The sequence below is a fragment of the Zea mays genome, chromosome 5 (genome assembly GCF_902167145.1).
Source record: "Zea mays cultivar B73 chromosome 5, Zm-B73-REFERENCE-NAM-5.0, whole genome shotgun sequence".
In the NCBI taxonomy this organism is placed as follows: Eukaryota; Viridiplantae; Streptophyta; class Magnoliopsida; order Poales; family Poaceae; genus Zea; species Zea mays.
This window is the reverse complement of record NC_050100.1, coordinates 9,672,509-9,743,454: the sequence shown is the minus strand read 5'-3', so window position 1 is coordinate 9,743,454 and position 70,946 is coordinate 9,672,509. Positions and strand designations below refer to the sequence as shown.

Genomic DNA, 70,946 nt, shown 5'->3' with positions numbered 1-70,946 from the left:
GCAACCAAATATCTAAGAATTCGCTTCACCGCCACTAAGTGACACTCCTTAGGATTGGATTGAAATCTAGCACACATGCATACGCTAAGCATAATATCCGGTCTACTAGCACATAAGTAAAGCAAAGAACCTATCATTGACCGGTATGCTTTTTGATCAACGGACTTACCTCCTTTGTTGAGGTCGGTGTGTCCATCGGTCCCCATCGGAGTCTTGGCGGACTTGGCGTCCTTCATCTCAAACCGCTTTAGCAGATCTTGCGTGTACTTCGTTTGGGAGATGAAGGTGCCGTCCTTGAGTTGCTTCACTTGGAACCCAAGGAAGTAGTTCAACTCGCCCATCATCGACATCTCGAATTTCTGCATCATTACCCTGCTAAACTCTTCACAAGACTTTTGGTTAGTAGAACCAAATATTATGTCATCGACATAAATTTGGCACACAAACAAATCACCATCACATGTCTTAGTGAAAAGAGTTGGATCGGCTTTCCCAACCTTGAAAGCATTAGCAATTAAAAAGTCTCTAAGGCATTCATACCATGCTCTTGGGGCTTGCTTAAGTCCATAGAGCGCCTTAGAGAGCTTACACACGTGGTCGGGGTACCATTCATCCTCGAAGCCAGGGGGTTGCTCCACATACACCTCCTCCTTGATTGGCCCATTGAGGAAAGCGCTCTTCACATCCATTTGGTACAGCCTGAAAGAATGGTGAGCGGCATATGCTAGCAAGATTCGAATTGACTCTAGCCTAGCCACAGGGGCAAAAGTCTCCTCGAAATCCAAACCTGCGACTTGGGCATAACCTTTTGCCACAAGTCGAGCCTTGTTTCTCGTCACCACCCCGTGCTCGTCCTGTTTGTTGCGGAACACCCACTTGGTTCCCACAACATTTTGCTTGGGACGAGGCACCAGTGTCCAAACTTCATTGCGCTTGAAGTTGTTGAGCTCCTCCTGCATGGCCAACACCCAGTCCGGATCTAGCAAGGCCTCCTCTACCCTGAAAGGCTCAATAGAAGAGACAAAGGAGTAATGCTCACAAAAATTAACTAATCGAGATCGAGTAGTTACTCCCTTGCTAATGTCACCCAGAATTTGATCGACGGGATGATCCCTTTGAATCATCGCTCGAACTTGGGTTGGAGGTGCTGGTTGCGCTTCTTCCTCCATCACTTGATCATCTTGTGCTCCCCCTTGATCAAGCGCCTCCACTTGAGGTACCTGTTCGTCACCTTCGGTTGGGAGATGCACCATAGTTGAGGAAGAAGGTTGATCTCGTTCATCTTGTTCCTGTGGCCGCACTTCTCCAATCGCCATGGTTCGTATAGCGGCCGTCGAAACATCTTCTACATCTACATCATCACAATCAACAACTTGCTCTCTTGGAGAGCCATTAGTCTCATCAAATACAACGTCGCTAGAGATTTCAACCAAACCCGATGATTTGTTGAAAACCCTATACGCCTTTGTATTTGAGTCATAACCTAACAAAAACCCTTCTACAGCTTTGGGAGCAAATTTTGAATTTCTACCCTTCTTCACAAGAATGTAGCACTTGCTCCCAAATACACGAAAGTACGATATATTGGGTTTGTTACTGGTTAGAAGCTCATATGACGTCTTCTTGAGAAGGCGATGAAGGTAGACCCTGTTGATGGCGTGGCAAGCCGTGTTCACGGCTTCCGACCAAAAACGCTCGGGGGTCTTGAACTCTCCAAGCATAGTCCTCGCCATGTCGATTAGCGTCCTGTTCTTCCTCTCTACCACACCATTTTGCTGTGGTGTGTAGGGAGCGGAGAACTCGTGCTTGATCCCTTCCTCCTCAAGAAATTCCTCCACTTGAAGGTTCTTGAATTCGGACCCGTTGTCGCTCCTTATCTTCTTCACTTTGAGCTCAAACTCATTTTGAGCTCTCCTGAGGAAGCGCTTGAGGGTCCCTTGGGTTTCAGACTTATCCTGCAAAAAGAACACCCAAGTGAAGCGGGAAAAGTCATCAACAATAACTAAACCATACTTACTCCCTCCTATGCTCAGATAGGCGACAGGTCCGAAGAGGTCCATATGCAGCAGCTCCAGGGGTCTTGAAGTGGTCATCACATTCTTGCTGTGATGCGCTCCTCCCACTTGTTTACCTGCTTGACAAGCTGCACAAGGTCTATCTTTTTCGAAATGCACGTTAGTCAAACCTATCACGTGTTCTCCCTTTAGAAGCTTGTGAAGGTTCTTCATCCCCACATGTGCTAAGCGGCGATGCCACAACCAGCCCATGCTAGTCTTAGCCATTAAGCATGCATCTAGACCGGCCTCTTCTTTTGCAAAATCAACTAAATAAAGTTTGTCGTCTAATACACCCTTAAAAGCTAGTGAACCATCACTTCTTCTAAAGACAGACACATCTACATTTGTAAATAGACAGTTATACCCCATATGACATAATTGACTAACAGATAGCAAATTATATCCAAGACTCTCTACTAAAAATACATTAGAGATAGAATGCTCATTAGAAATTGCAATTTTACCTAACCCTTTTACCTTGCCTTGATTCCCATCACCGAATATAATTGAATCTTGGGAATCCTTATTCTTGACGTAGGAAGTGAACATCTTCTTCTCCCCCGTCATATGGTTTGTGCATCCGCTGTCGATAATCCAGCTTGAACCCCCGGATGCATAAACCTGCAAGGCAAATTTAGGCTTGGGACTTAGGTACCCAACTCATGTTGGGTCCTACAAGGTTAGTGCAAATTTCCTTAGGGACCCAAATGCAAGTTTTGTCTCCCTTGCATTTTGCCCCTAACTTCCTAGCAATTACCTTCTTACCCTTTCTACAAATAGCAAAGGGAGCATTGCAAGCATAATAAATGGTGGAAGGTTTGTTCACAACTTTTCTAGGAACATGAGCAAAATTTCTCCTAGGCATATGCACAACATTTCTCTTACACATATCTCTATCATGCGTATAGGAAGGACTAGAAGCAAACATGGCATGAGAATCATACACATGTGAATCAAAATCATTATAAGCATTTCTAGCATGTCTCCTATCATGGTACAAGAAAGCATGGTTCCTTTTAGCACTACTAGCCATAGGGGCCTTCCCTTTCTCCTTGACGAAGATGGGAGCCTTATGGCTTGTTAAGTTCTTGGCCTCTCTCTTGAAGCCAAGACCATCCTTAATTGAGGGGTGTCTACCAACCGTGTAGGCATCCCTTGCAAATTTTATTTTATCAACTTCACTCTTGCTAGTCTTAAGTTGAGTATTAAGACTAGCCACCTCATCATTTAGTTTTGAAATTGAAACTAAGTGTTCACTACAAGCATTAACATCAAAATCCTTACACCTAGTGCAAATTGTAATATTTTCAACACACGAGTTACTTGCTACTTCTAGTTTAGCAGTTAAACCATTAATTTCACCTTTTAAAGAAGAAATGGTTTCATTACAAGTAGAAAGTTCACAAGAAAGTATTCCATTTCTTTTAACTTCTAGAGCAAGTGAATTTTGTGCACTAACAAATTTATCATGTTCTTCATATAAAAGGTCTTCTTGTTTCTCTAAGATTCTATCCTTTTCATTTAAGGCATCAATCAACTCATTAATCTTAGCTATCTTAGTTCTATCCAACCCCTTGAATAAACTAGAGTAATCAATTTCATCCTCACTAGATTCATCATCACTAGAAGAATCATAAGTATTAGCATTACGAGTGATTACCTTCTTTTCCCTTGCCATGAGGCAAGTGTGATGCTCGTTGGGGAAGAGAGCCGATTTGTTGAAGGCAGTGGCGGCGAGTCCTTCGTCGTCGGAGTCGGACGAAGAGCAATCCGAATCCCACTCCTTTCCAAGGTGTGCTTCGCCTTTGGCCTTCTTGTAAACCTTCTTGTTCTCTCTCTTCCCATTTTTCCCTTGCTCCTGGTCACTATCATTTTCGGGACAGTTAGCAATAAAATGACCAAGCTTACCGCATTTGAAGCATGATCGCTTTCCCTTGGTCTTGGCCTTGCTTGGCTGTCCCTTTCGACCTTTTAGCGCCGTCTTGAATCTCTTGATGATGAGAGCCATCTCTTCATCATTGAGCCCGACCGCCTCAACTTGTGCCACCTTGCTAGGTAGCGACTCCTTGCTCCTTGTTGCCTTTAGAGCAATGGGTTGAGGCTCGTGGAGTGGACCGTTCAACGCGTCGTCGACGTACCGTGCCTCCTTGATCATCATCCGCCCGCTCACGAATTTTCCAAGTACTTCCTCGGGCGTCATCATCGTGTACCTGGGATTCTCACGAATATTGTTCACGAGATGAGGATCAAGAACGGTAAAGGACCTGAGCATTAGGCGGACGACGTCGTGGTCCGTCCAACGCGTGCTTCCGTAGCTCCTTATTTTGTTGATAAGGGTCTTGAGCCGGTTGTAAGTTTGAGTTGGCTCCTCTCCCCTTATCATGGCGAATCGTCCAAGCTCGCCCTCCACCAACTCCATCTTGGTGAGCATGGTGATGTCGTTCCCCTCGTGAGAGATCTTGAGGGTGTCCCATATCTGCTTGGCATTGTCCAAGCCGCTCACCTTATTGTACTCTTCCCTGCACAAAGATGCTAAGAGAACAGTAGTAGCTTGTGCATTTCTATGAATTTGTTCATTTATAAGCATAGGACTATCCGAGCTATCAAATTTCATTCCATTCTCCACAATCTCCCATATGCTTGGATGGAGAGAGAATAAGTGACTACGCATTTTGTGACTCCAAAATCCGTAGTCCTCCCCATCGAAGTGTGGAGGTTTGCCAAGAGGAATGGAAAGCAAATGCGAATTCGAACTATGTTGAATACGAGAATAATCAAATGAAAAGTTCGAATTGACCGTCTTTTTGTAGTCATTTTCATCATCCTTTTGGGAAGAGGTAGACTCATCACTATCGTCGTAGTAGATGATCTCCTTGATGCGCCTTGTCTTCTTCTTCTTCCCTTCCTTTCGTCTATGCCCCGAGCCGGAGTCGTTGGATTTGTCATCTTTTGGGTCGTTGACGAAGAACTCCTTTTCCTTGTCGTTGATCACTATTCCCTTCCCCTTAGGATCCATCTCTTCGGGCGGTAAGTCCCTTTGTGAAGAGAACGGCTCCGATACCAATTGAGAGCACCTAGAGGGGGGGGTGAATAGGTGATCCTGTAAAAACTTAACTTATAGCCACAAAAACTTGTTAAGGGTTAGCACAATAATTGCCAAGTGGCTAAAGAGGAAATCTTGCACAATACGACTATCACAGAGAATTCAACACAGAGGAGACACGGTGATTTATCCCGTGGTTCGGCCAAGTACAAAACTTGCCTACTCCACGTTGTGGCGTCCCAACGGACGAGGGTTGCAATCAACCCCTCTCAAGCGGTCCAAAGACCCACTTGAATACCACGGTGTTATGCCTTGCTTATCTTTATCCCACTCGCGAGGAATCTCCACAAATTGGAGTCTCTCGCCCTTACACTTAAGATTCACAAAGAAGCACGGAGTAAGGGAGGGAAGCAACACACACAAATCCATAGCGAAATGTGCACACACGCGGCCAAGAATCGAGCTCAAAGACTATCTCACAGTTTCTCACAAGAACGGAGCTCGAATCACTTAGAATCACAAACGGATGCGCAAAGACTTAGTGTGGATGATCAAGAATGCTCAAGAGTTGCTTGGTGTGTTCCTCCATGCGCCTAGGGGTCCCTTTTATAGTCCCAAGGCAGCTAGGAGCCGTTGAGAACAAATCTGGAAGGCCATCTTTGCCTTCTGTCGTCGGGCGCACCGGACAGTCCGGTGCACACCGGACAGTGTCCGGTGCCCGATTCCTTTCCTTATTTGGCGAAGCCGACCGTTGCAGATGCGGGAGCCGTTGGCGCACCGGACATGTCCGGTGCACACCGGACAGTCTGGTGCCCCCTTCCAACCGTTGGCTCGGCCACGTGTCCCGCGCAGATCGCGCGGCCGACCGTTGATCCAGCCGACCGTTGGCTCACCGGACAGTCCGGTGCACACCGGACAGTCCGGTGAATTTTAGCCGTACGCCGTCAGTAAATTCCCGAGAGCGGCCTCTTCGGCCGAGGCAGCCTGGTGCACCGGACACTGTCCGGTGCACCACCGGACACTGTCCGGTGCACCACCGGACACTGTCCGGTGCACCACCGGACAGTCCGGTGCCCCAGACCGAAACAGCCCTTGGCTGTACACAGCCAAGTCTTCTCTTCTCTTCTTCTTTCTGTTTCTAACACTTAGACAAATATATTAGTACATAAAACCAATGTACTAAGACTTAGAAACATACCTTTGCTCTAGATTTGCACTCTGTTCATCCATGGGCATTGATTCACATTTAAGCACTTGTGTTGACACTCAATCACCAAAACACTTAGAAATGGCCCAAGGGCACATTTCCCTTTCATAAGCCCGGTCACTTTATAGCTAAATGTCCATTATCAAGTGACAGTGACAGGGGCGACGACAAGAAGGGGAGAAGAAAGGAGAAGAAGAGGTACTACAAGAAGAAGGGCGGCGATGCCCATGTTTGTCGGGAGTGGGACTCCGACGAAAGCTCAAGCGACTCCTCCGACGACGAGGACGCCGCCAACATCGCCGTCACCAAAGGGCTTCTCTTCCCCAACGTCGGCCACAAGTGCCTCATGGCAAAGGACGGCAAAATGAAGGTTAAATCTAAATCCTCCACTAAATATGAATCCTCTAGTGATGATAATGCTAGTGATGAGGAAGATAATTTGCGTACCCTTTTTGCCAACCTCAACATGCAACAAAAAGAAAAACTTAATGAATTGATTAGTGCCATCCATGAAAAGGATGATCTCTTGGACACCCAAGAGGACTTCCTTATTAAAGAAAATAAGAAGCATGTTAAGGTTAAAAATGCTTATGCTCTAGAAATTGAGAAATGTCAAAAATTATCTAGTGAGCTAAGTACTTGCCATAAAACAATAGACAACCTTAGAAATAAAAATGCTAATTTGTTAGCTAAGGTTGTGTTGGGGGCCTTCGGCTTCCGAAGGTCCTCAAAAACATGATTTAACAGTGTTTCTAGAGTGTAATGTGTGAACAGGTACCTTCGGACATATATCAAAGAGGGAGAACCTCAAAAGATACGAAGGTTGGCAGTGCCGAAGCTGTGAAGCAGGAAAGCTTCGGCATGTTCGCAGAAAAGGGAACCGACTTAAAGATGAAAAGGCCATTTAGACCTCGATAGATTGCTATGGAATTATCACCAAATGTAAAGGGCATGTATGTAATTTTGTATGGGTTGTATCCCGTGCCTATAAATAGGTGAACAGTACCCCCGTACTGTTCACGCTGACTTGGCATTTGCTTTTGCGTCACGCTTGTACTTTTTACCTTCTCTCAGGACCGAAGGTACATTTGTAATTTGAAATCATTTCTATTTTTCCATGTTAATAAAATAGAAATGATTCTATGATGATGCTTATATTATATTTCATGCTTTATATGAATCCTTCGTCATTACTTGTTATGTTTACGAAGGTATGTCTCTTATGACCTTCGTCCGAAACTCATTATTTCCCGAAGGGACATAATGCTTCGAAGGACGAAGGACTTTAACACTTAACACTTTTTATGTTGCCTTGTTCTTAACTCTTAGCATTTGAGAACAAGTCTCCAACATTGGCGCCCACCTCCGGTGAACTCACTTCCACTTCGAGTTTTTTTGAACACCTTCGGAAGCTATAGACCCTCGCTATGGCGCCGAAGAAAGCTTCAGCGACTGGGGCTGCAGCACTGCAACCGCTGGACCCCAACCAGGAGACCGTCTCTCTTCGGGAGGCCCGAAACCAGAAGAGGAAGGCTGTCAGCCCGACGATTCAGGAGGATGAACTAGACCAAGAGATCAGGGACATGGAGATGCTACATCAACAGGTGCAGAGGAAGAAGGAGAAGATGGCCAGGCTAGCTGAGCTGCAGAGGCAGATAGACGAAGCTTCTGAAGAAGTCCGTCATCTTACCCACGATGAGCAGAACCGAAGGCCTCAACAAAAAGACCTTCATCAGGAGGGCTTCTTCAATGAAGATGACTGGTATGACAATTTCCATCATGGAAATTTTGTTTTCGACGATGCTTCTCCTCTGTCCGCTGAGCTGCAGGCTACACCTTGGCCTCCGTCCTATAAGCCACCCCAGCTTCCCATGTTCGATGGCCATTCGGACCCGAAGCAGTTCTTGATGAGTTACGAAGCAACAGTGTCTTCGTATGGTGGCAATGCTGCAGTAATGGCAAAGTCTTTCGTTATGGCCGTCAGGAGTGTTGCTCAGACCTGGTATTCCTCCCTTCGGCCAGGAACGATCACTTCATGGCAGAAGCTGAAGGATATGTTATTGACCAGCTTTCAAGGATTTCAGACGAAGCCGGTCACTGCTCAAGCCTTGTTCCAGTGCACTCAGGATCATGAAGAATACCTTCAGGCGTATGTCAGAAGGTTCTTGCGTTTGAGGGCGCAGGCACCAACGGTGCCCAATGAAATTGTCATCGAAGCCATGATCAAGGGGCTTCGTCCTGGACCTGCTGCTCAATACTTTGCTAGGAAGCCTCCTCAGACCCTGGAGAAGCTGCTCCAAAAGATGGACGAGTACATTCGTGCTGACAATGACTTTCGCCAAAGAAGGGAGGAGGCCTTCAGATTTTCTGAAATGACCAGGGGCTTCGGAGGAAGATCCTATCCGAGGCATGTCAGGTCCATCCATAACTCCACTCAGAATGATGATAAGGGGAGTCAGCAGAACAGACCGCAGTGCTCCTCACAGGCTTCGGGGCAACAACAAACTTTCTTCCGGCCACCAGCTCCAAGAGGCAGAGGCGCCAGGGGCTTCGGCGGAAGATTCGGAGATCAACCAAGGAAACTGTTTTGCTTGTTCTGTGGAGAAAGCAAGGGCCATACCACCAGGACGTGCCATATTACAATCCAGAAGCAAAAGGAAATAGCCGAAGCTGCATCTCAACAAGCTCAGCCGAAGCAGGTCATGCACACTACTTCGTATCATCCACCTTACATCCCACAATACATAGACAACCACCCTGCAGCTTCTGTAGCTTCGGCAAGTCAACCTCAAGCTTCCTGGCAGCAGCCTCCGCCTCCACCTCCACTGCAACAGGGTCAACAGCCAGAAGGGAGTCAATATGCCCCACACCAAAGGGACTTCAGAGAACAATCCGAAGCTCGCACAGTCAACAGCACTGTGCCAGAGTCGAAGCACATTTATTGACACATATCCTACCTTTGATAGCAGTCTTTTCTATTCAGTTTTATTTTATGTGAAACGAAGAACATTATTAGTTTTCATGTAATAATTTCGTTGTTTCCCACGAGGAAAACCCATTTTCTTCACAGGCTTAAGTCCCTGAAGCTATCAAGGAGGACCTTCGAATTATTAAAAATCCTTCGAAGCAACAGAAAGTCGTTCTAAGGAACGCAGAGTAAGTTGATGAAGTCACAAAAAGCCGTTCCAAAGGGAGCGCAGTGTAAGTTTTCTGCTCAAAAGTCGTTCCTACGGGAATGCAGAGCTTACAGCGAAAAGTCAACGCTGATACCGCCTAAGTAAAAGGCGAAGAAGCTCCTAAGGGAGGCTTACAGCGAAAAGTCAACGCTGATACCGCCTAAGTAAAAGGCGAAGAAGCTCCTAAGGGAGGCTTACAGCGAAAAATCAACGCTGATACCGCCTAAGTAAAAGGCGAAGAAACTCCAAAGACGTTCCTAAGGGAATGCAGAGTTTACAGAGATATTTTGTGTGTATCTTCGGAACAAACGTCATTTGCATAACATAACATCATCACACCATTTTGCATAGCATAAGCATCATACATCATGTTGCATATGGCAAAAGAAGGGGACACCGTATCAACCTTTGAAAGGACGCTTTGAGAAAGTGAAAATTGTGTAAAGTCATGAGGAAATACAATGATAATCTTCGGAATACAGCTTCGGAGAATGTTTTTACGAAGCATGGATGAGCCTCATCAGAGTAATATCGAAATTGTACAGCTTCGGAGAATGTCTTCTTCACGAAGCATGAAAAGAAGGGAAGGTGTTTTTTCGCCGAAGGCTCAAAAATGGTATGTATGTAGAATTTCATGCATCGTAAAGAATTGAATAATGAAAAGGGACTTATATATTACATTCAAATGTACAAAATATTACATAGATCACACTTCAAATGTTTTTTCTAATAACATCTAGTCTTCTCTTAATACTACTTCGGCAGCCTCATTTAGAAGTTGTTCAACAACTTTATCCATGATAGCTTCGGCCATTTGTTTGATTTCGTCATCCTCTTTGATGTGAGGGTCAATAGACGATCCAGTAGGTTCTGAGGAAACAGAATATTTTTGCATTACTATTACAAACTGCGAGTAAAGTTTGAAATAAAAATTACAACACAATAAGTGCGACTAATTAATACCTATTTGCCCTTCGGCAACTTCTGCCACTTCTCTAGCATCATGGATGCCCTTTTCACTTCTCTGAATAATTTCTCTTGCCATTTCTCGGCCACCGTTATCCCAGATATCAGTAAAAAACTTTCCACCAATTATGCTAGCTTCGGCCGAAGGATCTTTTGTGTCTTCAAAGGACAAAGCAGCTTCGGACTGTGCTAAAATTTTCACATGCTCACAGCCCTTCTTCTCTAAAATGGTGGCAATCCCTCTGGCGCCAGAGAAGGCACATATATCTCCTCGGCTATTTAAAATTTCTTCGAAGGCTTCAGCTTCGTGGTCAATCCATTCAATGACACTTTCGGGATTGCCCCTCAAAAAAATTTCTTCACTTGAGAATGCGCCGACCTTGGCGAAGCTAGCCTTTAATTTTTTAACACAATCTACAGATTTATTGTAGCATTTCTTTTTGGACGAACGAAGCTCTTCAACAGTCACTTCTAGATGATCTGCCCATTGATCGCTGAGTTCACGCTTTGTTTCTTCAAGTATACGTTCTTCTTTGGCTCTGGCCAGTTGTTTCCGAAGGTCTTCAATTTCGCGTTTCTGAGCTTCAGCTTGACTTTTGAAAGCAGCTTCGTCCTCCTTTATTTTATCTATTAATGAGTATAATATTTTGTCTTTTTCGAGACCTTCGTTCCTCAGTTCAATTACTTCGGAACGAAGGTTGCTCAGGGCTATAGTACATCCTTCGTCCTCAGCATCTTTCTGTGCTCTGAGGGCATTGCTGAGTATCAGGCCCTGCAGACAGGAATATGTCTGTGTCAATAGTTTTAAACAAACGAAAAATTTTGAATTCAACAAAAATATAAGAATTCCATTTGTCGCACCTTTAAACTGTTGTAAGCTAGGCTGTCAGCCAGATCGTTCTTTGACAGCACCGAAAGTCCGTCTTCTAAAGTTGGAAATCCGAAGCTTCTGCTCATCTCCCGACAGACAGAAATTTCCTTGCTGTCGGGGAGGCAATACAAGAAATCTTCTTCTCCACTGCCATTAAATATCAACGCCCCCTTTGGATATTTCAACTTTTGGGCATAGTGTTGGGCCTCTTGTTCTTCTTTTTCTGTTAATTTTTTCCCCGAAGCATGACGAAAAATATAATCGCGAATTTTGGATGCTTCGGGGGTAACAACACCAGTTTCTTCAGCAAAAGTTGGCTTTGTTATTTTTTCTGCCTCACTTTCCAAGGTTTTTGCCTTTGAGGGCTCTGAGGGCCCAGCTTCGGCTTCAGTATCTTGCTCTGGAGCTTTAGAACCCGAAGCTTCGACTGTTGTTTCAGGAGTGACGGCAGCCTTCTTCGGAGGGGTGCTTTAAGATTTGATCGTTTCCAGCACATCTAGCACATTAGCCATTCTCCTTCTTTTCGGAGTCACTGCTGGCACTTTTTGATTTCTTACTGTTTCAATGTTTGCCACAGGACTCAAAACTCCTGATGTTTTGGAGTCCTCGCTTGCTTCCTTTACCTCTTCCATTTTTTCTGTGAATGGCGCTTCGGCCTTCTCTTTCGTTTCTGGTAACAAAATTTTTGATTGCTCCAATTTTGTCTTCGTTGGTATTTCGGCTGTTTCTGTGACTTCTGGCAGCAAAGTTGGCTCGGCTGGTTTTTCAGCTTCGGTGGCCGAAGAAGTCTCTCCGGTAAACTCAGGCACCGAAGCTGGTTCAATATAACGCGGTCGATAAGAAAGAACCTTTATCTTCTTCCTTTTCGGTTCTGGCTCGCTAGGAGCAGCTGCAGCTTCTTCTTTTGCAGAAGTTGTATTTTTTCTCTTCTGCCTTCGAATGGGGTAGCAATAGTCAGGGTAGACAAACCCGATGGCATCAAATACCCGATTCAGCCTTTTCTTTTTTCGGCCTCCGAAGGCTGCTGACATTGCAGTATCTTCGGCCTTCGAGTATGTCCCAAGCAGCTCATCACTTAAATTGTCAATGCTTTTCAACCACTCATCATCTGGCTCAATAAATTTATCTCCAAATTTAAAAGTGTACTTAAACCTGACAAGTCCACCTTCGTCGGCCTCTTTAATGGTTTCTTGTGGCATTTCCCATTTCTCCGCAAGCGGCCACACCCTGAAGGCAATATGCTCTTGTACTAAGTCCCTTGTTCCTATAAAAGAGCAGACAACGCCGAAGGCTCTTTGGCACTCTTCGGCGGCTTCGTTCATTTCAACCTTCGGCCTCCGAAGGCCGAAGCTTTGCCAAATAGGACGCATAATTATACCTTTGATGTCTTCTCGTGCTGATAAGTCATTCTTCACATAAAACCATTCTGTCATCCAATCCCCGGGCCATCTCTTCCGAAAGGTTGGTACGGGACAGCTTGCCCCGGACCGAGAGACGAAGCTGTAGCAGCCAAAGTTGTTATGGTACTGTTCTTTGCCCCAAGGCTTTGTTTCATATAATAATTCATGAACATTACAGAAGCTTCTTGCGTCAGGCTTCAGACCTTGGCTTCTCGCGGCCCACACGAAGATATTTAGCCTTATAATTGCCTCGGGAGTAAGTTGATGAAGATAGACTTCGAAGATTTTCAACACCTCCACGACGAAGCTGCTCAAGGGGAATCGCAATCCAGCTTTCAAAAAGCTTCGATACACCACAACTTCATTTTCTTCAGGGTGTGGACAAGTTTTTTCCCCTTCGTCCGCCCTCACAATGGACAGGTCCCGGAAATACCTTCCTTTCATATTAACAAGATGATTCTCTTTGATAGTTGATTTACCATAAACTGAATGACTTGGTCGCCAGGGGCGATCTTCGGAGTCTTCGCCACCGCTGTCCACATCATAACTTTCACTGTCACCAGTATCTTCAGACAGCCCTTCCAGAATTTCCCTGGTGATCTTTTCTGTGTTGGTCTTCGACATTGCTATAAGAAACCCTAAGTTCTTCTCTTCATCAAGACTCAGCTTCATCTCAGCAGCAGCCTTCTTAGCAGCTTCAGACATCTTCGGAAACACTAAAAAACTGTTTTTAAAAGCCGAAGCTTCAAAGCTAAAAACTTAGCAGATCACAGTGCACAAGAGCTAAAAGATGAGTGAGCAGGAGTGGTTGGCCAGAAAGTGTGCAAAATAAGTTTGCGGTATGGCCGTATTTATACGCTTGATGCGTTGAAAGTTGAAAGACCCCACTTGTCATTGAATGTTGCTATTCTAGCAAAGGGAAGGTGTTTTTTCGGACCTTCGGCATAAAGCCTTCGTTCATATCGCAATCTGAATTTATTATTTCAAACAAATTAATATTGCGAGAGGCTACTGTTGGGGGCCTTCGGCTTCCGAAGGTCCTCAAAAACATGATTTAACAGTGTTTCTAGAGTGTAATGTGTGAACAGGTACCTTCGGACATATATCAAAGAGGGAGAACCTCAAAAGATACGAAGGTTGGCAGTGCCGAAGCTGTGAAGCAGGAAAGCTTCGGCATGTTCGCAGAAAAGGGAACCGACTTAAAGATGAAAAGGCCATTTAGACCTCGATAGATTGCTATGGAATTATCACCAAATGTAAAGGGCATGTATGTAATTTTGTATGGGTTGTATCCCGTGCCTATAAATAGGTGAACAGTACCCCCGTACTGTTCACGCTGACTTGGCATTTGCTTTTGCGTCACGCTTGTACTTTTTACCTTCTCTCAGGACCGAAGGTACATTTGTAATTTGAAATCATTTCTATTTTTCCATGTTAATAAAATAGAAATGATTCTATGATGATGCTTATATTATATTTCATGCTTTATATGAATCCTTCGTCATTACTTGTTATGTTTACGAAGGTATGTCTCTTATGACCTTCGTCCGAAACTCATTATTTCCCGAAGGGACATAATGCTTCGAAGGACGAAGGACTTTAACACTTAACACTTTTTATGTTGCCTTGTTCTTAACTCTTAGCATTTGAGAACAAGTCTCCAACATTTTCATGTTTGCAATGTTTCAATTCCCAACCCTAGAAATGATAATGATGATTTGCTTGCTAGGATTGAAGAATTGAACATTTCTCTTGCTAGTCTTAGATTAGAAAATGAAAATTTGATTGCTAAGACTAAAGATTTTGATGTTTGCAATGCTACTATTTCCGACCTTAGAAGTAAGAATGAAATATTGCATGCTAAGGTTGTAGAACTAAAATCTTGCAAACCCTCTACATCTACCGTTGAGCACACTTCTATTTGTGTTAGATGTAGAGATGTTGATATTAATGCTATTCATGATCACATGTCTTTAATTAAACAACAAAATGATCATATAGCTAAATTAGATGCTAAAATTGCCGAGCATAACTTAGAAAATGAAAAGTTTAAATTTGCTAGAAGTATGCTCTATAGTGGGAGACGCCCTGGCATCAAGGATGGCATTGGCTTCCAAAGGGGAGACAATGTCAAACTTAATGCCCCTCCAAAGAATTTATCTAACTTTGTTAAGGGCAAGGCTCCCATGCCTCAGGATAACGAGGGTTACATTTTGTACCCTGCCGGCTATCCTGAGAGCAAAATTAGGAGAACTCATTCTAGGAAGTCTCACTCTGGCCCTAATCATGCTTTTATGTATAAGGGTGAGACATCTAGCTCTAGGCAACCAACCCGTGCTAAGTTGCCTAGAAAGAAAATTCCAAATGCATCAAATGAACATAGCATTTCATTTAAAACTTTTGATGCATCCTATGTTTTGACTAACAAATCCGGCAAGGTCGTTGCCAAGTTTGTTGGGGGCAAACACAAGGGCTCCAAGACTTGTGTTTGGGTACCCAAAGTTCTTGTTTCTAATGCCAAAGGACCCAAAACCGTTTGGGTACCTAAAGTCAAGAACTAAAATTGTTTTGTAGGTTTATGCATCCGGGGGCTCAAGTTGGATACTCGACAGCGGGTGCACAAACCACATGACAGGGGAGAAAAGGATGTTCTCCTCATATGAGAAAAACCAAGATCCCCAACGAGCAATCACTTTCGGGGATGGAAATCAAGGTTTGGTCAAAGGATTGGGTAAAATTGCTATATCACCTGACCATTCTATTTCCAATGTTTTTCTTGTAGATTCATTAGATTACAATTTGCTTTCCGTATCCCAATTATGTCAAATGGGCTACAACTGTCTATTTACTGATGTAGGTGTTACTGTCTTTAGAAGAAGTGATGATTCAATAGCATTTAAGGGAGTGTTAGAGGGTCAGCTATACTTGGTAGATTTTGATAGAGCTGAACTCGACACTTGCTTAGTTGCTAAGACTAACTTGGGTTGGCTCTGGCACCGCCGACTAGCCCATGTTGGAATGAAGAATCTTCATAAGCTTCTAAAGGGAGAGCACATTTTGGGACTAACAAATGTTCATTTTGAGAAAGACAGAATTTGTAGTGCATGCCAAGCCGGAAAGCAAGTTGGGACTCATCATCCACACAAGAACATTATGACAAGTGACATGCCACTGGAACTCCTTCACATGGATCTATTCGGCCCGATCGCTTACATAAGCATCGGCGGGAGTAAGTACTGTCTAGTTATTGTGGATGATTATTCTCGCTTCACTTGGGTGTTCTTTTTGCAGGACAAATCTCATACCCAAGAGACCTTAAAGGGATTCTTGAGACGGGCTCAAAATGAGTTCGGCTTAAGGATCAAGAAAATTAGAAGCGACAATGGAACGGAGTTCAAGAACTCTCAAATTGAAGGCTTTCTTGAGGAGGAGGGTATCAAGCATGAGTTCTCTTCTCCCTACACTCCACAACAAAATGGTGTAGTGGAGAGGAAGAATCGAACTCTATTGGACATGGCAAGAACCATGCTTGATGAGTACAAGACACCGATTCGATTTTGGGCCGAAGCGGTCAACACCGCTTGCTACGCCATCAACCGGTTATATCTTCACCGAATCCTCAAGAAGACATCCTATGAACTCCTAACCGGTAAAAAGCCAAATATTTCATATTTTAGAGTTTTTGGTAGCAAATGTTTTATACTTGTTAAAAGAGGTAGAAAATCTAAATTTGCTCCTAAAACTGTAGAAGGCTTTTTACTAGGATATGACTCAAACACAAGGACATATAGAGTCTTTAACAAGTCCTCAGGACTTGTTGAAGTTTCTTGTGACGTTGTGTTTGATGAGACTAACGGCTCTCAAGTAGAGCAAGTTGACCTTGATGAGATAGGTGAAGAACAGGCTCCATGCATAGCGCTAAGGAACATGTCCATTGGGGATGTGTGTCCTAAGGAATCCGAAGAGCCTCCACATGCACAAGATCAACCATCCTCCCCCATGCAAGCATCTCCACCAACTCAAATTGAGGATGAAGCTCAAGATGTTGAACAAGAAGATCAAGAAGATGAGCCACCTCAAAATGATGGCAACGATCAAGGGGGAGATGCAAATGATGAAGACAAGGAGGATGAACAACCAAGGCCGCCACACCCAAGAGTCCACCAAGCAATCCAACGAGATCACCCCGTCGACACCATCCTCGGAGACATTCATAAGGGGGTAACTACTCGATCTCGGGTTGCACATTTTTGTGAACATTACTCTTTTGTTTCCTCTATTGAGCCACACAGGGTAGAGGAAGCACTCCAAGATGCAGATTGGGTGATGGCGATGCAAGAGGAGCTCAACAACTTCACGAGGAATGAGGTATGGCACTTAGTTCCACGTCCTAACCAAAATGTTGTAGGAACCAAGTGGGTCTTCCGCAACAAGCAAGACGAGCATGGTGTGGTGACAAGGAACAAAGCTCGACTCGTAGCCAAGGGGTATTCACAAGTTGAAGGTTTGGATTTTGGTGAAACCTATGCACCCGTAGCTAGGCTTGAGTCAATTCGCATATTATTGGCCTATGCTACTTACCATGGCTTCAAGCTTTATCAAATGGACGTGAAGAGTGCCTTCCTCAATGGACCAATCAAGGAGGAGGTCTATGTTGAGCAACCTCCCGGCTTTGAAGACAGTGAGTATCCTAACCATGTCTATAGGCTCTCTAAGGCGCTTTATGGGCTCAAGCAAGCCCCAAGAGCATGGTATGAATGCCTTAGAGATTTCCTTATTGCAAATGGCTTCAAAGTTGGCAAAGCCGATCCTACTTTATTCACTAAAACTCTTGACAATGATTTGTTTGTATGCCAAATTTATGTTGATGATATTATATTTGGGTCTACTAACGAATCTACATGTGAAGAATTTAGTAGGATCATGACAAAGAAATTCGAGATGTCTATGATGGGGGAGTTGAAGTATTTTCTAGGATTTCAAGTCAAACAACTCCAAGAGGGCACATTCATTTGCCAAACAAAGTATACTCAAGACATTTTAAGCAAGTTTGGAATGAAGGATGCCAAGCCCATCAAGACTCCCATGGGAACAAATGGGCATCTCGACCTCGACACGGGAGGTAAGTCTGTGGATCAAAAGGTATACCGGTCGATGATTGGTTCATTGCTTTATTTATGTGCATCTCGACCGGACATTATGCTTTCCGTTTGCATGTGTGCAAGATTTCAAGCCGACCCTAAGGAATCACACCTTACGGCCGTAAAACGAATCTTGAGATACTTGGCTTATACACCTAAGTTTGGACTTTGGTACCCTCGGGGATCCACTTTTGATTTGATTGGTTATTCGGATGCCGATTGGGCAGGGTGTAAGATTAATAGGAAGAGCACATCGGGGACTTGCCAGTTCTTGGGAAGATCCTTGGTGTCATGGGCTTCAAAGAAGCAAAATTCGGTCGCTCTTTCTACCACTGAAGCCGAGTACATTGCTGCAGGCCATTGTTGCGCGCAATTACTTTGGATGAGGCAAACCCTGCGGGACTACGGTTACAAATTAACCAAAGTCCCTTTGCTATGTGATAATGAGAGTGCAATCAAAATGGCCGACAATCCCGTCGAGCATAGCCGCACTAAACACATAGCCATTCGGTATCATTTTCTTCGGGATCACCAACAAAAGGGAGATATCGAGATTTCATACATTAACACTAAAGATCAATTAGCCGATATCTTTACCAAGCCACTTGATGAACAATCTTTTACCAGACTTAGGCATGAGCTTAATATTCTTGATTCTAGGAATTTCTTTTGCTAAACTTGCACACATAGCTCATAAGTATACCTTTGTTCATGTCTCTTTTATATATGCTATGACTAATGTGTTTTCAAGTATATTTCAAACCAAGTCATAGGTATATTGAAAGGGAATTGGAGTCTTCGGCGAAGACAAAGGCTTCCACTCCACTCTACTACTCATCCTTCGCCGTCGCTCCGCATCACTCTCCAACTTTGGTATAATCTTCACTCATTTCTTTTATGACCAAAGGAGGAGAAAGTACTTCGTTGGGCTCTAATGATTCTGTTTTTGGCGATTCATGCCAAAGGGGGAGAAAATATGAGCCCAAAGCAAAAGGACCGCACCACCACCCTAATTTTAACATATGATTTTCAATTGGTTGGAAAATTTCAAAATTGGTATCTCTTTGTGTTCTAAAGGGGGAGCAAGTAGTATTTTCAAAACTTGATATCTTAAAACCCTCTTGAACACTAAGAGGAGAATTTATTTGAGGGGGAGTTTTGTTTGGTCAAAGGAAAAGCATTTTGAACAAGGGGAGAGAATTTCAAATCTTGAAAATGCTTTGCAAAAATCTTACTCTTTTATCTTTGAGAATTATCTTTGATTATCTTGCAAAAAGTTCTTGAAAAGAATTTACAAAAGATTTTGCAAAACAGAACTTTTGGTGCAAATGTGGTCCAATATGTCAAAAACAAAGAAACAATCCATGCACATCATGTAAGTATTTATATTGGCTCAATTCCAAGCAACCTTTGCACTTACATTATGCAAACTAGTTCAATTATGCACTTTTATATTTGCTTTGGTTTGTGTTGGCATCAATCACCAAAAAGGGGGAGATTGAAAGGGAATTAGGCTTACACCTAGTTCCTAAATAATTTTGGTGGTTGAATTGCCCAACACAAATCTTTGGACTAACTAGTTTGCTCTAGTGTATAAGTTATACAGGTGCAAAAGGTTGACACTTAGCCAATAAAAAGACCAAGAGTTGGGTTCAACAAAAGGGCAAAGGAGCAACCAAAGACTTCTCTGGTCTGGTGCACCGGACTGTCCGGTGTGCCACCGGACAGTGTCCGGTGCACCAGAGGACTTCAGCTCAAACTCATCGCCCTCGGGAATTTCTAGAGCCAGCGCGCTAAAATTCACCGGACTGTCCGGTGTACACCGGACAGTGTCCGGTGCTCATTTGAGTCGCGGCTCAGGAACTCGCCAGTCTCGGGAATTCGTCAAGGCTGCTCCGCTATAATTCACCGGACATGTCCGGTGTGCACCGGACTGTCCGGTGCAACCTCGGGGCAACGGTTACTTCGCGTCAACGGTCACCTGCAGGCGCAATTAATGCGCGCCAGAAGCGCACAGTCGTCAGGCACGCGGCAGCAGGCGCACCGGACACTCTACAGTGCATGTCCGGTGCGCCACCGGACATCAAGGCTGGCCCAGAAGTCAGAACTCCAACGGTCGACCCAACGGCTATTTGGTGACGTGGCTGTCGCACCGGACATGTCCGGTGTGCACCGGACTGTCCGGTGCGCCATCGAACAGACAGCTCCACCAAACGGCTAGTTTGGTGGTTGGGGCTATAAATACCCCAACCACCCCACCATTCATTGCATCCAAGTTTTCCACTTCTCAACCACCTACAAGAGCTAGGCATTCAATTCTAGACACCCCAAAGAGATCAAATCCTCTCCAATTCCATATAAAGCCTAAGTGACTAGTGAGAGTGATTTGCCGTGTTCATTTGAGCTCTTGCGCTTGGATTGCTTTCTCTCTTTCATTCTTTCTTGTGATCAATACTCACTTGTAACCAAGGCAAGAGACACCAATTGTGTGGTGGTCCTTGCGGGGAGGTTTTGCTCCCGGTTGATTTGAGAAGAGAAAGCTCACTCGGTCCGAGGGACCGTTTGAGAGAGGGAAGGGTTGAAAGAGACCCGGCCTTTGTGGCCTCCTCAACGGGGAGTAGGTTTGAGAGAACCGAACCTCGGTAAAACAAATCTGCGTGTCTCACTTCATTATTCGCTTGCGATTTGTTTTGCGCCCTCTCTCGCGGACTCTATTATATTTCTAACGCTAACCCGGCTTGTAGTTGTGATTATTTTTGAGATTTTCAGTTTCGCCCTATTCACCCCCCTCTAGGCGACTTTCAAGAGCGAGAGAGCAAAGCGAAGCTCGTCAAAGACTAGAAGATGTTCTTTCCATAAAAATGCTACACTTTGACGAGTTGACTAAAGAACATGAGGAGCTAAAGTGCTCTCATGTTGATTTGGTCCAAAGGTATGAAACTGTTTCAATTGAGCAAGATAACGCTTTACATTGTATCGCTCAATTAGTAAATAGGAATACCTGCTTAAGGACCAAGTAGAAAAGCTAAAAGTTGAAAATCTAGCTTTTCAAGAAAAATATGATATGCTTTTATGTTCCCATGAAAATCTTAGAGATGATCATATCATATTAAACATTGCTCATGAGGTTGTGTTAGAAAACTTAAAATCCCAACAACCTCACTCATGCACATGTATTCAAATTGAAACTACATTACCATGTGCTAATGCTTGTTGTCCGTCGACAAGCAAATATTCCTTTGAGCTAGAATTTGCAGAAGCAAAAGATGATACATATCAAAAGCTCAAAGAAGAAAATGAGAGGCTAAAGATGAGCTTGACACAACTAAAAGGGAAGTGCACTGCTCAACCTTCTCAAGATAACCGTGATCACATGGTGAAGAAGCTTGAGACGGGAACAACCGTGGCATGCACTAAATCCTTTGAAGAAAATGTCAAGGACTTGAGGATCGCCAAGAGGAGGAAGCAAAAGAAGAAAATCAACATCTCTTCCAAAAGCCTCAACCATGCCTCCATAAAAGGTAACATCCAAGGTAATAATCAAGTCACACTTCATACAAATAGAGATAAGAAGTGTAGTGAATGCTTTGAAAAGGGGCACTTGATTAGATCGTGTCCCTATATAAAAATGGCTTGATTATTAGCAAGGATGATAGACTTTGTTTTAAATGCTCAAAGAAGGGACACTTAATCAAATCCTGTCCCTATTTGAAACAAAAAGGCTTAGGTTAGAAAAGAAAATATTAACTGACCATGTAGCAAGCAAGAAACAAGGAAAGAAGAAGTCTTCAAGACTTGAGGATCGACTTTGCTACATATGCCGGAAAAAGGGACATCAATGCAAGGATTGTCCCATTGGTAACAACCCCACTCCTAGCTTGTCAATTAATTCTCATGTAACTAGGAAACCCAAAATTGCAACTTGTGCTAGAAAGGTAATGAGTTTACCAAGCGCTAACACAAAGGACTTTTGGGTTCGTAGATCTTTGTTGACTAACCTTGATGGACCCATCAAGAGATGGGTACCAAAATATGCTTGACAAGCTTTGCAGGAAAAGGAGATGATATGAAGCTTTGGGGTGCTTGAGAAAGTCAATTCAATTTCTATTAACTCAAGCTATCAATCTTCAATGATAAATATCCATGATTGACTCAAGGTTATTTTGAATTATTATATCTAAAACTCATATCATCTCGGGAAAGATATTGGTGTTGTAGGAAATAAGGAATTAATCCTGTGCGGAAAAATCAAGACCTACAGCATGGAGGAAGGCCAAAGGATGGTAACAATTGTATTTTTGAGTGCAAGTATCATTACTTATGTGTCTTGTGTAGTCACATAGAAAAAGAAAGCACTTCAAATGTTTTTAAATTATGTCACCTTTCTTTGAAGAAATTCCTCTCATATGGTAGATTGTATATTCATCATTTCTATACCATAGCAATCTACATGCTTTAAATTGTTGTAAGTTCCCATGGCATGTTTTACACAAACTATTCTATTATTGCCATGATCTAGATATAGAAAGAGATTCCATGTTCTTAAAAGAATAAGGTGTCATGTAAGGAATTCAAATCCTAAGGACACTTATAAAAAGGAATCTTTCTTTATGTCTAGAATAGTGAGACGAATGTTTTTATCTAAATAATTCAAGTAGTCTCACTTGTAGAAATAAGTTTCTCTATGGAAATGTGTATCTCATCATGTCTAGGAAAATCAATCCAATAATTCATGTTGTATTTCTTATTGCTTAAATTGATATGATTCTTCCACATTCATCGCTCTCCATGTTATGAAATAGATTTATTCCCATAATACTAATGAATTAACTATGCTTGCTTTGTTCCATAAGTTAAAAACTAAGCATACATCATGGGATAGTCTAGTCTCCATGCTCTTGTAATCCACTTTTCATTCCTTATCAAAAATGATTACAAAGGGGAAACTAGTGCTTGTGTTGCTATTAACATTTCTCTTGAGCTCACTTATGAAAATCTACAAGAGAGTAAGTGCAAGTTTAAAGCCACAAGCCTCAAAGGGTTGCTCTTCACCCAAAGGAAGAAAGGTAAAAGCAAAGGTATGGGAACTCATCCTCTCAATCAAATATAGTTCCCATCAATGGTTATTTACTCTAACTTATCATATTCTACCTGTGTAAAGAATAGATTCTTTATTGGACCAAAGTCGGATAGATGTGCATTCAATCTCATTCTAATAAAATGCACTTGTCCATTAGAATCTATTTCATGCCTTTGCTATATTTGTTCTCATATTGATTTGCTTCTAAATGATGATCAATGAATTCAATATGAAGAAGTAAATTTTCTATGATTGATCAAAATGTTTAAAAGGTGCATATTTCTCTTTCCTAAAGATGTGTGCTAACTTTAAAGAATTTACTTCAAGAATATGTGAATTTTGGATGATGAATTATGTTTGTTTCCTATCTAAGAAGTCATCCTTCATCATATACTCCCTTGTGCTATTAACATCTTTCTTGAGTATTTTCAATAAGTTTGGAAGGAAAAAGAAACAACTACAAAGGGAGGACACTCACATGAAAGAGAAAGACATCAAGTGCAACAACACCTACTTGGACAATAAGATTTTCAAAACATCAATGGTGTGGTTGTGAGTATTCTAAATCTTTTTCATTGTGAGAATGCCAGGCATAAATTGTGTATTGCAAATCTTTTTGGCCTTGATCAATGATAAATAGTGCTTCTCCCTATTTTGCCTTTAAAATGAGTGCATTTCCCCATTTCTTTCATTCTTGATGCATATCTTTAGGGGGAGCCTATTTCCATATCTTGATTATATTGAGACTAGCACGTTATCTTAGTAATCTCATATAGTCTCATGTATGAGAACAAGTTTCTCATAAGGCATGCTACTATATTTCAATCCAACTTGGTAAAATAATGTCACCTTTATCAAGGATTGTAGCTTTCATTGTTAAAAGTAGCATATTTATTGGATTCTCCTATGTTTGAGCTTGTTTGAAAATCTAACGCCTATGTTGTTCTTTTGATCGCATCTGTTGTTTGATCATTAAATAACTTCAATTATCACTTAGGCTTCTTAGTGTCTCATGAAATTTCAATTTGATTTCAATCGACATCTATCCTGATATGCACTAAGTTGAAAGGAGAATTCATGATATACTTATGCAATTTGTGATCTACTTGATATCTAAAAACAATGACTTAAAAAGGATCACTAGTTGTAGAATTCTCTCGTGTGCAAAATATTTCCATACATTGTCTTGAGTACAGGCCTTAGGCGAATTCAATAAGACTAAGGACAAAGCACAATGAAGAGAGCATCACTATGTAAAGGTACAAAAGGGTAAAACTATTCAATGTTATTCATACATAGACCTAAATCTTCCTACATTCCTTGCATATCTTGTATAAAAGGAAGAGAAAGCATATTCATGCATTAAACCCTTCTTCATACCTAGTTTAACTTCTCAAACATTAATTCTTACATCTTTGTTTAAACTGTGTGAAGTAATTTTATTGTCAAAGAGCTTAAAGCTTAACCTTGTAACGAGGATAAGCTGCCTTTATTCCAAAGGTGGATGGTCCTTAAGCCTCTTAGAAATCTATAAGGGTAAATGCTTAAGACATTTATAACATGTTTTCATAAGTGCATAAACTGTCATGAGCATCACACCTATACTATGACACAATGCACTTCACATTCCCTATGATATAGATATGATCTCATTAACCTAATTATGTGCACTTGGCATTTAAGACCAAAAATTTGTTTTCCTCTCTATGCACATATTTAGGGGGAGTAATCTATATTATATAGAATTGCTTAAGCTTAATTGACATATCCTTTTAATCATGTCTCTTTCTTTTGGTACATTTGCATAATTCCTATATCCTTTGTGCCAAGGCTAAGACTAATATGTTTCCATGAGCATCTCATGTATTAAGTCTTAGATTGAAAGGGAAATGGACTATTCGGCAAAGACATCGCTTTCACTCTACATCTTCGGTATTATCCCTTCTTGCCGGTATTCCGCCATTCTCTCCAAATTTGGTATAATCTTCACTCGTATATTATTTGCCAAAGGGGGAAAGAAAGTACGAGGGCTTATATTTCACTCAAAGTATCTGTTTTTGGCGATTCATGCCAAAGGGGGAGAAAGTATTAGCCCAAAAGCAAAAGGACCGCACCACCACCAATATTCAAAATTCACAAGGTCTTGAAATGATGAATTTTTCAATCGGTATCTTAATTTTTCAAATTGGTATCTTATTATATTAAAAAAGGGGGAGAAAGTAGCACCTTCAAAAATTGATATCTTAAAACCCTCTTGAACACCAAGAGGAGGAATTTATTGAGGGGGACTTTTATTTAGTCAAAGGAAAAGCATTTGAAATAGGGAGAGAAAATTTCAAATCTTGAAAATGCTTCGCAAAATCTTATTCATTTATCCTTTGACTATTTTGCAAAACAATTTGAAAAGAATTTCCAAAAGAGTTTGCAAAAACAAAACAATTGGTGCAAGCATGGTCTAAAACATTAAATATAAAGAATGCATTCATGCAAATCTTATGAAATGATAGATTGGTTTAATTCCAAGCAATCTTTGCATATATATTATGCAAACTAGTTCAATTATGCACTTATATATTTGCTTTGGTTTGTGTTGGCATCAATCACCAAAAGGGGGAGATTGAAAGGGAAATAGGGTCAAACGTCTTCCTAATTGATTTTGGTGGTTGAATTGCCCAACACAAATAATTGGACTAACTAGTTTGTTCAAGATTATATATTTTACAGGTGCCAAAGGTTCAACACAAACCAATCAAAAGAACAAGTTAGGTCTCAAAAGGAAGGAACAAAAAGGGAACCGAAGACTGCCCTGGTCTGGCGCACCAGACAGTCCGGTGTGCCACCGGACAGTGTCTGGTGCACCAGGGTGCTTCAGCTCAAACTATTCACCTTCGGATTTCACAGGCGCAGCTCCGCTATAATTCATCGGACTATCCGGTGTGCCATCGGACTGTCCGGTGCACTAGCGGACCAACGGCTATCTGCGCGCAACGGTCGACTCTGTAAAGTGAACAGTGAAATTCAGATATCAGAGCAGCGAGTCAGAGGGGCACCGGACTGTCCGGTGTGCCACTGGACTGTCCGGTGCCACATGAGGACAAAGCCTCCAACGGTCGACCAGCTCCAAGCCCCAACGGCAGGATGACGTGGCGGCGCACCGGATATTGTCCGGTGGCGCACCGGACTGTCCGGTGTGCCCTTCGCCAGCAGACTTCACCAACGGCTAGATTTTGGTTGGTGGCTATAAATACCACCCCAACCGGCCACTTCAAAGGCCGAGAGCCCAAGCAACATTCCAAGTCATCTAGTTGACATACTCAAGCCCTCCCAACCACATATATTCATTGATCCATCCTATACACAAGATTTAGACCACTACAACAAACACAAGTGCCACAAAAGAGAGAGCAAGCAATAGAGAGCTACTCATTTGAGTTTAGCACTAGTGCCTTGTGAGATTCATTGAGAGATAGTATGCGCTACATCTTTGTGTTCATTTGCGCGTGGAGTTTTGACTCCCATTGAACTTCCTCCAAAGTTTTGGAGGCTTGTAAAAGCTAGCAAGAGACACCAAAGAGTGTGGTGGTCCTTGTGGGATCGAGAGTGATCCTTGAAAAGAAGAAGAGCTCGCCGATCCTTGGGTGATCGGTGGAGAGAGGGAAAGGGTTGAAAAAGACCCGTCCTTAGTGGACTCCTCAACGGGGACTAGGCCTTTGAGGGCCGAACCTCGGTAAAACAAATCACCTGTGTCTCGTGTGCTTATTGCTTGTGATTTGTTTGTCCTTTCCCTTTCTAAGTCTTTCCTTGCACTACTCTTTGCTATTTCTATTTGGTGTTGCTTTTAAGTTAAATTCTCATTTAGTGAAGCAATACTTTGCAAGAGAGAACTTGTGTTATTGCTCTTCTTGCCTAAGCCTTCTTGATTTATTCTCATAGACTTATTAGTAGTATTGACTTATCAATTCCGCATTATTTGAAAGCAATACTCTTTACAAGCAAGGACTTAGTTTTTATACTCCGATAATCATATATCTTGTTCTAACCACTAACCGAGGGATCTAGTTGGGGGATAAAGTTTTAATTTTCAGGTTTCGCCTATCCACCCTGTTGGGGACTTGTTCTCAAATGCTATGAATCAAGAACAAGGCAACACAAAATGTTAAATGTTAATATCCTTCGTCCTTCGAAGCATTATTTCCCCAAGGATATAATGATTTTTGGACGAAGGTTATGAAGGACATACCTTCATAAGCATAAAATATAATAATGAAGAAGGAAACATATGAAACATAAAGATAACATAAACAGTTGTGTATTATTGTCGACTCATTTCCATTTTATTATGATGGAAAGATAAAAATGATATCAAATTATAAGTGTACCTTCAGCTCGTGAGAAGGTAAAAGCACAAGTGTGACGCAAAAGCCAATGCCAAACCAGCGTGTACAGTACGGGGATACTGTTCACCTATTTATAGGCATGGGTCGCAGCCCACGCAAAATTACATTAATGCCCCTTACATTTATCAATAACTCTATGATAATTCTTCGAGGTCTAATCTGGTTTTTCATCTTTAAGTCGGTTTCCTTTTCCGCCGCTATTCCGAAGCTCTTCTACACACAACTTCGGCTCTGCGCCAACCTTCGTGTTCTTTATGCTTCTTCATACCGTGGCTCTGATCCGAGTCCGAAGATACCTGTCAATGTACTTCAGAAACATTGTTAAATCATGTTTTTGAGGACCTTCGGAAGCCGAAGGCCCCCAACAGTAGCCCCTCGCAATATTAATTTGTTAGAATGATAAATTCAGATTGCGAAATGGACGAAGGCTATAAGCTGAAGGTCCGAAAAACACCTTCCTTTTGCTAGAATAGCAACAGTCATTGGCAAATGGGGCCCTCCAGTCTCCGACATAATAGGTTTATAAATACGGGCTCGCCACAATTTATTCGGCACGCTCTCTTGCCATCTGTTTTACCTGCTCAAATAGTTTTCTGCCTACAAATATTTGGTTGCCTCCCTAGTTTTGAGCTTCGGAAGCGAGAGGCAAGAATTCCGAAGGAATGTCTGAGGAGAAGAAGGTTGCTGCCGAAATGAAGCTGAGCCTTTCTGAAGAGATGCATCTGGGTTTTCTTGAATCAATGGCAAAGACGAATACAGAGAAGATTACAAGGGAGATTTTAGAAGGTTTATCTGAAGATACTGGTGAGAGTGACAGTTACGATGCAGATAGCGGGGGTGAAGATTCCGAAGATCGGCCATGGCGACCAAGCCATTCAGTCTTCGGAAAATCAACTATTGGGCAAAGTCACCTTGAAAACATGAACGGGAGATACTTTCGAGATATGTCCATTGTGAGAGCAGATGCCGGAGAAAGAACTGTGCCGAGCCCCGAAGATGATGAAGTCGTTATCTTCCGAAGCTTTTTAAAAGCTGGGCTACGATTCCCTTTAAGCAGATTCGTGGTAGAAGTTCTGAAAATATATCAGGTTTACCTTCATCAACTTACCCCTGAAGCAATAATAAGAATGAGAATCTTCGTCTGGGCTGTGAAGAGTCAGGGTCTAGAGCCAAGTGCGAAAAGCTTTTGCAATATACATGAATTGTTATATGAAACGAAGCCCTGGGGTAAAGAGCAATATCATAACAACTTTGGTTGCTACAACTTCGGTGCTCGCTCTGGATCAAGTTGTCCCGTGCCCACCTTTCGGAAGAGATGGCCCGGAGAATGGATGAAAGAATGGTTCTATGTAAAAAATGATTTGAAGGTTCGAGAAGATATTAAGGATATCATCATGTGCCCCATCTGGCAGCGCTTCGGACTCCGGAAACCGAAGGTAGAAATGAATGAAGTAGCCGAAGAATGCCAACGGGCCTTCGGCGTAGTCTGCTCTTTTATCGGGACAAGGGATTTAATACAAGAACACATTGCCTTCAGAGTGTGGCCTCTTGCAGATAAATGGGAAATGCCGAAAGAAACTGTTAAAGAAACTGACGAAGGTGGGTTAATCAGGCTGAAATATACATTCAAGTATGGAGACAAGTTCGTTGAACCAGATGATGATTGGTTAAAGAGCATTGAGACTTTAAGTGATGAATTGCTTGGGGTATATTCGAAGGCCGAAGACACTGCATTGTCAGCGGCTTTCGAAGGCCAAAAAAGGAAAATACTCAACCGGGTATTTGATGCAATCGGGTTCGTCTACCCCGACTATCGCTATCCAATACGAGGGCAAAAAAGAAAAGGCACAACTTCTGCGAAAGAAAAAGCTGCAACTGCTCCTAGTGAGCCAGCACCGAAGAGAAAAAGGGTAAAAGTTCTCACACATCGGCCACGCTATATTGAACCAGCCACGGTGCCTGAGTTCACCGGGGAGACCTCTTCGGCCACCGAGGCTGAAGAGCCAACCCTGCTGCCAGAAGTCGCAAAAATGGCCGAAGTGCCAGCAACAGAAAAGATAAAAGAACCGGAGACGGAAGAAGCGAAAGCATCAGCTGAGGGAGTGAAGGTATCAGAGATTTTAAGTCCTTCAGAAGAAATTGAAGCATCAAAAATTAAGAAGGGGCCGACAGTGACCCCTAAAAGGAAAAGAATGGTTAATGTATTAGATGTTTTGGAAACAATTAAACTTCCAAGCACAACCCCAAAGAAGACTGCTGAAACTTCTGAAGCGCTTGCTGAAGTGTCCGTTGCTGAAGCTCCGAAGCAACAGACTGGAGTTGAAACCGGGCCTTCAGAACCAACCAAGGTAATACCTTCGGAAGCAGAAGAAGTAAAAATTGCAAAGGCAACCGAAGAAATGAAAATGTCAGAGCCAGCTTCGGTCGAAGAAATTGATACCGTCGTCCCCGAAGCATCTGCCAAAATATACGACTATATCGTGCGACATGCTTCGGGGAAAAAGTTATCGGAAGAAGAAATTTTCGAAGCTAACCACTATGCCAAAGAATTGAAATATCCGAAGGGGGCTCTAGTGTTCAATGGGACGAACGAAGAAGATTTCCTATACTGCCTCCCAGACAACAAAGAATTATCCGTCTGTCGGGAGATGGCTAGAAATATGGGGTTTCCGAAGCTCGAAGCTGGCTTATGTGCTATGACGAAAGAAGATCTCGCGGATAGTCTTGCGTATAATAGCCTGAAGGTATGGGAATTAGACGTTTGGAAATTTTATAATTCGTAACTCATTCTTTTATTCTTATACGAACTCTTTTTCATATAGTGTTTAATTCTAAGCAACGCATTGAGGGCACAAAAGAGTGCCGAAGACGAGAGCTATGAAATTGCGTTCAACAATCTACGATCAAAAGTTATTAAACTGAGGAATGAAGCTCTGGAAAAAGATAAAATTCTGCTTACATTGGTAGACAAGGTAAAAAGGACGAAGCTGCTTCAAAGGTCCAGGCCGAAGCTCAAAAACGTGAAATTAAAGATCTTCAGAAACAGCTAGCTAGAGCTAAAGAAGAACGTATACTTGAAGAGACAAAACGAGAGCTTAGTGACCAATTGGCCAATCATTTGGAGATAAGTGTTAAGGAGCTTCGTGCATCCCAGAGAAAATGCTATGTTAAATCCATAGAGTGCGTCAAGAAAATAAAATCCAGCTTCGCCAGCGTTGGTGCATTCTCTAGCGAAGAGAATTTTTCAAGAGGCGATCCTGAAGGTCCAATGGAATGGATCAGTCACGAAGCAGAGGCCTTCGAGGAAATTCTGAACAGCCGCGACGACATCTGCGCTTTTTTGGGTGCTAGAGGGATTGCTACTGTTTTGGAGAAGAAAGGTTGCGAGCATGTAAAATCCTTAGCGCAGTCCGAAGCTACTTTGTCTACTGAAGACATTAAAGACCCCTCACCCGAAGCAAGCATGGTCGGCGGAAAATTCTTCACTGATATCTGGGATAACGGCGGCCGAGAATTGGCGCAAGAAATTATTCAAAGGAGTGAAAAAGGCATCCACGATGCTAGAAAAGTAGTGGAAGCTGCCGAGAAAAGTACAGAGCCCGAAGGGCACATAGGTATTAATTAGTGATTTTTATCATGCTGTAATTTTTAATTTCAGACTCTGTTCTTGGTTTGTAACAGTAATATAACCGTATCTTTTCTTCCCTCAGAAGCTGCTGAGGCATCTCCGGGCCCCCACCCGAAGGGGGACGATGAAATTAGAAAAATGGTCGAAGCCATTATGGACAAGGTTGTCGACCAACTATTGAACGAAGCTGCAGAGATAGTGCTTAAAGAGGATTGAATGCCATTGTAGAAACATTTGAAACGTAAAAATGTGTAATATATTGTAACTTTAAATATAATATACAATCTATTTATAGTTTAATTCTTTACGATGCATGAAACTTTGCATACATACCATTTTTTGAGCCTTCGGCGAAAAAACACCTTCCCTTCTTTTCATGCTTCGTGAAGGAAATCCTTTCTATATCATAAGAATTTGCTTATTTCTCTGATGAAAAATGTCCAAGCTCCGTGAAATATTCTTCGAAGCTGTAAAAAAGTTTTGTGTTGCGTTTCCGATGAGGCTACACTTCATCTCGATTTGTCTTGTGTCTTAACATGATTTTCTCTTTTCCAAAATATGTTCCGAAGGTCAACACTGTATCCCCTTCTTGTTCCAGATGCATTATGTTGTATGATGCTTATGTTATGCAAGAATGATGTGATGATGTTATGTTATGCAAAATGATATTTGTGCCGCAGATACATATCCCTGTAATAAAGCACACACACTTTTTATATCAGCGCTGACTTTTCGCTGTAAGCCTCCCTTAGGAGCTTCTTCGCCTTTTACTTTCAGCGGAATCAGCGTTTATTTTTCGCTGTAAGCCTCCCTTAGGAGCTTCTTCGCCTTTTACTTTCAGCGGAATCAACGTTTATTTTTCGCTGTAAGCCTCCCTTAGGAGCTTCTTCGCCTTTTACTTTCAGCGGAATCAGCGTTTATTTTTCGCTGTATGTTTAGAAAACTTACACTGCGCTCCCTTAGGAACGACTTTTTACTGCTTCGAACAATTTGTACTGTGTCCATTAGATCAAATTTTTGATAATACAAAGATCCTTCAAATCAGTATAAGTTCGTATGCTTCAGCAACTCAAGCCTATGGAAAAAACATATTTTTATTATGGTAAAAGACGAAAGCATTACAAGGAATTGAAATTCAACTAAAGACATTTAAGCTCTTCATAATTGTTCCTTATTATCAAAAGGGTAATAGCGAATGTAGAAAATGCAAAAGAACTGCTGTTGAGGTAGGATATTTGTCAATAAATGTGCTTCGACTCTGGCACAGTGCTGTTGACTGTGCGAGCTTCGGACTCTTCTCTGAAATCCCTCTGAAGATGGTTGTGCTGACTCCCTTCTGGCTGTTGTCCTCGCTGGATCGGCGGTGGCGGTGGAGGTTGCTGCCAAGATGCTTGGGGTTGGCTCGCCGAAGCAACAGAAGCTGCAGGGTGGTTGCCTACATATTCTGGAATATAAGGTGAGTGATACGAAGCAGTATGCATGACCTGCTTCGGCTAACTCTGTTGCGCTGCTGCTTCCGCTATTTCCTTCTGCTTCTGGATGGTAACATGGCACATCCTGGTAGTATGGCCCTTGTCTTCACCACAGAATAGGCAATATATTTTCCTTGGCTGGTCTCCAAACCTGTCCCCGAAGCCCCTGGCGCCTCTGCCCCTTGGCGCTGGCGGCCGAAAAGAACTCTGCTGTTGGGCCGAAGCTTGTGAAGAGTGTTGTGGCCTTTGCTGCTGACTCCCTCGATCATCAGTTTGAGCAGAGTTATGGATTGACCTAACATGCCTCGGGTGAAATCTTCCTCCGAAGCCCCTGGTCATTTCAGAGAACCTGAATGCTTCCTCCCTTCTTTGGCGGAAGTCATTGTCAGCTCGAATGTATTCGTCCATCTTCTGGAGCAGCTTCTCCAACGTTTGTGGTGGCTTCCTGGCAAAGTACTGCGCTGATGGTCCCGGCCGAAGCCCCTTAATCATGGCCTCAATGACAATTTCATTGGGCACTGTTGGCACTTGTGCCCTCAGGCGCAGAAACCTCCGGACATACGCCTGAAGGTACTCTTCATGGTCCTGGGTACACTGGAAGAGAGCCTGAGCGGTGACTGGCTTCGTCTGAAACCCTTGGAAGCTAGTTATCAGCATATCCTTCAATTTCTGCCAAGAAGTGATTGTCCCTGGCCGAAGAGAAGAGTACCAAGTCTGAGCAACGCTCCTGACGGCCATGACAAAAGATTTTGCCATGACTGTCGTATTGCCACCATACGAAGATATGGTTACTTCATAGCTCATTAGGAATTGCTTCGGGTCTGTGTGACCGTCATACATGGGGAGCTGGGGTGGCTTGTAAGACTGTGGCCATGGTGTAGCCTGCAATTCTGTTGAGAGAGGAGAAGCATCATCAAAAGCAAAGTTTCCATGATGGAAATCTTCATACCAGTCATCCTCATTGTGGAAGCCTTCGTGATGAAGCTCTCTGCGTGGAGGCCTTCGACTTTGATCATCTTGGATAAGATGACGAACCTCTTCGGAAGCTTCGTCTATCTGTCTCTGAAGATCAGCTAGACGAGCCATCTTCTCCTTCTTGCGTTGCACCTGTTGCTGAAGGATCTCTAGGTTTTGGATCTCCTGATCCAGGTCATCCTCCGGAGGTGTTGGACTAACAGCCTTCCTCTTCTGGCTTCGGGCCTCTCTAAGAGAAAGGACATCCTGATTGGGATCCAGCGGCTGTAAAGTACCAGCCCCTGTCGCTGAAGCTTTTTTCGGTGGCATGACGAAGGTGAGGTTTGCCGAAAGTGTTCAAGACTCAAAAAATGGAAGTGAGTTCACCGGAGGTGGGCGCCAATGTTGGGGACTTGTTCTCAAATGCTATGAATCAAGAACAAGGCAACACAAAATGTTAAATGTTAATATCCTTCGTCCTTCGAAGCATTATTTCCCCAAGGATATAATGATTTTTGGACGAAGGTTATGAAGGACATACCTTCATAAGCATAAAATATAATAATGAAGAAGGAAACATATGAAACATAAAGATAACATAAACAGTTGTGTATTATTGTCGACTTATTTCCATTTTATTATGATGGAAAGATAAAAATGATATCAAATTATAAGTGTACCTTCAGCTCGTGAGAAGGTAAAAGCACAAGTGTGACGCAAAAGCCAATGCCAAACCAGTGTGTACAGTACGGGGATACTGTTCACCTATTTATAGGCATGGGTCGCAGCCCACGCAAAATTACATTAATGCCCCTTACATTTATCAATAACTCTATGATAATTCTTCGAGGTCTAATCTGGTTTTTCATCTTTAAGTCGGTTTCCTTTTCCGCCGCTATTCCGAAGCTCTTCTACACACAACTTCGGCTCTGCGCCAACCTTCGTGTTCTTTGTGCTTCTTCGTACCGTGGCTCTGATCCGAGTCCGAAGATACCTGTCAATGTACTTCAGAAACATTGTTAAATCATGTTTTTGAGGACCTTCGGAAGCCGAAGGCCCCCAACACACCCCCCTCTAGGCGACTTTCAGGATGCTCACACGGGAGCGCATTGACGCGCGAAGAAACAGGCGAAACTTTTGTATTATATAATAGTAAAGATAAATATTTTTTGTTAAATGAGCGGTGGTATCGGGGGAGAGGGCATGCGCGATTGGATGACGTGGGGCGATAGAACGGACGGTGCAGATGCGTGGACGGCAGAACGGTGGTTCATTCCAAAAGATGTAAGAGACTTTTTTGCAAGAAATGACATAGTATGACCGTCAAAACTGGTGCTTCAATATTGTTGAGAAATGTATTCAAGAGGTAAGAGAACCTCAAAAGATCCTTCAAGTATACGTGTATGGTGTACCCACAACAGGAAACTAAGGAACCGTCACACACAAAACAATTGTTGACAATCTACCATAGCTATTGGAAATTATATAACGCCCAACGGCTATCAGTCCTGGCCGTCAGACTTAGGGCTTGTTCGGTTATTCCCAATACACATGGATTGGATTGGATTGGAAAAAATTGTGAAGAAGTTTGAGCTGTTTGGGATTCAAACCCATCCAATCCCGTTCAATCCACATGGATTGAGAGCTAACCGAACAAGCCCTTAGTGGTATTTTCGATAGCTCGTTGCCTGCTATCAGTCCTGGCCGTCAGACTTAGTGGTATTTTCGATAGCTCGTTGCCCTAGTGGTATTTTCTGCTATAAAGAAGCTCCACGAACAGCTAAGCTAATCTTCTCTCTTCACATGAACCTATAATTTAGCTAAGGTGTCTTCGGCGGTGAATCCTCGTTTGTGCGCAGAGCTGCCTGTTACATTAACGTGATATACTCGAGAGCATCTAGAGAGGATGAATAAGTAATCCTACGAAATTAACTTAAAACAACACATACTTGGTTTATAAAATATGTTAGTGAAAGCTAAAACCAAATTAGGATGAGAAGAGAGAAGAAAAGAGAACTATTCACTTGATTGCTCATTTAGGATGGGTATTAAACTTTCGAGCAATATTGCAAGTGAATACTAGAACTCAAGAATACAATATCGCAATAAGTAAAATAGACAAGGGACACAATGATTTTTATCGTGGTTCGTCCAATGCCTACTCCACGTTGTGGTGACATCCTTTGGTCAAGGGTTGCACTCAACCCCTCTTAAGTGATTCAAAGCTTAAACTTGAGTGCCACAGTTGACTTCCTTATATCAATATCCCGTTGTGAGAAATCTCCACAAAATCACAGCTACACCACGCACATAAACAAAGATGAGAGCGCACGAATCAAATGGTAGAGTCATAACTCAAGAATGCGCTCAAACCTCTCTATCAAATTAAAAGTGTGGCCGCATAGTTTTGGAGTTGTGTTATACTTCAAGTATGCTTGGCTGTAGCTCCAAGGCGCTTAGGGGGTCCTTTTACAGCCCCAAGAGACTTAGGAACCGTTCGAGCTTCATTTGAAAGCTCCCAACCTTCCTTGTCTGTGGGTGCACCGAAGGGTCCGGTGGCGCACCTGACATTGTACAGTACAACTGTCAAAAGATCACTGATTGATGACTTTCAGTTTAAGACCTTCTGCACTGCCATTTTAAGTGCCCAACACAATTTAAACACAACTGCATGGTTCTTCAAATATAGAAGAAATATAAATATTTACTTGTGAAACTATTCCTTAAATTTAGAGAACCAAGTTAAAGATGTGTGTTGACAAAGACATATTTTTCTTTTTTATTCACTCGAAATGTAGGTAAACACAATACATTTATATAGGTTGTTTGATCACCGTGATCATTATGCTACCCCTCGCGTAATAGCATCTCCAAGAGACTAGTCAAATGAGCCGTCGAACAAAATTTTAGCTATTCAACTGCAAAAATAACTCTTCAATAGATTAGTTATCTGACTCATCAAGCTATCCGACTCTCTAAATTAGCTCTTTCACTAGTCAAATTTAGCAATCCATTTGACTAGCCAAACTAGATAGATAGTCTGTTTGAGTGAGATACTGTATACGGATTGTAATTTTTATGAAAAGATAAATAAAAAGTCAAATAATGAGAAAAAAATGAGGAGTCTCGTGTAACGCGAGGCTAATTTGGATGGCCACGATTTGGTGCACTGACAAGAGAAAGTCCTGGAATGGATCCAATTCGGCTGAAATCCTGCTTTTCCCATGCAGTACTGCAGCGGATCCCGATCCCATGGCACACGGTCGTTTGAGGCATTGCGAGTCCCGAGTCGACTCTCTCCCGTTTCCCGGCCGTCCCCTTCACCAATCCAATCCAACTCCAATTCGTCCTCCGGTCCTCCCCCTCGAGGCCTACGCACAATAGATTCGATCTCGAGTCCTCGAATCCTGCCTTTTCCTCTGGTCAGGAAAGCATGAGCTTGATTTCCGGCGCTTCTCGCCGTCGAGCTCGAACCAGAAGATAAGAAGAATCCGCTAGGGGCGAGCCCCATAGAAGATGGCCCCGCACCCGCAGGAGGACAAATCAGATCGGCACAGCAGCGGCGCCGGTGCGTCGAGGGAGCAGGAACGGCGGCCGTCCAAGGCATGGGGAATCCTCATCTTCGGCCTCATCGGCGTCACCACCGCCAGTTTCGCTGTGGGTGCCCCTGTCTGTCTTCCCCTTGTTACGCTTGTCTTGCTTGCTGCGCGTCGACCTAGGGCTTAGTTGCAGTTTGCTCTGTCTGCGTATGCCAATTGGGTATCAGGTGATCCAGTTTTATCGCTCACAAGCCTACAATAACTTTGCTAGTATGTAAACCTTATAATCACGTAGAACTTACTAACCACGCGCATGAAATTGATTTGTAATATTTGCTACTGATGTAGTGATGTGAGGTTATTGGTAATTTTGCGTTTTTATCATATTTGTGATGTTTATTTGCTCTGGATTCTACCTAGTTATTGCGAAGTTTTCATGTATTTGACCTTTTATTTGTGTTCCTGTGGAGTTCCAGATTACTCAAGTTCGCAAAAGCATGGACTGGTTCTACACTCAGGTAATATAATTACCTACGTCCTACGGGTTATTGATTTGTAAATTTTCTTAGTGCAAACTCATACTGTTCCTTAAGTGTGTGCTCCTTAGCCAAGGAGGAATATGGATCCTCATTTGACAAGTTTTAGCCTGGCAAGACAAATCCAATGTAATGAATTCAAGTCCCAAAATCTCCCATGCCTTGGATATGTGGTTGTGGCATTAGGTGATATTTTTAGGTAAAACCACTAGAGAAGGGTTGCTAGGTAAGTATGATCTACCAGGATAATGTCTAGTTTTTCCCTCTGTATCACCCTTTCTATGCCCAATATTGTACCGCAATAGGCCAGTAGGGTTCCCCTGTCAATTCCACCATTTAGTCGAAGGGTTTGCTCTGGGAAACGCTCTAACATATGCCAAGAGTCCCATTTTTTCAAGAACGTGTCCGTTTGCACGTGTTTCATTAAGAGGAAAAACAGCGACCATTACAAAGTGGTCAAGTATATTGGAATAACACGAGTAGGGTATGCCTAATACTTTGCTTGCCCGTGGCAAGGCCCTGTACGTTCGCCAGACTACATTTTGCAAACTTTACACGACGTCCCTTAGACCCTAGGTGCTCATCAATCTCAGAAGTGTTGCCAAGTCAGTGAACCCCTCTGGTGCACTACCTCGTCACATATGGGTGCTGGCAACTGTCTGTGAACCAAACACCTTGCTGTTCCTCTCTTTCCACATGGTCCAGGACACCAGTAGGATGAGTGAGTCGAAGTCCTTGCACAGGTCACTTGGCAGCAGAGCACAAGCCTGTATCCACCACTCCGCCACTGATGGTGCACTTAATTCAAGCAAACCCTGAAGGCCGATAGGACAGCAATCTAAACCAGACCTCCGTGGTGACCACACACTCCTGAAGAAGATCAAGAGTCCCATTGGTTGATGATGTTTTAAACAGCTCTCTCCTAGTCACTATACTTTCCTGTTTGATTTATGACCATATATATCTGTCCTATGCTTGCTTATACTTGGTTAGTTTAACTCTTTGAAGTAGACTTATATGTTCCTTTTCTTTGAAAGTTGAATAAAGTGCAGTCAACATCATCTTGGACTTGGAGGTATACAAGTAATAACTCAAGTCGTGGAAGCTTCAGTGAGGAAGCTAAGAAAAGATATTATCAGCGAATGCAGCAGGAATATGAAGAGGAACAAGAGAGAGTTGTGAGTTTACATATATTCATATTTTTTCTGTATGCAACAATCAACACAAGTATGGACTATGGTACATTTATCTTCAACGCACAGATGGGAGTTTGAGATTACATGTATCACTACCACATATATCTTAAGTGTACTTGCATTGCAATATCACTTTTAGTCCGTGAGTATGCTGATCTTTTGTCTGCTTAAAAATTTCCAGCAAAGAATAAGGCATATGCAGAGTGTCTTCAACAGAGAGAGGAATAAATTTGGACGAGGTTATGAAAGCTGGAGGGAGAATGGCCCTCCTCGTGGCTACAATTACATCCCTCGGGATGATTGGTATTGGCAGACCGATACTTCTCACTCAGAACATAAAAATAGGCGGACGTACACACCGGCAGGACCTAGGGTTTATCCTATGTCGCATCACTATGCAGTTCTAGGTCTTGACAGGTCTTTATTCAAACCTCGTGCTGTGAATTTCTGCTTATCTTTTGATCTAGTTGTGACATGATAGACTGTCTTGGACTCATGTTCAGTCCTTGGCCTTTAATTCCATATTTATGAATTATGATATAAGTCAATTCATCTGATTTGTGCTTTATTTCTCAAATAAATATTTTCCTGTTGCATAACAAACTCCCTTGTATTGACAACCACTTTCTTGCCGCACAATGATTTTCCATACTTCTTTTTGGAATTTCATTTTCTATTTCTATCGTGTCATTTTACTCTCTTGTTTTAAAAGAAGAAACTGTAAACTGGTATCAAATATTGTTTTATTGGACAAAATGCCATCCCTGTTTTCTGTGATTCCACTTCCTTTTACTGAACTTCGAAAATCTATGTACTGCATCCCAAATTCCAAATCTCATGCAACTGTTTTTCTGATAAAACATATTTCTTCCGTTGTAGATCACGAGCGACACCATATACAGATGCAGAAGTGAAGGTAATGCAATTTATCTACCATGCTATTGTTCCTTGTACCCTTCATTTCTGTATGCCTGCAGAACTTATTGTCTCTCCTAACATTAATGATAACCCTCATGTTGATCATCGTACAATTCAAATATTCAATCTACAAGATTCCAAACTTAGTTATCTGCAAGCTTTTTCCATTTTATTTGATTAGTATTGGTATGTTGGATAGCAATGGTTTGCATGGGTTTAGAGTTACGTGTCATGAATACTTCATGGAATGGTTATATTTGTCATGGTTATTGCTTTTCACTATCTCCTTTGAGTTTACTATAATAATAAAATCTTCCACGTTTTATTTTTTTTAGTTTATAACGGAGCTGATTATGAGGATGATGACATAACTTTGCATTTTATATAAAGGGGATGGACACTTCTCTCGTCTTCTTAAGCAAAGAGACAGTTTATGGCTCTGTTTTCTTACAACGTTTTCATTCCATAGCCATTCTACTGGATATTCCTTGGGTCTATTGGAGTTATGGTTAGCTGGGGAGATGGATAGTTTAGATTCATAACAGTGAGTTATATTTGTAGGAAGCTCCAAAGAAATTGGCAGGAATTAGGGTTACACATGTGTGTGTGTATCATACTTGATCTATGGCCGTGTGCTCTTGTTATCTGACTTTCAGACTTCACCTGCTGCAGACTGCTTTTAGAACAAAAGCGATGGAAGTGCATCCTGACCAAAATCAAAATGATAGAGGTGAACATCTTGTTTCCCATGGACACTGCGTTTCTTCCAATTCCAGTGTAGTTGCATCGTGACGTTCACAATTGACTAACAGCACAACACAAATGTTTGGACTGGTGCAGATGCTGCAGAAGAGAAGTTCAAGGAGGTTGTCAAGTCTTACGAAGCAATTAAATCGGAGAGAAAAAACGGTGTAAGTTGATGCAAACTTCCAGTGTGGTCGGATCAAGTGGTAAAGACTGGGACCGGATCACGCGGGAATCAGTTGTGCCTTGTATATGTAATCAATTGTTGCCGGCAGCTTGATAAAATGGTTCTTCTGTTGCTGTTGAGGACCTGTAGCACGAGTTCCATTTATGAGCTTGGGCGATGTAGATTTGGATAGGTTCAAAAGATGTGCTTTTTGTTCATTTAGCCACTAACTTGACGTGCTGGTGTAAGGACACTACACGCTCTTAGCCAGGTTAGCAAGAAAAGGCTCAGCCCCAATCTTACAGATGCAGGCAACCAAATAATCCCTATATAAAAGGCGGACTAGATCATGAGACGTTCCTCGGTATTCGGTAACAATAGAAATGACAGAGCATCAAGCTCTTTGCTGATTATTCCTCTAGGAACAACTACTGTTTGGGAATTGAGCTGGTCCAGGCCCATCTGAGCCCATCATACTTTGGGTCAAATGGGGTTGGGCCAAAAAAGGTCGAAATTTTTTTTTGGATCATACTGTGCTAGCCCAAAGATTAAAAACAGTGGTCTAGGTTGACTCTAAAGCACATCGTGTCTTCGTTAGATCGTGACGGTCCAAGCTTTCCGAGTGACTGGTGGAAAGGGAAGAACCCGAGAGGGCATATAGATTTCGATTCCTCCCCCCGGCACTAGTAGATACGATATTTCGAGATTGCTAGATAATCTCACTACGGTTCGAATCCTCCAGATTGCGAGTTCCAGAAAAAGAATTTATTTTTTACTAAAACATCCAAGAAAACGGAATAAGAACGCGCTTACAACGCCGATGAAAGGAACCAGAACAAGTGTATGGCAAATTTCCTTTAGTAGATATTCCAGTGGATCAATAAAAAGAAGGTACTCGTCCTGGTGCACCCGTAGGTTTTGCCCTTTCTAGAATTCATCTACCGTTGTAGGAATCCTCATCCGATGTACGAATCCCGTGGAGGAAAGAAGCTGGTATTTATCGCCTTGATCCCGTGGAGGAAGAATGGAGGCACTTGGCCATAGCTCACGCTATGATCCCGAACCCCAAAAGCCAGATGTGTGCGACCGAGGCGTGATATCACTACGGTTCGAAACTGTTGAGCCCCTTCACCACCCCCTATACGGAACTCTCCCTTTGACTTCCTTCAATCCATCAAGTATTGCACATGTGTAGATTCTCGGGTAAAAAACAACATTTTGGCTTAGAATGACACTTGCTGCTTTGAACCACATAAAATTTATATCTTACTATAAATTAAAGATATTAAACAATGCTAACAATATTTAACTATATAAAATCAAAATATTACAATAATATAAAGTCTATAACTTACTTAATTAAAGAAATTAAACAATACAAGCTTTAATTGGGCTATGCCGGCCCAAACCTGACCCATGTGAGCGGCCAGCAGGAGCCCAATAGATCAAAATTTGAGACCCGACTCAGGTCTGCATTTGGACCGTGCTAGTCCAATCCATATTTTCGTATCGAACCATGTTTTTGGCTTCTATCTTTAGGCCGTGCTCGTGGTGTTCAAAAAGACCGGCACATATTTTCAGCAATAGCAACAACGGGTGCATTAGTCTTGAAATACACATGCACGATGCATCCGAGCTCATGTAGCGAGGGTCACTGGTAGGCATGTAGGAAATAAAGTGTTTTGGTCAACTAAGGATTTCAAATTATACTCCACCAAAGGATTCCATTCCGCAGGTTACAAAAACAAGTGTTCAACTAAGAATCTAAGACCCGCAGCTACTAAAACCCTTTTAGCCTCAATAAAGAAGCGCGGTGTAAATCATCTTTTCCTCTTGCCATGCATCTTTGATTCCCTCTTTGGGTTACCGCTTGGTGGTGACTTGGACGCAATTGCCGAGCTCCACAGTGCTCTCTCGACATCTGAGGGTGTGAAACTTTCTTCTCCTATGCTCAGTTCCTTCAAGGTCAACATAAATATCAGTCAAATGGCAATCAAGTACTGTCTACTGTGGATGCAAATATAAAATTATTCTTTTCTTATTCAATGCTCGTCCGATTTGTATGAGTCTGAAATCTATATTTGAAATGACACTTACAGCCTAAGAGCATATTCAATAGTTACTAAACGAAACTGGCAAATCAATGAGTTCTCCAAGTGGCTAAAAAAAGTTACGCACACATTTATTATGTTTCTCCGATCGTTTACAAAATCTAGCTCCTAAAAGATAGAAGACAATTTGGCATCAGAAATTCCGGGCTATTTCCAAACCACTTAAACCATTTTTATGCTTTTTTTTCTCTTGTATATTTACATGGGGAACTTGTCTTTGCTCTTTATTTCCCCCCCATATCGACCATCTCTATATTGGCCAATTGATACAAAGTACATTTTTGGCACTATTAGATTGATTTTCCCGAGTACAGAAAGATTGAGATTTCAAATAAAGAGTTGATGGAGAAAGCTTTTGTTCAAACTTGCTAAAGAAACAAGATTGAGAGTGAGTTTTGGGGGAACTCTTGGAGACAGCTCTAATCGAACTAGTGTAAAAGTTAGCACTGCAGAGCAGTTTGCAAGCTTTCAAGTTTCAACATACTGAAAAATGCTTTGTAACTATTTCCCTAGTGTGCCAACTGGAACTTGGAATGGAATGCAAAGACAAGCAGGTGAAAAACTACCGGTGTCTTGGTGCATGCGTTTCAAATTTACCAGCATACGCCTCAACTTTAATGCTAGCATTTGAAGAAGTGTTGTTAAATTGCAGAACTGGATGCTATTCATACAGGTAAATCGGGATCGCCTTTTTAAAGTAGCACAATGAGCTCTTCCAATTTGTCCAGGTGGAAAGGGTTCAACACACGAAGCACAAAATTCTGCAATAAGTTAGCTATATCTAAGGTAACCGCTTATTTTTTTCCACTTTAGTATATAGACTATGATACTTTTTAGCTTGGACAAAACTAAACAAAGCATTAACCAGCTGCGAACTGCAGCCATCCGAGCACCTGACTCAAAACCGTAAGATTACATTTAGTTGCGCTGAATACTTCAGACGACCAGAAGAAGTAGCTAAGCTTTGCAAACGTTGTTAGCAATTTCTCATTCGTAGCCGTGTACCTACCTTCGCTTTTGCCTGCAATTTATCAGCAAATGCAAGGTACTGCTTCAGAGTGTACTCCTTTGAATTGCCCAAGGCTGCTACCATCGCCTACACAAGATCTGATCATTGCAGTCACCACGCACTAAGACATTTTATGCACAAGGCTCACCTCGTCAGACATGAACGGTGCGACATCAGGTGCATACGCAGCGAGCACGGCGGACGCAGTGGCGGGTCCGACTCCCTTGAGCACGGTAAGCTCGGTGATGGCCCTTCTGAGGTCGGGCAAAGCCGCGAACGCCTTGCGCGACGCCGACTCCACCACGGCGTCGTCCAAGCCCTTGACGAAATCCATCAGCCTCGGTCTGGCAACAAAAACCCAATCTTAATCGAATCGGCAGCATACTTGTGAACATTTTTCCATCAAGGCAAGGACCGGACCACGCCCTACAGGATCCAAAAGCTGGAGCGTGAACAAGCTAGCAACAGCATGATAGTTGAAGAAAGGCAGATGGACTGACCTCCACTTGCCGCGAGAGAGCTTCCACTGGAGGAGGCGCACCAGCTCGGGCTTGGCGAGGAAAGGATCCGGGTCACGGCAGCGCAGGAGCGCGGGCAGGTCGTGGCGGTAAAAGGAGTCCACGGCCACGAGGTCGGGTTTGTCTAGGGCCGCGAGACGGCGGTCGTACGCGGCCAGCGCTGCGCGCCACGCCGCCGCGTCGCCGCTCGCGAAGCCCACCGTCTCGGCCATCGTTAGCGCGGTGCGTTGCACGAGGAACCGGCGACGGCGACCGTCGACAAATGTGGGGAGCAAAGCAACCAGCAACTGCGACTGCGACTGCGACTGCAAGTGAACTGTGAACCCGGCGGCTATTTCTCATCGACTCGGCAGAGCGGAACACCAGAACAGGTCGGGTTCCCCATAAACCTTCAATCCAAGTATATTCGTATCGCTGTTTCCGCCGTTGGATGCAGGGGCAAAATCGGAAAGCTGCAAAACTCGGCCCACTTGAGGTGGAGGGTTTCTTCTCCTCGTGCGCGCTCGCGTTTCCTCTTCAACCGCCGCCGCAAAGAACGGCCCACTTGACTACTTGAGGTTGAGGGTTTCTTCTCCTCGTGCGCACTCGCGTTTCCTCTTCATCCGCTGCCACAATCTTTGCGGCGCCCTCACACACCGCCGCCGCCGGCTAGAGCCTAGGGCCGTAACCGTAACAGCCACCCCTGAGACTGAGATGGATACAGCGGAGGAGGCTGGGCAGGAAGTAGTCAGCGCTGTTGGGGAGGATAGTATCCCGGAAGCTGCCGCCTGCAGCAGGGAGGAGAGGAAGGAGGAAGAGGAGGAAGAAGTGGAGGTGAGCTTCGATGAACTTGGCCTGGACGAGCAGCTGAAGAGGGCGTTGAGGAAGAAGGGCATCCTCAAGGCCACCCCGATACAGCGGGAAGCCATCCCGCTCATCCTGGTGCGTGGTTTATGGCTTTCATCTTGCTTTTAGTGTGCTTCTTTTCTGATTCGTGCGTATTCAGTCCAGACGTTTGGCCTCTGCTATCCAATCAGCTTCAAGGCCTGGGTCTGGTGGTGTTTGCGAATGATCGCTGTAGCATTGCCATGCTATTAGGGTGTAGTAAGAAACTAATGGAAAAATGATGCAGGAAATATGGAATTTCAGCTCCTTTTCTTTGGAAGAAGTTAATTCTGATAAGTGTGATGGTCATGGGCATTCTGCAAACCGTAGCATTATTTGAATAGCCTGCATTGTCTAGTCAACTCCCGGGATTGGTTGCCTGCAAAAAACTGCTATAGCCTATTTATTCGGCATCAAAGATGATGATCCTATGCTAACTTTAGTTTTAGCCAAGTGTAACACAAGGATGATCTGGTGCAAAAACTGTTATGACCTATATATTGTACATCAAGATAGATATCTAGTTTTTGTGCAACAGATTTTGTTTTCTGTAATTTTGGCCTCTAGTCAACAACTGAACATTGTGGTTCCAGGAAGGGAAGGATGTGGTTGCAAAGGCCAAGACTGGCTCTGGGAAGACCTTTGCCTATCTTCTCCCACTTCTGCACGAGCTACTGAAGTTGTCCTCAGAAGGACGTATACGAAAACCTGCACCAAATGCTTTCATCCTGGTTCCTACTCGAGATTTATGCCACCAGGTAGTGAACCTTAGCTTACTTTTCTGTGAGTGTTCGATGACTAAGTTTGGGGATTTTAGTTGTTTCAATGCTAGCTGTAGTAGTTATGTTTTGCATCTCACTTGGATACATATGAATTATACATGCTATTCATTGGCAATGTTTATTTAGTTCTTGGACTATAAAACACGCATGTAGTAGCTGATTGGATTATATTTGGATGTGGAATATTTTCATCTGCACCACCACTTGATATATACCTTTCATATCATCAACATATTTCAATAACGTGTAGAACCAGACTCCATGTCATTGATTTGTTGAGTGGTATAGGTGAAAAATGCACATCAGGTGGTGCACAGATGGAGATTCCCCATTGGACAAGTGAAGTGCAAACACATGTTTTTATATTCACTATTTTGATGTATTTTTAATTTGCTGGCTATTAATATCATGTGGGTATGATATAATTTTCCTTCCCCTTGTTTTCATCTTTGCTAAACAGGAAGCTAACACTGCTGTCTCGACTTGCTTGATATAGGTGTATAATGAGGCATTATCTCTCCTTGAGCTCTGTACATGCAAATTGAGGGTTGTGCAAGTTACCGCGAGCATGTCGGATAAGGATATTGTGAGAATTCTATTCTGTTCCATTGTTATTTTCTCCACTTGTTACCCATGTTTTGTTATTATTATTATTATTATGTCTATTGTCTCAAGTAACTAACTTACTTTTGCCTGTTTTTTGCAGACTGTTGCATTGTCTGGCCCCCCTAACATTCTCGTATCAACTCCAGCTTGTGTTGCAACATGCATATCAAAGGGAATTATTCGTGGACCTGCAGTTAAAGAGTCACTTTCAATGATGATTCTTGATGAGGTGCTCTCCAGTTGTCGTTCATATATATATTTTTGTTTACTTTCATTTTGTTTACATATTTCATTGGCCCTGCAATGTAAAGAAGAATGCTAGCGTTGAATTTGTGATGCTATATTTTCTGTCACAGTCTAATAAAATAATAAAAAGAAATTTCTGTTATTCCATTTTTCTTAATTGAGCTATAGTTTAATTTTTCCCCATGTATTTGCATATGGTGATTTTGATTCAAGGTTTTAAAGTCGAGCGACTCGACTTTCTCTGCTAGTCGGACGACTCGACTTTCTCTGCTAGTCGCTCGACTCGTCGACTAGTCATAGCATTTGAGTCGGGCGACTTATTTGGGCCTAGGTATAAAAATGTGAACCCACCCAACCATCTCAAACCCTAGTAAGTTTCCTACCTTATTTTGGACACCTTGTGCTACCTACTACTTGGATCTCATGCTGGAGGTTATTGGGAAGATAAAAGAGTTTAGTGGCTGCATTGCTAAAGCAAAGAAGATGACCAGGTTGATCAATGGACAAGGAAGGATTTAAGACTTGATGAGGACCAAGACAAATGGTAGAGATCTTGTTAGGCTGAAATGGTAGAGACCAGCAATGGCTGAAATGTGGGCCGCCATGGACTATAAAAAAAGAGCATCAAGGAAGCTTCGGAACACAAAGAGCGACTAATTGATGAAGTAATTTCTATTGTTGGTAAGAGGTGGGACAGTCAGATGACTACCAATCTTTATGGGGCATGCACTGTTTTTGAATCCAAGCAAGTTCTTTGAAATCAGAGAGAACAATAGGAGACTCGCTACAAAACTGTTCAATATTTAATGATATATTGTAGGAAATAGAGATGGATGAAGATATACTAAACAAAGTGTTTTTAGTGTTTCAGCATGTTTTTAGTATTAGCATATATAGAAAAATATAAAAAATATAATCATCGACTTATATTCGACTAGTCACGACTGGTCGTCTAGTCAGTAGTTGCACGACTTGACTCTTGACTCGAAAACAATTTGATTTGTACCATTTTAAAGACTTGGAGATCATACTTTACATATCTGGTGACACTTTATTTAAAGCTGCATTGCCATATGAGCCTTCTGTTTATTATTGTAGGGTATACTTTGGTATGTAAAGTTTTCAAAATCATATTTGAACCTTTGAATTCTTTTCACAGTATATTTTCAATTACTACAAAACACTTCAAAAATATGAATGTATTAATATGACTTCAAAACATACATTTAATTTGACAACAGTTGGTCAAAATTACAACTTTTTTGCATCAAAATATGCCTTAGAAGGTTGAGGGAGGGAGTACAACATTTTTTGAAGTGATGTACACCAGAATCCACACCTATTGTGTATTAATTACAATGTTCATCACGCAAGTTCCTTTTTGAAGAAGTTACTAATATACCAATCTTTAGTTGCCAGGCTGACCTACTTCTATCCTACCGCTGCGAAGTTGACTTGAAAGCTCTCATCCCACATATCCCGAGAAGCTGTCAGTCTATTCTGATGTCTGCAACTTCAAGGTTAAATCTGGTCAATGTTCGTCCTTTTTCTGCAGCTACCCATTAAATCTCGATTCTGCACCCTACATTTATGATTTATCTAAGCATTTCATTATTTTATAATTACTTGCCTCAGATGGTTTGCTCTTGAAATTCTGTTTTTTTTCTATTTCCAAATTTTTATCATGCTGGTTAAGTGGGTGGTTGCTGTTAGACCTGTTTGTGCTGTTGCTTCTCTTTATGTGTCTATGCTGATAGTTTAATAATTGTTTGAATGCATCTGACATGTAAGTGTTGGGGATTGAATTCATGCTACTGTTTCCCACTTAGGCCCTTGCTAAGAAATATCATTAGTAACTTGGGCCCTTGCTTGCATTTGTGTTATTTTTGGTGATACTGAAATTTGACTATATGGCAGCTCTGATGTTGACAAGTTGACAAAACTACTTCTGCATAACCCATTTGTTCTAACTCTTTCGGAGGTTGGTCAAGCAAAGGATGATGTGATCCCCAAAAATGTTCAGCAGTTTTGGGCAAGTATCTTCTGCTTCCTCCTTCCTGTACTTGTGCTCCTTTTCATATTACCATTGCAACTTGAAGGTTCCAAAAAAAAAAACTGGAAAACCAAAAGTTCTCATGCTTGACAGGGTTACATTTTCCTGACCGTCCCTTATCTGAGGTCATCCTTAAGCTATGGGCGTATTTTAAAAAATCGTATTCATTTTGCTGAAGTTACTTGGCTTTTTACACTGCTATTTCTTCATTCCTGCTCATCGCATATCATTCATTTTTTGCCCACAGATCTCCTGTGATGCCAAGGATAAAATACTTCATATCCTTGCACTTCTAAAGTTTGAGCTCATTCAGAAGAAAGTTCTTATATTTGTAAACTCAATTGATATGGCTTTCAGATTACGACTGATCTTGGAAAAGGTAAATCAAACCACTGCTTTGTGTTATTACCCTTACAACGTGATTGATCATCTGGATCTATAAAAAGGTATTTTATTTTACTCGACACCTTAAAAAACTTGTACATATCCTGAATTGTTTGATTCTTAGAATTCTGGTTTGAGATAACCTGGACTTTATATGCTGCAATTATTGACCTTGTGACCTACTTTGTTCCTTCTGTATTTGATGTTATAAAGTTGAGCATACAATCATGTCACAGTTGACTCTCTTGCTATGTCATTAAGTTCATTTGTCTCTTCAGATAACCATAATACCAGGTTAGGCAAGTCTTGTAAAAAATTAACTGAAGGATTGGCGCTACATCTTTTTTCTCGAACATGCTGGAGAGTTGTGTATTATTATGTTAAGAAGACCAAAGGGGGCAAGAACCTCCCATACAACACCACACTCACCTTGGATAATGCGACATCTTGTACTGCCATTTTTGGATAATGCTATACAAACTTTGCCTATGCTATGATTGTTTCTATGTGTACACTATTCACTTAACTGCTTTTGTTCACATACTATGTTGCTTCTATTTCGATTCTATTTTTAATGTATGCTTCATTTGTAGTATTAACATACTTATGATGAATATGCTCTGCTTTTTGCAGTTTGGGATAAGATCTGCAGTTTTGAATGCTGAGTTGCCACAAAATTCCCGACTACATATTATAGAGGTATCTTTTTTGCACGGCTTTTATCAAATTATTTGTAACTATGAAAAAAGGTTAGACCGAGGCTTCCACATGAGTCTCCCCCTGCAAATGCGGAGAGGCTGCTTTGAACCCATGACCAGATGACTTAGTTAGACAGCTCTCACCACTGCATCAGGCCTACACTTCTTATTTGTAATTATAAAGAACTTAATAAATGGATAGATGAAGCAAACAACTTGGTTGTTGCATGAACCCCTGAGCTAGGTTCCCTTTAGCTCCTTAGATTGCTTGTTAATTATGTAATTGTGCTTTGTGAAGGCACTCGTCTCTAAAACTCTGCCATTTTTCTTTGTTTCTTAATATTGACTAGTATATGCCTCTATTACGTGAATAGCAATATCTTTCCTGTGCTTTGGTTTAGTCTTGGACCCCTTTTGTTGAGAAACAGAAAAAAGCCATTGGTATGGAAGGTTACCTGTTAAACAATATTTAAGACTTTGATATCAAATCATTTGCTAGAAGTTTGCACAGATTGCTTGTGATGACAAGGTGGCTCCAGAAATAATTTAAATTGTTTGTGTATTTCTTTTTAGGCATTCAACGCAAGGCTATTTGATTATCTAATAGCAACGGATGACACTAAAACAAAGGAGAAGCAAACCAATGAGGAAAATAAAAAAGAGGCAACATTGTCCCGCAAACGGAAGAAGCAAACCAATAAGGAAAACCAGAAAGAGCAAAAGGTGTCCCGCAAACATTTGCAACAGACTTTAGATGCTGAATTTGGAGTTGTCAGAGGAATTGACTTCAAAAATGTATTTACAGTAAGTTAATATATTGATCTAATCATGGTCAGATATTCAGTGCCACTGTATCACCGTTACATACCTTGTTGCGATTAAGTCAGTAGCTGAGAACATTTCTTAGGGTAACTTTTGGATCAATATGTGTTATGTTTTGTTGGCAGTTTTATTACATTTTATGAAGGGCAGTCCTGGTGTAGTTTTTAGAGCTGTCTCACTAAGTCACCAAGTTGTGGGTCCAAAATAACCTCTCCGCATTTGTGGGGGGAAGTTTTGGCTCAGTTTATTCCTTCCCCAGACCCTACTCCTGTGGGAGCCTCTGGCACTGAGTCTGTCCTTTTTATTATATTTTATGTTGGAGCTCACAGTTATATCACTCTGTTATGACCGGCATCTCCTATACCAGGCCCAGGCCCATTAGTGGCTAGGTTGTGCCGGCGGCTAGAGGGGCTAAGGCCCATAGTTATCCTATTTCCGTAATTTATTCATGTCATTAGAGGTATGAATACTTGTAAAGACTCTTTGATTGAGGCAAGCAGAAACATATATTGTTTCCGGCTTCCGTTAGGGAGCCGGGATTTCCCGTGACCTAATATCTCTCTCTCTCTCTCTCTCTCTCTTGACTTTTGCCGCCGCCACCGCACAACCATGGCGCCCCAGCGCCGCCCTTGTCTCCTTTCCTCGATCACTCATCCATACCGATTGAGAGAGATCCCTGGTAGGATCAGGAACCCTACCACACTCATCATGAGTAATATATGCTGAAGTTTATGTAGAGAATTTATTGTCCTATGTTCTCTCTGAAATAAAAGAAGGATTCAATATGATTTTCTGCTGTATGGTTCATCAATTATTCTCTTTAGAAAGATCTATAAAGAAGTTTGGATTTTGCCATCTTTGTTTATATATTAATAGCTTGAAATTTGGGTAGTCACTCAGAAAATGAATTTTGACTTCATAGTTTAAGTTTTGAAGAGCATGCTTAATCTCTATCTTTAACCTTTTTTAGGTAGTCAATTTTGACATGCCTCTGGATGCTACTGGGTATGTTCACAGAATTGGGCGAACAGGTAGAGCAAATAAGACTGGTGCATCCATATCGCTTGTAAGTTTAATGTTGCATTACTCAGTCATATAAATTTATCATCATAAATAACTGACATGTGCAAAGTTTCTATTTGTTCTGATGTTTATGTCCATATGTTTTGGCAATTGCTTCTTTAGGTTTCACCAAAGGAGGATAGTACTTTTAAAGAGATTGAGCATATGTTGCAAGATGTCGAAAAGAAAGATATGGACTGCATTTCACCTTTCCCATTACTTACGAAAGATGCTGTTGAATCTCTACGGTATAGGGCTCAGGTCTGCAATATATCTATTCTGGATTATAAATTTGATTTGTTTAGCTTATTCTATATTTCTGTTTCTGTGCATCTATGCAACTTGATGCTAGCATAGATCGTATGGAACTTATTATTTGTGAGGATGTGCTAGTATTTGAGTGAGGCATGGGTTGCCTGATGAGGACCTACTATACTGTGGTTACTGGAAAGCTAAAAGCTGATCTGGTAATAGTGTCCAATGCAGTTGGCAGCTTGATTTTCAGTTGATTCATGTCCCTTTATTAGTCTAGTAGATACTATGTACATAAACCTATGTACTACCGAGAGCCTGGAGCCTGGATATGTGGTCATGTTCATTAAATATGAAACCTTGCTCAGGTGTCTTTGTTTGTGTTATTCGTGGGCTTTTGTCTCTTTCTTGCCTGGTAAGGGGAGTTCATTCGATTGTTAAAAAAATTACTGTTGCTTTTTGCCTGGGCAAGCTAGTGCTAATCACTAATCAGGCTGATATTCCGAATAGTTGGTGCGGAGCATGTTTTCTTGAATCTGTACTTGATCGTGTGCTCATCAGCTCATTTGCTGGCTTCTAGCAAATGTTGTTCATTTTTGCAGTTCCTTTAAACACTTCTTGCATCTGGCATGGTTGCCAAGGATGAAACGGAACAGCTCTTGGTGAAGGAGGATGATGCCAGACATAGATGACGCATTTTGTCAAATTGTTCAATATGAAGAACATGGACATAACCTTTCAGTTGGATGACTCTTTTGATGACACATCAATAGGCACCTTGTTAGTAGGATCTAAGAATCTAAGGTTAGATAGACATTGAAAAGGATGAAAGGGGGTAAGACGATGGGTCGTGATGGTATCCTAATTGAGGTATGTAGATGTCTCGGGGACATAGCTATAGTATGGCTAACCAAGTTGTTCAACCATATCTTCTGGTCGAACAAGATGCTTGATGAGTGGAGAAGTATATTGGTGCCAATCTACAATAATAAGGGAGACATTTAAGTTGTGCTAATTACCGGCAATGAAGTTAATAGGCCATACTATGAAGTTATGGGAGAGTTATTGAGCACCGTTTAAGAGGAATAACTAGGATCTCTTTGAACCGATTTGGTTTCATGTCTGAAAGGTCTACCATTGAAGCCATTTTCTTAATAAAATAAGTGATAGAGCAATATAGGGAGTAGAAGGACCTACACATGGTTTCTATTGATTTTGGAGGAGGCTTATGATGAAATACCAAGGAATGTTATGTGATGGGCTTTGGTCAAAGTTCCATTGAAGTATGTTGAAATCATTAAGGACATATACCACAATATTGTTACTAGTGTTTGGACAAGATGGGAACACAAATGACTTCCTTATTACAATAGGACTACATAAATGGTCAACTTTAAGCCCTTACCATTTTGCCTTAGGTGATGGATAAGGTCACAAGGGATATAAAAGGGGATATCCATTAGTGTATGTTTTTTGCGGACGATGTAGTGCTAGTTGATGAAAGTTGGCAAGAGTAAATAGGAAACTGGAGTTGTGGTGGGAGACTTTAGAGTCCAAAGGACCTTTAGGAATTTAGAATCAATGCTACAGAGAGACGAGGATTTTGACGATGTTAGTCATAGAATCAAAATCGGGCGGATAAAGTGGTGTCAAGCATATGGTGTTCTATATGATAAGAAGGGACCACAGAAGCTAAAATGCAAGTTTTATAGGACAACATTATGCATGATAGACTAGTGGTAGCACTAATTAAAGAAAAAATCATCTAACATCGGTTGAGATGGTTTGGATATGTTCAATGGAGACCTTCAAAGACCCCGGTGTGTAGTGAGATCCTAAGGCACAATAGCAATCTGTAGAGAGAAAGAAAAAGACCGAAGTTGGCATGGGAAGAGATAGTAAAAGAAGACTTGAAATGATGAAATAAACCTAAAGATTTAGTCTTACATAAGAGTACATGAAAAATAGCTATCCATGTGTCTGAATCTTGATTTGTGGGTTCTGTTAGGTTTACCTAACTTGCTTGGGACCAAAAGATTTTGTTGTTTGTTTGTTTGTTTGTACTCAAACGGCAGTACTTATTTAGATGGCTATTGTTAATGGGCACTACTCTTACAGGATGTTGCAAGGAGTGTGACAACACGTGATGTACAGGAAGCGCGTCGACAAGACATAAAGAATGAAATCCTCAATTCTGAGAAGTAAGATCCTTGTTGCAACTGAAGTAGCTAATTTGTTGGTAGATTGCAAATTGCATAACACTAGTTTAATATCTTGAAAACAACCTACTGGCTCTTCTTGGGAGAAAAAAAGGAAAAAAAACTCTACTTGTTGCCGGTATACTGCTACATAGTCATAAACTGTGCTTTCTTGCTGAGAAACCAATAACATCAAATATATGAAATTGTACATTTTTTCGTGAAACAAAAGATCATTTTCATTTTAAGCCATTTCTGCACCAATATATATTTTTTCCTGATAGTGATGCCTTTCTTACCTTGTAGATTGAAGTCTCATTTTGAAGAGAATCCAACGGACCTTGGTAAAATTACAAAGTTTTGTGCAGAATAGTTGTGTTTGTATGTAACCAGTCTAAGCAATCATGCTGGATGTTTTTTCCTCCTTTCCAGATTTGCTCAAACACGATAAGTTGCTATGCAACAAGGAAATTCCTGCATACCTGCGTGATGTCCCTGACTACCTAATTGATCCGAAAACAAAAGAAGCCAGCAATGCTGTCAAGCTTTCCAGGGCTGCTATGCATATCGACAAGCCCCAAAGGCGGAAAAGGCAGGGGTTTAAGGGAGGATCAGGGAAAAGCAGAGACCCTCTCAAGACATTCTCTGCTGAGGTGCGTTTACCCACTCATTGGCTTCAAAATTTCAGATTAAACTTCAATGGCATTTCTTGACACCAAGCATGTTCTGCTTTCCTGAACTGCCCTGAAAGTTTCATTTTTTTTTTTGAAGTTACCTGAAAGTTCAATATCGTGGCTGTTTCTTCGTTGATCATGAGATACTGATGCCAGAGTGCTTAAACTTGCTACAAGATATGCGACTAGAGAAACATATATAGTGCTAAAATAGTATTGATAGTGCATCTGGATTGGTCTTTTATTCTGTCGAACGATGCTCCAACGCAAGCCTTTCATGTTCTGATTTTCTTTTTCGCTGGCAGGGCAAACGAGGGAGACGGAGGAAAGAAAGGGAGGGAGAACCAGATAGAAGAAAGAAGAGTAAGAAGGCGTGAAGTTGATTTTTCAAGCAGTTTGCTATCAAGCTCGCCCAATTTTGTAGGCTTTGTTTGAAGCAACTTGACAAAGTGCTGTATCGGTGACACTCGTAGGTCGTAGCTAAGGAGTATGTTTTTATTGCCTGATGGCAACTCTTAATTTTTAAAGTGTACTCGCTTCCCCCCTTTTCCTGTACTGTTAGGAAGCACTAATGACGTGAAATTTCATTCACCAAATCAGGGGTATTTAAAGCTAATAATGTTAAGTCCCCCCAGGTGGAACATTCACACAAAACTCGCCCATTCCCCGTGGACCTGTCCCAGATGAGGCCGCGCACAATGTTCCATTTCTTCACCTATCAATTTTAGATTTACTAAAACCATATTCACTTCCAGACCTAGATCTACTAAAACCATATTCAGATTTAAATGTTTTAGTCAAATACTGATATCTCCACCAAATCTAGCTTCACTAGTAATTTTTTACCAAATCTTTAGATATAATTTTAAAATTTTCAAAGTAATGAGGAATCTAAGGAGTGCTCCACCAAACTTAGATTATAGACATGTTTGGTCCGCTGCCTATAATTTGTCTAACTTTTTTTTTGTTTAGAGTTAGCACTTTAATTCAGATGACTAATCTTAGATAAAATATGATATAGTTAGTCGTGAACCAAATAAGCCTTACTTAGAGCATCTTCAAGAGACTCTTTATTTTTACTCTTTATTTGACTCTCTATTTGTCTTTGCATAAAGATTAAACTCTATGTATAACATTTCATTCCAATATACTCTCCAACGTGCAAATTAGCTTGGCTACTAAGAGTTGCTAGCCAAATTTAGCTAGTGATTGAGTCAATTTAGAGAGCCAGATAGCTTGGCGAGGCTAATCTGTTGGAGAGCTATTTTACTATTTAGTAGCTAGAATTTAGCTTGACAAACTATTTAGCTAGTTTCTTGGAGATGCTCTTATGCTTACAGCCGTCTCGGTTGTTGCCGGTCGGTGCTATGTCCTGCCTCTGGTGCAAATTCTTTTTTTAGATAATGGACAAAAATCCGGCTTTCGTCTCTTTCAAGGGTAAGGCCAAGTTCACACAACTTGAAACAAATCCAACATCTCACAAAAAACAGGACAAAATTGTAAGCCTAAAAGACTTAATAGCTCCCCTACTCCTCACCGACTCAAACTCACTTAAAAGTGACTTATTACAACTCAATCCTGTTTGAAAACCTCCAATCCTGATAAGAAAAAAAACCTGCATGGTCACCAACTCCACATGACGACAAGCTTTTCTTAAAAGATCCGCTGCTTCTTCACTTTTCTGTAGCTGTGCCTATAGTCTGAGCCAATGAGTTCCTTTGAATAGCACATGCATATAAGTCAATATATGTACTTTATTAAATACTAAATTATTTCTACTTATCCAAATAGCTCAGCACCGTAGATACCTGTAATAATCAAATTCTAGGAGGAAGAAACACGCGAGAGGAATGTAGAGCTGACATGTGAGGTCCAACAGAAAGCGCGAAAAAAGGTAGACCTGTACTAAACATGATCAGCTTCTCTAATCTCTAGTTGAGCTAAAGCTAATCCACGGTGAAATTAGGTAAATCTAGATCCAATTTACTTTACAGGTTGACGAAGCTCTCTCAAATAGACCCTAAGCAACCAAGCGCAGTTTTTTCTTTGCAGAGGCTTGTGTTGCACGGTTATGCTGCATAAGATATGACACAAGCTAAAGCTAATACAAATAACCAATCACCTAGGACTGGCCTGTTTGGTTCAGCTTTTTTCTGACCAGCTTTTTCGAGAATCTAGCTGTGGGGAGAATCTGGCTGTGTAGAGAATCTAAGTATCATTAGGATTACGTGCGGAGGAAGATAAAGTTGTCCATGGAGCTCAGGATCTATAAAGTGATGGATTACTACTATTGCGACGACTCAACCGATTATATGTATATGTTGATTTTGAATAGTTTTTACCCAAACGAATTTTATAAAAGCTGACTGAAAAGCTAAGTGTTTGGCAGTCCGCGACAGATTTTGGTGGCCAGAAGCTGCGAAAAGCCGAAACAAACAGGGGCATGCACTGCTGCCTTCGTGCTGGTGGGGAACATGCATTACTTGGTGCACAAACCCCCTTCTCTGAATATAATTCTGCCCATTTACCAACCTCGAAACTAGAGATGGCAATATGTTAAAAACCCATGGGTAGAGGGTTTTCAAACCCACATCCTTACCCATTATCCACGACGGGTACAATATGCTACTCATACCCCTGATCCACGAGTTTCACAATATACTACTTAGGGATGAAAGTGGTAATCCGAACTGTCGTGGATTTGAGGTTTATCTTTTACCCATTATCCACGACGGGTACAATATGTTTCACTTCGGCTCCCTACAACATAAAAAGTTGAAAAAAATACCGAATTTGTTTCCGAATCCATACCGAAGTTTATATCTATTATTTGAGAAAATGTACGATGAATTTGAGGTTTATCTTTTATGAATCTTAACAAGCTGGATGTTAAAAACAAGAATACAAATTTATATTGTATATTCTATATCTCATTTATTCGCAATCAAAGAAAAAACTAATTACCGAATAAATACCGTTTCCGACCGTTTTCATCCCTAATACTACTAGAACCTAATTTAAACACCTAGTGCTACTACGACTTCATCATCAGCATTGATACTTAGTCTACCCCACGTGCCCATAATGGTAATCCCGTCCCACGCGTCCCGCCTCGGCGCTGTGCCATGTGGGCCCCACGCCCAACGCCCGCGCACCGCTCTCTTAGCTACTACCCCGTGGACCCCAGCGCTCGTGCAGCTAGTGTCGGGGACCATAGTTAGGGGTACCCTCAAGGCTTCTAATTCTCAGCTGGTAACCCCCATCAGCATAAAGCTGCAAAGGCCTGATGGGTGCGATTAAGTCAGGGATCAGTCCATACGAGGGACTCGATCACGCCTCGCCCGAGCCTGGCCTCGGACAAGGGTAGCCGACCCCGGAGGATCTCCGTCTCGCCCGAGGCCCCCCTCCAGCGGCAAACGTGTTCCCGGCTCGCCCGAGGCCCTGTCTTCACCAAGAAGCAACCCTGACCAAATCGCCGCGCCGACCGACCAAGCCGCAGGAGCATTTAATGCAAAGGTGGCCTGACACCTTTATCCTGACGCGCGCCCCCCAGCCGACAGAGCCGAAGTGACTGCCGTCACTTCGCCGCTCCACTGACCGGCCTGACAGAAAGACAGCGCCGCCTGCGCCGCTCCGACTGCGGTGCCACTCGACAGAGTGAGGCTGACAGGCAGTCAGGCCCGGTCGAAGGCACCATAGGAAGCTCCGCTTCGCCCGACCCAGGGCTCGGACTCGGACTCGGGCTAAGTCCCGGAAGACGGCGAACTCCGCTCCGCCCGACCCAGGGCTCGGACTCGGGCTAAGTCCCGGAAGACGGCGAACTCCGCTCCGCCCGACCCAGGGCTCGGACTCGGGCTAAGTCCCGGAAGACGGCGAACTCCGCTCCACCCGACCCAGGGCTCGGACTCGGGCTCAGCCCCAGAAGACGACGAACTCCGCGCCGCCCGACCCAGGGCTCGGACTTGGGCTCAGCCCCAGAAGACGACGAACTCCGCTCCGCCCGACCCCAGGGCTCGGACTACGCCCCGACCTCAGCCGACGGTCTCCGCCTCGCCCGACCCAGGGGCTCGGACTCGACCTCGGCCACGGAAGACAGACTCGACCTCGGCTTCGGAGGAGCTTCCACATCGCCCAACCTAGGGCGCAGACCCGCCACGTCAACAGGAGGCGCCATCATCACCCTACCCCGAGCTGACTCGGGCCGCAGGGAACAAGACCGGCATCCCATCTAGCTCGCTCCGCCAGATAGGCAATGATGGCGCCCCGCATACTCTGTGACGACGGCGGCTCTCAGCCCCCTTACGGAAGCAAGAGGACGTCAGCAAGGACTCAACCGCTCCGAGAGCTGTCCCTCCGTCAGGCTCCAGCACTCCTCCGACGGCCACGACATCACACCAGCAGGGTGCCAAAATCTCTCTGGCTGCCACGACGGCATGTACTTAGGGCGCTAGCTCTCCTCCGCTAGACACGTAGCACTCTGTTATACCCCCCGTTGTACACCTGGATCCTCTCCTTACGCCTATAAAAGGAAGGACCAGGGCCCTCTTAGAGAGGGTTGGCCGCGCGGGGACGAGGACGAGACAGGCGCTCGCTTGAAGCCGCTCGCTCCCTCTCCCGCGTGGACGCTTGTAACCCCCTACTGCAAGCGCACCCGACCTGGGCGCGGGACGAACACGAAGGCCGCGGGATTCCCACCTCTCTCACGCCGGTCTCCGGCCGCCTCGCTCTCCCCCCTTCGCGCTCGCCCTCACGCTCGACCCATCTGGGCTGGGGCACGCGGCGACATTCACTTGTCGGCTCAGGGACCCCCCGGTCTCGGAACGCCGACAGTTGGCGCGCCAGGTAGGGGCCTGCTGCGTGTTGACGAACAACTTCCCGTCAAGCTCCAGATGGGCAGTCTCCAGCAACCTCTCCAATCCGGGACGGTGCTCCGTTTCGGGAGTCTTGAGTTCATGTCCCTCGACGGCAGCTACGACATGACACTCCTTCCACCGCCGTGCGACAACGACAATGGCGGCCGACAGCCCGCCCGCCGGCGGCGGAATCGACGACGTCTTCCCCGCGTGGTGGAAGAACAACATTCGAGCTCACCCCGTCCTCTCCCCCGCTGATGGAGGAGGAGGCGGGGCAACCAAGGCCAAGCAGGAGGCAGCGCCTCGTCGGCTGTCGAGCGAGTCGAAGACACCAGCACCCCAACGGGGGGCGCGTCGGGTATCGACTTCGCGCCTGAGACGAAGACGAGCGCCGTCTCCCCGCGACGCGCCAGTCCCAAGCAAGCGGACGTCGCCAGCACGCTCGCGAAAAGCTTGCTGGACGTCACCCTTGTACCTGAGACGACGGCGCAGTCAGTCCCCGACGTGACCTCATCGCCGCCCGTCGACCAAAAGGTACCGACCGATTCCCATCCCACGTCTTTCGGATTCAGCCTCGACCCGCCTAGCGGCTTCGCTTTGGCGGGTGCTCTCGTAGAGGCGAGTCCAAACCCTCTGAGGTTTCGTATGCGGTCACCTTGGGACCGGCTGACGGACGTCTCGACCTACAGGCCCTCTGGGTCCGAGGAAGACGACGAGCCTAGCATCTGTTGGGATTTCTCTAGACTTGGCAACCCCAGTGCCATGCGGGACTTCATGACCGCATGCGACTACTGCCTTTCCGACTGTTCCGACGGTAGCCATAGCCTCGGCGACGAGGACTGCGGCCCAAGTCGCGAATGCTTCCACGTCGATCTGGGGGGTCCCTCCGAAGGCAACCATCTCGGCATGCCGGAGGACGGTGATCTCCCTAGGCCGGTGCCTCGCGTTGACATCCCACGGGAGCTAGCTGTGGTCCCCGTTCAGGCGGGGGGCCATGACCCACAGCTCGAGCAAATCCGCGGGGTACAGGCCAGGCTCGACGAGGGAGCAGGAGCGCTTGAGCCGATCCGTCGGGACGTCGGGCAGGCATGGGCGGGCCAACCTTCGGCCGGAGAAATACGTCATCTGCCCCAGGGCCTCCAGCACCGCATCGCCGACGACGTCAGGTTCAGGCCGCCACCCGCATCTAGTGGGGTCGGCCAGAACCTGGCGGCAGCGGCAATGCTTCTTCGCGCGATGCCGGAGCCATCAACCACCGAGGGGCGGCGAATCCAGGGAGAGCTCAAGAATCTCTTGGAAGGCGCCGCGGTCCGACGGGCCGAGAGCTCTGCCTCCCGAAGGCAGGGGTACCCCTCGGAACCTCATGCCGCGACTTCCCGATTCATGCGGGAAGCCTCGGTCTGCCCCGGGCGCACGCGCAACACAGCGCCTGCGGCCCCGGGTCGCCTCGGCAACGAGCACCATCACCGCGACCGTCGGGCCCACCTCGACGAGAGGGTGCGTCGAGGCTACCACCCCAGGCGTGGGGGACGCTACGACAGCGGGGAGGATCGGAGTCCCTCGCCCGAACCACCCGGTCCGCAGGCCTTCAGCCGGGCCATCCGACGGGTGCCGTTCCCGACCCGGTTCCGACCCCCGACTACTATCACAAAGTACTCGGGGGAGACGAGACCGGAACTGTGGCTCGCGGACTACCGTCTGGCCTGCCAACTGGGTGGAACAGACGATGACAACCTCATCATCCGCAACCTCCCCCTGTTCCTCTCCGACACCGCTCGCGCCTGGTTGGAGCACTTGCCTCCAGGGCAGATCTCCAACTGGGGCGACCTAGTCCAAGCTTTCGCCGACAATTTCCAGGGCACGTACGTGCACCCCAGGAATTCCTGGGACCTCCGAAGCTGCCGACAGCAGCCGGGAGAGTCTCTCCGGGACTACATCCGGCGATTCTCGAAGCAGCGCACCGAGCTGCCCAACATCACCGACTCGGATGTCATCGGCGCGTTCCTCGCCGGCACCACCTGCCGCGACCTGGTGAGCAAGCTGGGTCGCAAGACCCCCACCAGGGCGAGCGAGCTGATGGACATCGCCACCAAGTTCGCCTCCGGCCAGGAGGCGGTCGAGGCTATCTTCCGAGAGGACAAGCATCCCCAGGGCCGCCCATCGGAAGATACTCCCGAGGCGTCAACTCAGCGCGGCGCCAAGAAGAAAGGCAAGAAGAAGCCGCAAGCGAAACGCGACGCCGCCGACGCAGACCTTGTCGCCGCCGCCTAGTACAAGAACCCTCGGAAACCCCCCGGAGGTGCCAACCTCTTCGACAAGATGCTCAAGGAGCCGTGCCCCTATCACCAGGGACCCGTCAAGCACACCCTTGAGGAGTGCGTCATGCTTCGGCGCCACTTCCACAGAGCCGGGCCACCCGCGGAGGGTGGCAAGGCCCGCGACGACGACAAGAAGGAAGATCACCAGGCAGGAGAGTTCCCCGAGGTCCGCGACTGCTTCATGATCTATGGTGGGCAAGCGGCGAACGCCTCGGCTCGGCACCGCAAGCACGAGCGCCGGGAGGTCTGCTCGGTGAAGGTGGCGGCGCCAGTCTATCTGGACTGGTCCGACAAGTCCATCACCTTCGACCGAGACGATCACCCCGACCACGTGCCGAGCCCGGGGAAATACCCGCTCGTCGTCGACCCCGTCATCGGCGACGTCAGGCTCACCAAGGTCCTCATGGATGGAGGCAGCAGCCTCAACATCATCTACGCCGAGACCCTCGGGCTCCTGCGTGTCGATCTGTCCTCCGTCCGAGCAGGCGCTGCGCCATTCCATGGGATCATTCCCGGGAAGCGCGTCCAGCCCCTCGGACAACTTGACCTTCCCGTCTGCTTCGGAACACCCTCCAACTTCCGAAGGGAGACCCTGACGTTCGAGGTGGTCGGGTTCCGAGGAACCTACCACGCGGTACTGGGAAGACCATGCTACGCGAAGTTCATGGCCGTCCCCAACTACACCTACCTGAAGCTCAAGATGCCAGGCCCCAACGGGGTCATCACCGTCGGCCCCACGTACAAACACGCGTTCGAATGCGACGTGGAGTGCGTGGAGTACGCCGAGGCCCTCACCGAGTCCGAGGCCCTCATCGCCGACCTGGAGAGCCTCTCGAAGGAGGTGCCAGACGTGAAGCGTCATGCCGGCAACTTTGAGCCAGCGGAGACGGTTAAGTCCGTCCCCCTCGACCTCAGCAGCGACGCCTCCAAGCAGATCCGGATCAGCTCCGGGCTCGATCCCAAATAGGAAGCAGTGCTCGTCGACTTTCTCCGCGCGAACGCTGACGTCTTCGCGTGGAGTCCCTCGGACATGCCTGGCATACCGAGGGATGTCGCCGAGCACTCGCTGGACATCCGAGCTGGAGCCCGACCCGTCAAGCAGCCTCTGCGCCGATTCGACGAGGAGAAGCGCAGAGCCATAGGCGAGGAGATCCACAAGCTAATGGTGGCAGGGTTCATCAAAGAGGTATTCCATCCCGAATGGCTTGCCAACCCTGTGCTTGTGAGAAAGAAAGGGGGGAAATGGCGGATGTGTGTAGACTACACTGGTCTCAACAAAGCATGTCCGAAGGTTCCCTACCCTCTGCCTCGTATCGACCAAATCGTGGATTCCACTGCTGGGTGCGAAACCCTGTCTTTCCTCGATGCCTACTCAGGGTATCATCAAATCAGGATGAAAGAGTCCGACCAGCTCGCGACTTCTTTCATCACACCCTTCGGCATGTACTGCTATGTCACCATGCCGTTCGGCTTGAGGAATGCGGGCGCGACGTACCAGCGGTGCATGAACCATGTGTTCGGCGAACACATTGGCCGCACGGTCCAGGCCTACGTCGATGACATCATAGTCAAGATGAGGAAAGCCTCCGACCTCCTTTCCGACCTTGAAGTGACATTCCGATGTCTCAAGGCAAAAGGCGTCAAGCTCAATCCCGAGAAGTGTGTTTTCGGGGTGCCCCGAGGCATGCTCTTGGGCTTCATCGTCTCCGAGCGGGGCATCGAAGCCAACCCGGAGAAGATCGCGGCCATTATCAGCATGGGGCCCATCAAGGACTTGAAAGGCGTACAGAGGGTCATGGGGTGCCTCGCGGCTCTGAGCCGCTTCATCTCACGCCTCGGCGAAAGAGGTCTACCTCTGTACCGCCTCTTGAGGAAGGCCGAGTGCTTCACTTGGACCCCCGAGGACGAGGAAGCCCTCGGAAACCTGAAGGCGCTCCTCACAAAGGCGCCTATCTTGGTGCCCCCAGCTGCCGGAGAAGCCCTCTTGGTCTACGTCGCCGCGACCACTCAGGTGGTTAGCGCCGCGATTGTGGTCGAGAGGCAAGAAGAGGGGCATGCATTGCCCGTTCAGAGGCCAGTCTACTTCGTCAGCGAGGTACTGTCTGAAACCAAGATCCGCTACCCACAAGTTCAAAAGCTGTTGTACACGGTGATCCTAACGCGGCGGAAGCTGCGACACTACTTTGAGTCTCATCCGGTAACTGTGGTGTCATCCTTCCCCCTGGGGGAGATCATCCGATGCCGAGAGGCCTCGGGTAGGATTGCAAAGTGGGCAGTGGAAATCATGGGCGAGACAATCTCGTTCGCTCCTCGGAAGGCCATCAAGTCCCAGGTCTTGGCGGACTTCGTAGCTGAATGGGTCGACACCCAGCTACCGACGGCTCCGATCCAACCGAAGCTCTGGACCATGTTCTTCGACGGGTCGCTGATGAAGACAGGAGCCGGCGCAGGCCTACTCTTCATCTCGCCCCTCAGGAAGCACATACGCTATGTGCTACGCCTCCGTTTCCCGGCATCCAACAATGTGGCTGAGTACGAAGCTCTGGTCAACGGGTTGCGGATCGCCATCGAGCTAGGGGTCTGACGCCTCGACGCTCGCGGTGACTCGTAGCTCGTCATCGACCAAGTCATGAAGAACTCCCACTGCCGCGACCCGAAGATGGAGGCCTACTGCGATGAGGTTCAGCGCCTGGAAGACAAGTTCTACGGGCTCGAGCTCAACCACATCGCTCGGCGCTACAACAAGACTGCGGACGAGCTGGCTAAAATAGCCTCGGGGCGAACGACGGTTCCCCCGGACGTCTTCTCCCGGGATCTGCATCAACCCTCCGTCAAGATCGACGACACGCCCGAGCCCGAGGCGCCCTCGGCCCAGCCCGAGGCACCCTCGGCCCAGCCCGAGGTACCCTCGGCTCAGGCCGAGGCACCCTCGGCTCGGCCCGAGGCATCCTCGGTTCAGCCCGAGGTACCCTCGGCCCCCGAGGGCGAGACGCTGCACGTCGAGGGGGAGCAAAGCGGGGTCACGCCTGATCAAAACTGGCAGACCCCGTACCTGCAATATCTCCACCGAGGAGAGCTACCCCTCGGCCGAGCCGAGGCTCGGCGGGTGGCGCGGCGCGCCAAGTCGTTCGTCTTGCTGGGTGATGAAAAGGAGCTCTACCACCGCAGCCCCTCTGGCATCCTCCAGCGATGCATCTCCATCGCCGAAGGTCAGGAACTCCTGCGAGAGATACACTCGGGGGCTTGCGGCCATCACGCAGTGCCTCGAGCCCTTATCGGGAATGCTTTCCGACAAGGCTTCTACTGGCCGACGGCGGTGGCCGACGCCACTAGAATTGTCCGCACCTGCGAAGGGTGTCAGTTCTACGCAAGGCAGACCCACCTGCCCGCTCAGGCTCTGCAAACGATACCCATCACCTGGCCTTTCGCTGTGTGGGGTCTGGATCTCGTCGGCCCCTTGCAGAAGGCACCCGGGGGCTACACGCACCTGCTGGTCGCCATCGACAAATTCTCCAAGTGGATCAAGGTCCGACCCCTGAACAACATCAGGTCCGAGCAGGCGGTGGCGTTCTTCACCAACATCATCCATCGCTTCGGGGTCCCGAACTCCATCATCACCGACAACGGCACCCAGTTCACCAGCAGAAAGTTCCTGGACTTCTGCAAGGATCACCACATCCGGGTGGACTGGGCCGCCGTGGCTCATCCCATGACGAATGGGCAGGTAGAGCGTGCCAACGACATGATTCTACAAGGGCTCAAGCCTCGGATCTACAACGACCTCAACAAGTTCGGCAAGCGGTGGATGAAGGAACTCCCCTCGGTGGTCTGGAGTCTGAGGACGACGCCGAGCCGAGCCACGGGCTTCACGCCGTTCTTTCTAGTCTATGGGGCCGAAGCCATCTTGCCCACAGACTTAGAATACGGTTCCCCGAGGACGAGGGCCTACACCGACCAAAGCAACCAAGCTAGCCGAGAAGACTCGCTGGACCAGCTGGAGGAGGCTCGGGACAAGGCCTTACTACACTCGGCGCGGTACCAGCAGTCCCTGCGACGCTACCACGCCCGAGGGGTCCGGTCCCGAGACCTCCAGGTGGGAGACCTGGTACGTCGGCTGCGACAAGACGCCCGAGGGCGGCACAAGCTCACGCCCCCCTGGGAGGGGCTGTTCGTCATCGCCAAAATTCTGAAGCCCGGAACGTACAAGCTGGCCAACAGTCAAGGCGAGGTCTACAGCAACGCTTGGAACATCCAACAGCTACGTCGCTTCTACCCTTAAGATGTTTTCAAGTTGTTCATATACCTCGCACCCACGCAAAGTTTAGTCGTCAAGGAAGGGTCGGCCTCGCCTCGGCAAAGCCCGACCCTCCCTCAGGGGCTAAAAGTGGGGAACCCCTCTGCGTCAAAATTTTCCTCGAAAAAAGATCTTTTCTGCCAGAATGTCTTTCGTGCTTTTGGACTACTTCAAAAGTGGATCCTGAAAACGACGGAGTACACGTAAGCAGCCAAGGCTGACCGAGCCGAGGGACTCCTACGCCTCCGGGATACGGATACCTCACTCATCACCTTCTGCGATAAGTAACTCACGTTCGGATAAGTGATTCTGCGGACCGAACAAGTCTATACGTTCGGAAGCTCTTCTGCCGAAGCGATCCTTCGAGCCTTCTCGACTGCGTCGGTGACAGAGCCCCATGGACGGGTAAGAGTGCGCGTAAGCGGCAAGGCTGACCGAGCCGAGGGACTCCTACGCCTCCGGGATACGGATACCTCACTCATCACCTTCCGCGAGAAGCAACTCTCGCTCGCGCAAGCGATTCCGTTACCAACAAAAAAGTCCAGATACTCGAAGCAAGAGGAAAAGAGACGCAGTTTTACAACACGGCGAGGGTGTGTTTTGGCCTCGGCGGCCGCAGGAAACACACGCTACAAGACAATCCGACCCTGCAGGCTTGGGTCTTAACGCTGGAAGGGAGCAGCAGCACCCTCGGTATCGACAACACCTTCGACGAGGTCCGACCTAGCCTCGGACGGCGACGCGGTCCGAAGATCTCCACTCTGAAGGACGATGTCATCGCCACGCCCGGGCCATCGCTGCCAGGGTCTTCTCCGGGAATCCGGCCCGAGTAGGCGGCTCGGCCGGTCACCCCGGGGCCTCGGCCAGCTGTCCTCCAAGGGCACCAACCCGGCCTGAGGCCTCGGCTGGTCAATTCCAGCGTCGGTCCCGCTAACGGACGACCCGGTCAGGCTCCGGCCAACCAGGTTTTCTTTTCGAGCCAACTCCGTCTCTGTTCATGCTGACACCGCTACCCCTAGCCTCGACTCGTCGGAGAGCGGCCGAGGGGTTCCTTTAACTAAGCTAGAGAAGCCTCAGACAACAAGGCCGACCGAGCCGAGGGACTCCTACGCCTCCGGGATACGGATACCTCACTCGTCACCTTTACACGGGGCGACTCACGCTTGGTGAAGCGGTTCAGACAACCAACAGGCGAGTCTTAGTGCTCGAAAATGAGGAAAAACACAGCTCCGTGCCGAAAAATACATACATGTTCAGGCCCCGACAGCCACAATGAACAAAAACACTGGCATTCAAAGTGCCATTACAAACGGAACTCCGGTTCCACCTCCGCAGGTACGAACAACCCCACTCGACGAGGGGGGGGGCTGCGGAGCAACGGAAGACCGACGAACGGCGCGCCGTCGCCCGCTCCGGCAGCGGCGACGACGACGACTTCTGCTCTGGGGGGCCGAACAGCGGCAGCGATGACCTCAGGGCGGATGCCGCTGCCAGGAGGCCCCCGCCCGTGCCCAAACTCGTGAGGCAAGGACGGGCAGAAGGCCGTAGAGTTGGAGGTCGGCCCGTGGGCGGCCCTGGCTATCTTGTCGGCGGAAGAACCTCTTCCAGCTGCCGTGGCAGGAGCTGGTGCCGGCGCCGAAAGCGGCTCCGAAGCCACTCGGGTCCGAGAGCCAGGCACGCTGCAGCGGCCGGCGCCACGGACGACAACCGCCCTTCCCCCCGATCACTGAGGGAAGGAGCGGGCCACCACCCACGCAGGGGCCGACCCCAACTCGGCACACTCCCCTCCTCAGCCCTGGTGATGAAAATCCTTGAGGCTAAGGGAAGGGCAGAGGCCGCAGCCCGGTTCGCTTTCCCCCGCCATCAAACTGGAGGTCACCATCTTGGGTGACCGCCAGCGGAGGGGTGCAACCGGGCTGCATGATGAAAACCCTTGAAGCCGAACGATGGTTGAAAGGTGCCAACTCCCACGGAGTTGCGTTCCTCCAACGACGAGGCGGAAAGACGACGGATATCCCCCATCCGGGGGCTTGGAAGGTGGAAAGACACGATGCATAAGGGAGCGCGAAGACATGGTCGCCTTCCAAGGGGGTTACCCCCCTTTTAAAGGCGGCTCTCTCTACTTGCGTCCCCAGCCGTCATGGGCTGAGTCTTCTCCAACACACTCCAAGGTCCTCCCCTACGGCACGGGGGCTGGGTCCCCACACGTCATGCAAGCCGGCTTAGAGCAGAAGAAGCCAAACCGCCACGCGCGGTGCGTACAACCGCCCAGCGGTTACAAGCGACTCTCCGCTTTTGCCCAGACCAACGGGCAAAAGGGGTGGGCAGCCATGGAGGCGGCATGCAACCGCGCCAAGTGGGCGCACTTCTCCGACTCCCAACACGCCCAGCATGGAGGCCCAGGCCCACGCGTCATGCAACCGGCGCGCCGAATGCTTCGTGCATGCAACTGCACCGCCACTTGCGCCACTACCGCGCCTCCTCGACTGCGGAACCAATACCGCGACTCGAGACGACCCAGCGCGCGACCCAGCGGCGCCAGCCTGGCGCGACGGTCAATGCGGCCAAAAGTGGGCCGACAGTAATGGCGGTGGCAGGCGGGCAGGAGCAGCGGCCCCGTCGTCAGCCAAGCTCACGTCCCATCCGGGGACAGCAAGAGAACCCTCTCTCACGGCGTGAAGACAATGCGCCCGTGCTCCGTTCCTCGAACGGCTCGCGCACGCACAACGGCCGCCCCGCCAACCACTCGCCCCGTCGCATTAACTCCGCGGCGGGACAGGCGGCGCCTCTAGCAGGAGAAGCGGACGACGCTTCGCCTTCGCCATAATGACCGCGTCAAAAAAGGTACGCCACGTCGTTCGATTTCGTATCCTTTTCCTTTTTTCCTCTTTCTCTCTCTTGCAACAGGGACCAGGAAAGGGGGATACCCCGAAAAGGATCCTTCCCCGTGAAGGAACTAGGCTCCGAGCCTCCCTACTAATCAGAGGTTCGAAGGCTGGCCCCTCGGAAGGGTTCGACAGCCGCCTCAGATCGCGTGGGCTCTACACCCACTACTGGTCAGAGGTTCTGAAAGTCGCCTAGAGGGGGGGTGAATAGGGCGAAACTGAAATTTTCAAAAAATAATCACAACTACAAGCCGGGTTAGCGTTAGAAATATAATCAAGTCCGCGAGAGAGGGCGCAAAACAAATCGCAAGCGAATAATGAAGTGAGACACACGGATTCGTTTTACCGAGGTTCGGTTCTCTCAAACCTACTCCCCGTTGAGGAGGCCACAAAGGCCGGGTCTCTTTTAACCCTTCCCTCTCTCAAACGGTCCCTCGGACCGAGTGAGCTTCTCTTTCTCAAATCACTTGGGAAACAAACTTCCCGCAAGGACCACCACACGATTGGTGTCTCTTGCCTCAATTACAAGTGAGTGTTTGATCACAAGAAAGAATGCCAAAGAAAAAGAAGCGATCCAAGCGCAAGAGCTCAAATGAACACTACAAATCACTCTCTCTAGTCACTAGGGCTTTGTGTGGAGTTGGGAGAGGATTTGATCTCTTTGTGGTGTGCTTTGCAATGAATGCTAGCTCTTGTAAAGTGGTTGGAAGCTGGAAAACTTGGATGCAATGAATGGTGGGGTGGTTGGGGTATTTATAGCCCCAACCACCAAACTTGACCGTTGGTGGAGCTGTCTGTCGTATGGTGCACCGGACAGTCCGGTGCACACCGGACATGTCCGGTGCGACAGCCACGTCACCAAAAAGCCGTTGGGTCGACCGTTGGAGTTCTGACTTCTGGGCCCGCCTTGATGTCCGGTGGCGCACCGGACATGTACTGTTGAGTGTCCGGTGCGCCTGCTCCCGCGTGCCTGACGACTGCGCGCTTCTGGCGCGCATTAAATGCGCCTGCAGGTGACCGTTGGCGCGAAGTAGCCGTTGCCCCGAGGTTGCACCAGACAGTCTGGTGCACACCGGACATGTCCGGTGAATTATAGCGGAGCGGCTGGAGTGAAAACCCGAGGCTGGCGAGTTCCTGAGCCGTGTCTTCTTCGGAGCACCGGACACTGTCCGGTGTACACCGGACAGTCCGGTGAATTTTAGTGCGCTGGCTCTGGAATTTCCCGAGGGCGACGAGTTTGAGTTGAATTCCTCTGGTGCACCGGACCAGAGGAGCCTTTGGTTGCTCCTTTGCCCTTTTGTTGAACCCAACACTTGGTCTTTTTATTGGCTAAGTGTGAACCTTTTGCACCTGTATAACTTATACACTAGAGCAAACTAGTTAGTCCAAAGATTTGAGTTGGGCAATTCAACCACCAAAATTATTTAGGAACTAGGTGTAAGCCTAATTCCCTTTCAATCTCCCCCTTTTTGGTGATTGATGCCAACACAAACCAAAGCAAATATAAAAGTGCATAATTGAACTAGTTTGCATAATGTAAGTGCAAAGGTTGCTTGAAATTGAGCCAATATAAATACTTATATGATGCGCATGGATTGTTTCTTTGTTTTTAACATATTGGACCACATTTGCACCACAAGTTTTGTTTTGCAAAATCTTTTGTAAATTCTTTTCAAGAACTTCTTGCAAGATAGTCAAAGGTAAATGAGTAAGATTTTTGCAAAGCATTTTCAAGTTTGAAATTTTCTCTCCTTTTGTTTGGAATGCTTTTTCCTTTGACTAAACAAAACTCCCCCTCAAATAAATTCTCCTCTTAGTGTTCAAGA

The 70,946-nt window shown here is 45.4% G+C and overlaps 3 protein-coding genes across 7 annotated transcripts; 2 read left to right on the top strand and 1 right to left on the bottom strand.

Moving 5' to 3' along the window:
* The first annotated feature begins 36,583 nt into the window (after positions 1-36,583).
* LOC100283856 (uncharacterized) lies at positions 36,584-40,904 on the top strand. Of its 2 annotated transcripts, none has more exons than XM_035968063.1 (7): positions 36,584-37,049; positions 37,408-37,449; positions 38,520-38,645; positions 38,845-39,080; positions 39,543-39,579; positions 40,254-40,311; positions 40,422-40,904. In XM_035968063.1, the coding sequence occupies exons 1-7, from the start codon at positions 36,909-36,911 to the stop codon at positions 40,499-40,501; spliced, it is 720 nt and encodes a 239-aa protein (XP_035823956.1). In that variant the 5' UTR covers positions 36,584-36,908; the 3' UTR covers positions 40,502-40,904. The 2 variants fall into 2 exon arrangements, with proteins under 2 accessions (XP_035823956.1, NP_001151644.1); NM_001158172.1 differs by having other exon boundaries at positions 36,636-37,049; positions 38,505-38,645; positions 40,422-40,794.
* A 1,141-nt stretch (positions 40,905-42,045) lies between these two features.
* On the bottom strand, positions 42,046-44,503 carry LOC100278543 (uncharacterized). Of its 4 annotated transcripts, none has more exons than XM_008645194.3 (4): positions 44,112-44,484; positions 43,760-43,955; positions 43,612-43,623; positions 42,046-42,449 (listed from the first exon to the last, which is right to left on the bottom strand). In XM_008645194.3, exons 1-4 carry the CDS (start codon positions 44,339-44,341, stop codon positions 42,312-42,314), a joined length of 576 nt encoding a protein of 191 aa, XP_008643416.1. In that variant the 5' UTR covers positions 44,342-44,484; the 3' UTR covers positions 42,046-42,311. The 4 variants fall into 4 exon arrangements, with proteins under 4 accessions (XP_008643416.1, XP_008643417.1, NP_001145255.2 ...); NM_001151783.2 differs by having other exon boundaries at positions 42,095-42,449; positions 43,612-43,698; positions 44,112-44,414; NM_001365306.1 differs by having other exon boundaries at positions 42,172-42,449; positions 43,612-43,685; positions 44,112-44,498.
* Positions 44,504-44,744: 241 nt separating this feature from the next.
* On the top strand, positions 44,745-55,420 carry LOC100273968 (uncharacterized). Its single transcript, NM_001148355.1, has 15 exons — positions 44,745-45,050; positions 45,587-45,751; positions 46,272-46,361; positions 46,482-46,610; positions 48,047-48,147; positions 48,545-48,659; positions 48,928-49,059; positions 49,698-49,763; positions 50,336-50,566; positions 51,555-51,650; positions 51,770-51,907; positions 54,017-54,099; positions 54,403-54,440; positions 54,529-54,749; positions 55,076-55,420. The coding sequence occupies exons 1-15, from the start codon at positions 44,823-44,825 to the stop codon at positions 55,145-55,147; spliced, it is 1,905 nt and encodes a 634-aa protein (NP_001141827.1). The 5' UTR covers positions 44,745-44,822; the 3' UTR covers positions 55,148-55,420.
* Positions 55,421-70,946: the final 15,526 nt, after the last annotated feature.

Coding starts and splice junctions, on each gene's coding strand:
- LOC100283856 (NM_001158172.1), top strand. CDS start 36,909: ATGGCCCCGCACCCGCAGGAGGACAAATCAGATCGGCACAGCAGCGGC. Junction 38,646..38,844: donor AAGAGGAACAAGAGAGAGTT/GTGAGTTTACAT, acceptor AAAAATTTCCAG/CAAAGAATAAGGCATATGCA. Junction 39,580..40,253: donor ATACAGATGCAGAAGTGAAG/GTAATGCAATTT, acceptor CACCTGCTGCAG/ACTGCTTTTAGAACAAAAGC.
- LOC100278543 (NM_001151783.2), bottom strand. CDS start 44,341: ATGGCCGAGACGGTGGGCTTCGCGAGCGGCGACGCGGCGGCGTGGCGC. Junction 43,699..43,759: donor CACCGTTCATGTCTGACGAG/GTGAGCCTTGTG, acceptor GATCTTGTGTAG/GCGATGGTAGCAGCCTTGGG. Junction 42,450..43,611: donor AATTGCAGGCAAAAGCGAAG/GTAGGTACACGG, acceptor TTGACCTTGAAG/GAACTGAGCATAGGAGAAGA.
- LOC100273968 (NM_001148355.1), top strand. CDS start 44,823: ATGGATACAGCGGAGGAGGCTGGGCAGGAAGTAGTCAGCGCTGTTGGG. Junction 46,362..46,481: donor GCATGTCGGATAAGGATATT/GTGAGAATTCTA, acceptor TGTTTTTTGCAG/ACTGTTGCATTGTCTGGCCC. Junction 50,567..51,554: donor ACTTCAAAAATGTATTTACA/GTAAGTTAATAT, acceptor AACCTTTTTTAG/GTAGTCAATTTTGACATGCC.